The sequence below is a fragment of the Xenopus laevis genome, chromosome 1L (assembly GCF_017654675.1).
Source record: "Xenopus laevis strain J_2021 chromosome 1L, Xenopus_laevis_v10.1, whole genome shotgun sequence".
NCBI lineage: Eukaryota > Metazoa > Chordata > Amphibia > Anura > Pipidae > Xenopus > Xenopus laevis.
Window position 1 is genome coordinate 219672137 of NC_054371.1, and position 72089 is coordinate 219744225.

General features: G+C 40.6%; 1 protein-coding gene across 2 annotated transcripts; it reads left to right on the top strand.

Annotated features, from left to right (window-relative positions):
- Positions 1-3695: 3695 nt before the first annotated feature.
- fech.L (ferrochelatase L homeolog) lies at positions 3696-25031 on the top strand. 2 transcript variants are annotated; one of them, NM_001088249.1, is given in 11 exon segments: positions 3696-3805; positions 6347-6461; positions 8596-8715; positions 10096-10244; positions 14185-14319; positions 14528-14634; positions 16234-16332; positions 19768-19875; positions 21114-21278; positions 24270-24329; positions 24751-25031. In NM_001088249.1, coding segments are annotated over 11 exon segments (1257 nt in total). In that variant the 5' UTR covers positions 3696-3744; the 3' UTR covers positions 24889-25031.
- Positions 25032-72089: the final 47058 nt, after the last annotated feature.

Sequence of the window (72089 nt, forward strand, 5' to 3'; positions counted from 1 at the left end):
CTGGCCATAGATGTTGAGATTTTTAAAAGATCCGATTGTCATCATGAGACCACGATCTTCTCAGAACGATTGTACGAATTGACCATCAACTAAAAAGACCAAATTGCCAGGAAAACAAAGGGGAGCTGCCTGCTTGGCCCTGCAAACATAGATAGATTGTACTGGGACCTGGCCGATCAATTTCCTGACAGATGTCAGCCGAAAAATCGTAAGATGTTCGATCGCTCGAATCCCACTAACCGCACGTTAATTTCGGACTTCGCTAAAATCGGTCGTTCAACAAGAGAAATCTTTGCGTCTATGGGGACCTTAGGATGTTACAGCTGGCAGTTACAGTTAGGGGTCACAGTTAGGGGTCATAGGTTACAGGATACAGTTGGGGTTACAGTTAGAGATTACAGTTAGGGATCACAGTTATGGGTCACAGAAGTTACAGTTAGAGGTCACAATTAGCTATTACAGTTAGGGATCACAGTTAGAGGTAACAGTTAGAGGTCACGACGGTTACAGTTAGAGATTACAGATTACAGTTAGGGATCACAGTTAAGGGGTGCAGTAAGTGGTTTCAGTTAGAGGTTACAGTTAGGGGTCACAATTAGTTGTTACAGTTAGGGATCACAGTAAGAGGTAGCAGTTAGGGGTCACAGCGTTTACAGCTAGTGGTTACAATTAGAGAATACAGTTAGGGATTACAGTTAAGGGTTACAGAAAGAGGTTTCAGTTAGAGGTTACAATTAGTTGTTACAGTTAGGAATCACAGAGGTTACAGTTAGTGGTTACAGTTAGAGATTACTGTAAGGGTAAGGTCATGGGGAGATTTAGTCGCCTGACGACTATTCGCCTCTTCTTCTGGGCGACAATCTCCCCGAACTGCTTCCCCCGTTCGGGCGACTTCGGAAAACGAAACACCTCACGTGCCATCCTGCTGGCAATTTTCCATTATAGCTGGCGGGAAAGCATTTCGGGAAGATTGTCGCCCAGAAGAAGAGGCGATTAGTCTTCAGGTGACTGAATCTCCCCGTGTGACCTTACCCTTAGGGGCCATAATTAGAAAGTTAGGTGTTACAGTTAGCGGTCACAGTTAGAGATTGCCGTTAGGGGCCATAATTGTCGGTTACAGTGGAGTGTTACAGAAGTTACCTGTAGCGACTACAGTTAGTAGTTACAGTTATATGTTAGTCAGTGGTTACAAGTAGCATGCCTTTGCATTGGAAGAAATACAACTTGACGTTATCATACCACCTTCTCCTTTGGTTTGGATAGGGCTGAGTATGAGATGAAAAAGGAAATACCTAATCTGCCAGAAATGGGGAAGGTGTCAGTTAGTGAACCTGGACAAGAGCTAACTACTATTCTCAGGAAAAGCTTTATCCAGAAAGCTCTGGATTACAGGATGGCCATATCCCATAGACTCGCTCTTAGGCAAAAATTATAATTTTCAAAACTGATTTCCTTTTCTCTGTAATAATAAAACAGTAGCTTGTATTTGATCCCAACTAAGATATAATTAATCCTTATTGGAGGCAAAACCAATCAAGCCTGACGGGTTTATTTAATGATTACATGATTTTCTAGCAGAATTAAGGTATGAAGATCCAAATATTTAAAGATCCTTTATCCAGAAAACTCCAGGTCCAGCGCATTCTGGATGACAGGTCCAATACATGTATAAAGGAATGTGTAATTTAATTTAAGGCGAAATTCATCATAGAATGTGCTTTTAGCATGATGATGATGATGATGATGATGATGATGATGAAAGGTGCATTGCAGCTGGCCTTTTTTATGGTACATAGCTATGAACATTTAAGCTTTCCAGTTCAGTGTCACTGGAGCTCATTTATCAACACTGGGCAAATTTGCCCATGGGCAGTTACCTATAGCAACCAATCAGTTAGTAGCTTTTTAAAGCCAGCTGTAAGTAGAACAATGAATGCAGCAATTTGATTTGGTTACTGCCCATGGGCAAATTTGCCCAGTGTTGATAAATGACCCCCCTGTACAAGTATATTTCAACTGGACTTTGCTTTTTAGAGATTGAGATGAAAATGTGGTGTACGGGAGGCTCCGAGTCTAATGCTGAGAAATGAAGGGGAAACAGGAGAAGGAGGTGTAAGATGTAAGGGGGCAAGAGAGGAAAAAAAGGACAGAAAGAAGCATTTGAATTAATTCCAGGAAATGGCATTACAAGAGTTAACTGATTTCCTACTTCCCTGTGGGTCTGCCCCAGATGCCAAAGCTCAGATAATCTCAGTCGTAGAATATTTATGAGCTATTAAACCAATTCATATTTTCACAGTTAAATCTAAAGGGGCTCTATACATTGATCAGGCCCTTGTATACCGGAGTAAAAGGGTGTTTCACCTTTAAGTTAACTTTTAGTATGTTGTGGAATTCTAAGCAACTTTTGAATCGGTCTTCATTATTATTTTTTTTATAGATTTTGAATTATTTGCCTTTTTTCTTCTTTCTGGCTTTCACTGGCCCCATGTAAAAAACAAATGCTCTGTAAGGCTGCAAATGTATTTTTATTGTTACTTTTTATTACTCTTCTTTATATCCCAGTCTCTTATTCAAATCAGTGTATGGTTGCTAGGGTAATTTGGACCGTAGCAACCCGATGGCTGAAATTGCAAACTGGAGAGCTGCTGAATCAAAAGCTAAATAACTCAAAAACCACAATTAATAAAAAATGAAAACCAATTGCAAATTGTCTCAGAATATCATTCTCTACATCATTCTAAAAGTTAATACAAAAATGAATAACCCCTTTGATCAGTGTCCCTTAGCACAAGTGGAGGCCATGACTGGGCCCATGAATGAACATCAGCAGTAGCGTAGGTTTGACAGACAGCGAGCCCTAGGCTGAATAATAAGGGAGAGCTCCAGGTCAGGACTGAGAATTAAAATAGGCCCTGGCATTTCAGGTACAAAGAGGTCCAATCAGCCCACAGCAGCCCACTAAATACTGACTTTCTATAGCACCTTATAGCAGCCCCTCTAGGCATTTGCCAGAACCCACAGATTGCCAGTCTGGGCCTGGAGGGCTCCTATAACTGTGCCAGGACTGGGATATCATCTGTTGATCATCTGTTGAAGCATTCATTACACATAATCAATAGGTTCCAAGTTATTTGCAAATCTAAATGCTACTGAAAGCAGTAATGGCTGTTTATAGCCTCTGCACTGCTGGTTCTGACGTTTGAAAGAATGTAGCAAAAAGAAACCTGCAAGGTTAACTTCTATGTCATTTCAAGAATTAAAACAGCAGCAGGGACAAAGAAAAACTGCTGTCCATAGTAATTACATTTGCAAACCATTGCGAATGTGTAATGTATAAGCGACACAGTGTATGTATTTTTGCTATAATAGGTCAAATCTTTTCTGTGTTACTTCCCCTTTAAAGAAAGCCCCGCCCCGGTGAAGGGGTAGTACTACAAACACGAGCTCCCATGAAATACGCGGCTCGGCAGGCAGAGCTTCTGTCGGTGAAGGCTCCACCCCCGAAACTATAACAGCCTATGGGAAAACAGAAGGTGTGTCCGGAGGTGGAACTTTTCTCTCCAGTCACATAAATTAAAAGGCGGAGCCATACGGCCTGAAGGAAAGTTGTCAGGGAGGCGGAGCATCGCTCATTCCCCTCCCTGTATTATGACACTTAAGCGGAGGGGGAGGAGCGAGTGCTTGTGTAAGCGGCGGTGAAAGAAGGGGAGTCAGTCAGTCTGTCCGGAGGACACTAAGGGAATGCTCAGACCTCCCACCAACATGGCTGCCTTCAGAGCTGCACACCGGCTGCTAGGTCACAGTAAGTTCGCTGTCACTCGGGCTCGGCTGCATCGGTGGGAGCCACGTGCCCTGTCTCATTCCCTCCCTATCCTGCTCTGTGCAATGTGCCTGGCGCTGACACCCGCTGCTGCTGGACTACAACTCCCAGCATTCCCTTCGGCTGTTTTGTAGGGAGTTCGTTCTCAGATCTCTGGCTGCCTTTAGAGGACAAGCTGCAGAATAGTGGCACACCGCCCAAACTCTTAACTACAATTCCCAGCATGCACGGCAGCTCTGCCAATCTTTAACTTAACTGTTAGTATCTTATAGAATGGCCGATTCTAAGCAACTATTCAATTGGTCTTCATTATTTATTTTTTATAGCTTTTTAATTATTTGTCTTTTTCTTCTGATTCTTTGCAGCTTTCAAATAGGGGGTCACTGACCCCATCTAAAAAAACAAATGCTCTGTAAGGTTACAAATGTATTGTTATTACTTTTTATTGCTAACCTTTATATTTAGGCCTCTCCTATTCACATTCCAGTCTCTTATTCAAACCAGGGTATGGTTGCTAGGGGAATTTGGATCCTAGCAACCAGATTGCTGTAATGACAAAGTAAACCCTTAAAATGAAAACCTAGCTAAAAATGCCATATTTTATATAGTGAACTTATTGCACGAGGCTAAAGTTTGAGCTTGTCAATAGCAGCAATGATCCAGGACTTCAAACTTGTCACAGGGGGTCACCATCTTGGAAAGTGTCTGTGACACTCACATGCTCAGTGGGCTCTGATTGGCTGTTGAGAAGCTAAGCTTAGGGCTCGTCACTAATTATCCAGCAGAAAATGAGCTTCCCTGGCTGTAATATAAGCTGATGCTACAGGTTTGCTGATTATTAAATTCTGATGCTAATTGCACTGGTTTCTGTGCTGCCATGTAGTAATTATCTGTATTAATTACTAATCAGCCTTATATTGTGACATTTCTATTCTATGTGTACTGTATATTGTGAGTGGCTCCCTAAGCTCAGTAAGTGACAGCAGCACAGAGCATGTGCAGTGAATCAGCAGAAAAGAAGATGAGGAGCTACTGGGGCATCTTTGGAGACACAGATCTTTACTGCTAAAGGGCTGTGGTTGCCTTGGGCTGGTACAGAAGAACAAAACATAATGTACAACATTTCTAGCTACTTCTTTAGTTAGGCTTTACTTCTCCTTTAAGGGCAGCTATACCTGCAGGTATGAGGCTTAGTAACTAGGCCTAGGAGCAGATCCCCTCCAGTTACACAAGCGTCTGGACCCCTTGCATAACACAGGACACAGCAGCTACAGCCAGTGCCTTTTGGTTGGGTAAGAGCTGTTATGCAGAGCAGATGTGTTACTGTATATAAGGTATTCATAGGACTCGCCTACAAGCAGTTCCATGCTCCCACTACACAATATCCAATGCCAAAGGTAATGGTTTTTTTGGGTAAGTAGCACCAAGAAAACAAGAATCAAGTACATGTAAGTCTAAGGATAAGCCTGAATTAGGTACAAAGGCTTCTGTTCCTTGGAGAGGAAGGTGCAGGTAGTAACAAGGGGTACAGCATATAATAATGCATGCTCATTGGAGCAGGTGCCACAAGCTTAAAGGGGAACTATCGCGAAAATGAAAATTCTATATAAGCTTCAGCATACTGAAATAAGAGACTTAATAAATACAATCAATTAAATATTCTGAATTGTTTCTGAAATAATAAAGTTAATCTTGACTATTCCTCTTTCAGCATCTGTTTCTCTTCATTCTCTCTTCATTCAGGAGTTGGGTGTCAGATGAGCGATCCAATATATCTTATAGGGGGGCTCCTTTTGCTTAGAAGATATATTAGAGCTCACTCTATTAAACTCACCAGACATCATGTCTCTCTACATGCAGGATTTGTGCAAAAGGCAGTTATTTTGTTAGATTTTGTTTGTACAGGTATAGGACCCCTTATCCGGAAACCCGATATCCAGAAAGCTCCGAATTACGGAATGGCTGTCTCCCATAGACTCCATTTTATCCAAATAATCCAAATTTTTAAAAATTATTTCCTTTTTCTCTGTAATAATAAAACAGTACCTTGTACTTGATCCCAACTAAGATATAATTAATCCTTATTGGAAGCAAAACCAGCCTATTGGGTTTATTTATTTATCCGGAAAACCCCAGGTCCCGAGCATGCTGGATAACAGGTCCCATACCTGTACTGTAATCAGTTATTTGAGTGAGCTCTAATACATCTGCTAGGAAAGGAGCCCCCCTATAAGATATATTGGATATTACTGTCAATGAATATCTGACACCCAACTGCTGCCTGAAGAGAGAATGAAGAGAAACAGATGCTGAGAGAGGAATAGTGAAGATAAACTTGATTATTTCAGAATCAGTACAGAATATTTAATTGATTGTATATAGGAAGTTTCTTATTTGAATATAAGGAAGCTTATATTAAATTTTCATTTTTGCGACAGTTCCCCTTTAATGGCAGCAAGTAATTAACCCTTACAGAGAGGGGCTTGAGGAAGGCTCATTAATACTCTGTTTCCTTCTGTGCAGTTTTGAGGAATGAGAGTTCGGCCGGTTTGGTGACTCAACGGTGGAGCTCGAGTGCTGCCGTCGCCTCTGTGCCCAAGAGCAGCGACCCAAAACCACATGCTCAGCCAGATAAGAGGTAATTATCTGCCCCAGGCCGGTCTCTGCAGAGGGGCGAGGAAAGGAGTGGCACATTGGGCTAAGGCTCTGATCCCAGATACAGAACTGAGATACACATTAGTGCTATAGAATATTGTCTGCTCCTTCACCAAGTCATGTTAAATTTCTGTGAGCAGCAAATATGACTTTGATATTGATGTACATACAGGGGGACTATTTGGGTTCAGTGCAGAGTGCATTTGCCTTTGGCCCTTGTATGGGCAGATAGTTTGGAGCCAAACAACCTTATTGTTACATTACTCTTATTGTTACATCACTTTTTAAAGGGGTTGTTCACCTTTAAAGGAGAAGGAAAGCTACGGAGGCATTTTATTGCGAATAGATTAGCTGCAATAGTGCAAGCTAGAATGCTATATTTATTCTGTAGAATGTTTTACCATACCTGAGTAAAAAGCTCTAGAAAGTCTCTGTTTGTTTAGGATAGGAACTGCAGTATTAACATGGTGTGACATCACTTCCTGCCTGAGTCTCTACCTGCTCTGGGCTCAGATTACAGCAGAGAAGGGAGGGGGGAGAGGAGCAAACTGAGCATGCTCTTGCCTAGGGCAATGAGGTTTAAGCTGAAGGCAGGAAGTCTGATACAGAAGCCCATGAGTACACAATAGATTGAAAGAAATGTGCTGTTTCTTTTGACAGGGGACTCAGAGCAGCATTACTTTGGGGGTTTACTGGTATGTTTAGATGGACCTTTCTGATAAGGCTTACTTAGTTTTAACCTTTCCTTCTCCTTTAAGTGTAAGGCCACACAAGGAGATTCGGGGAGATTTTGTCGCCTGGCGACTAATCGCCTCGACTTTTGAGCGACTATCTCCCCGAACTGCCTCAGAGTGTTTTCCCATAGGCTATAATGAAAAGTCGCCTGCGCTATAGCACACACGGCGATGCGTTTTCTATAGTCGCCCGAAGTTGTCTCACTGATAATTGCCTCTCACTGAGGCAGCTTCGGGGGACTATGGAAAACGCATCGCCGCGTGTGCATTAGTGCAGGCGACTTTTCATTATAGCCTATGGAAAAACACGCTGAGGCAGTTCGGGGAGATAGTCGCTCAGAAGACGAGGCGATTAGTCGCCAGGCGACAAAATCTCCCCGAATCTCCTCATGTGAACTAACCCTTAATTTTTAGTATGATATCGAGAATGATATTCTGAGACAATTTGTAATTGGTTTTCATATTTTATTATTTGTGTTTTTTTGAGTTCGTGTTTTATTCAGTAGCTCTCCAGTTTGCAATTTCGGCACTCTGGTCACTAGGATCTAAATTCCCCTAGCAACCATGAATTGATTTGAATAAGAGACTGGAATGTGAATAGGAGAGGCCTGAATAGAAAGATGAGTAATAAAAAGTAGCAATAACGATACATTTGTATAATCACTTTGTTTCCACTGCATGTGGTGTCTATCCCGTAACTTTTAACCCTAAAGGCTATACATTTGTATCCTTACAGAACATTTGTTTTTTAGATGGGGTCAGTGACCCCCATTTGAAATCTGGAAAGAGTCAGCAGAAGAAGGCAAATAATTGAAAAACTATAAAAAGGAAAAAATGAAGACCAATTGAAAAGTTGCTTAGAATTAACCGTTCTATAACATACTAAAAGTTACCTAAAGGGTGAACTACCCCTTTAAGTTAACTTTAATGTTATAGAATGGTCATTTCTAAGCAACTTTTCAATTGGTTTTAATTTTTCCTTTTTTTATGGTTTTTCAATTATTTGCCTTCTTCTGATTCTTTCCAGCTATCAAATGGGGATCACTGACCACATCTAAAAAACAAATGCTCTGTAAGGCTACAAATGTATTGTTGTTTCTACTTTTTTATTACTCATCTTTCTATTCAGGACTCTCCTATTCATATTCCAGTCTCTTATTCAAATCAATGCATGGTTGCAAACTGGAGAGCTGCTGAATAAAAATCGAAAGAACTCAGAAACCACAAATAATAAAAAATTAAAATCAATTGCACATTATCTCGGAATATCACTCTCTACATCATACTAAAAGTTAATAAAGACGAATTACCTCTTACTGCTCTAGTTATGTACAGTAAGTGCTGGCTTATGAGATTAATCTAAAGAATCTTTTTGTCCCAAAGGAAACCCAAAACTGGGATCCTCATGCTGAACATGGGAGGCCCAGAGACCCTAGATGATGTCCATGGCTTTCTTCTCAGATTATTTCTGGACAAAGACCTCATGACCCTTCCAGCACAAAGGTATGTCATGTTCCCTTGCTGCCTCTGGTAGGGAGACCGTCACATTATGGGGGTGACTATTTAGGTAAAGATCATGTATTCTGTGAACCCTGGTGCCCATTTAGGTCTGGCTACTCCTAATCACAGTGCCCCCTGCAGTATTTAGTGCTCACTGCAGGGAAGCTACTGAGCTGTGTCCTATCAGGTCCCCTGCCCACAACACTAAAAGGGAGTGCAGCTGAGCAGAAGCGTGTCCCCCTCTGGCCTCCGTAGTAGCTGAGTGGGACGCCGTACGCAAATATTATTTTGAAATCTTGAAGGAAACCCCCATGGCGCAAAAACCCTCCCCTGTGTTGCTTCCCCTCCCTCCTCCCCCCTGGCCTACCTGTCCCGCTGGGCAAATGCCCCTAACTTGTTACTTACCCCTCTGCGCAGGTCCAGTCTACGGAGTTCACCAACGCCATCTTCTCCCAAGCGATCTTCTTCCTGCTTTGACCGGCGTTTTTGGCGCATGCGCAGTAGGAGCATTTCGCCGGTACGGATCTACTGCGCATGCGCCAAAAGTCACAACGTTTTCCGATTTCACTTCGTGACTTTTGGCGCATGCACAGTAGATCCGTACCGGTGAAATGCTCCGACTGCGCATGCGCCAAAAACGCCGGTCAAAGCAGGAAGAAGATCGCTTGGGAGAAGATGGCGTCTGTGAACTCCATGGACTGGACCTGCGCAGAGGGGTAAGTAACAAGTTAGGGGCATTTGCCCAGCGGGACAGGTAGGCCAGGGGGGAGGAGGGAGGGGAACCAACACAGGGGAGGGGGGGAGGGTTCTTGTGCCCAGGGGGTTTCCTTCTCCTTTAATCCCGGGGTCCTCAAACTTTTTAAACAGGGGGCGAGTGCACGGTCCCTCAGACTGTTGGGGGGGCTGGTCTATAGTTTGAAAAAAAAAAAACATGAACGAATTTCCATGCACACTGCACATATCTTTTTTGTAGTGCAAAAAAAACATGAAAGAACAATGCAATTTTTAAAACGAAGAACAATTTTAACCAACCATTTCAATGGGTAGTGTGGGCCTGCTTTTGGCTGATGAGTCAATATCCGGTTCCGTGTTTGTCACTGCCACTAGTAACAGGTGATGCCAGTGTGCATCAGTTAGTCTGGATCTGGTTGGAGATTTCAGATGTTTCATTTGGGAAAAAGTCTATTCACAGACATAGGTGCTGTCAGGGCCCCCCAAGTTAAAAAAATAAATAAAAAATAGTGCCCAACGGATTACACGTCACATCACTGCGTCCCCAGCAAACGCTAATGACAATGGACGTGGTCGGGTAAATGACTTTGGAGCAGGCTGTAGTTTGAGGACCCCTGCCTTTATCAATTCAATTCATTTTTTTCCCTCCAGCAAACTTGCACCTTTTATTGCCAAACGCCGCACACCAAAAATACAGGAACAGTACAGTAAAATTGGCGGAGGATCCCCGATCAAAAAATGGACGGAACAGCAAGGAGAAGGCATGGTTAAGCTGCTAGACGAACTCTCTCCAGCCACAGGTACTTTAATAAGTGTATATGCCCACCTATAACAATAACTGTGTGCATCAGTGGTGCACCGAATCCCTGATTTTGTACTGGAATAAGGAGAGTGATGTAACAATAAGGAGAGTGATGTAACAATAAGGAGAGTGATGTAACAATAAGGAGAGTGATGTAACAATAAGGAGAGTGTTGTAACAACAAGGTAGTTTGGCTTCAAACTACCCCCACATACACTCACTGAAATCCATTACATGTATGGGACTTTTTATCCAGAATGCTCGAGACCTATGGTTTTCTGGATGAAGGATCTTTAAGTAATTTGGATCTTCATACCTTAAGTCTACTAGAAAATCATGTAAACATTAAATAAACCCAATAGGCTGGTTTTGTTTCCAATAATGATTAATTATATTTTAGTTGGGATCAAGTACAAGCTCCTGTTTTATTATTACAGAAAGGAAATATAGGTATGGGATCCGTTATCCAGAAAGCTTCAAATTACAGACTCCATTATATCCAAATAACCCCACTTTTTAAAAATGATTTCCTTTTTCTGTGGAAGCTTCCAATAAGGATTAATTATATCTTAGTTGGAATCAAGTACAAGCTACTGTTTTATTATTACAGAGAAAAAGGAAATCATTTTAAAAAAATGTGGATTATTTGGATAAAATTGAGTCTTTTCGCAATTCTGAGCTCTCTGGATAACGGGTTTCAGAATAACGGATCCCACTCTTGCAGTATGAATTTGTACATTTGTTAACCACTATTTTCCAATATATTACATGTATCTGTCATTGAAATGGACAACTAATGCACACAAAGATAGAGAGGATTAATAAGCGGAGGAATCTAGCAGTAGGTGTTATACTAATAACCTTCCTGTGTATATGTCATAATTGCAGTGTTAGCAGAGGACCTCCCTTGCTTTGGGATTATTAAATCCATGGATTATAAGAGACCTTTACAACTGATTGTTGCACTTTAACAGATTAAATCTTCATTCGAGAAAGTGGTCTGATATAGGCAGATGTATTTTCTCTCCACAGAAGATACATCTGGAATTTAACAGAGTAGCTGAAATAAAATAACATATTAGGAGTGAAATGAAAGCAATTTCAAAGTAGCACAAGTTGACTTAAAGTGATACTGACACTAAAAAATTTATTTTCAAAATATTGGTCTACATTAAAAGTTACCTATAGATCATGTTGGTCGTTTTCGCTGACAGTTCTGTTTTTGTAACTGTCACTTGAAGTTCCTAAACCTGACTGCTTTGCCAACCTGTCTGTCCCTTCTCAACCTGTCGGGGGGGAATTCACAAAAGTGTCGGTAAAATAAGTAACCGAGAAGTGTCGACAAATTTGTAAAATGTCGTACAAATGGCAAATTCACACAGGCAGATGTTACCACCTCTGAATTTCTCGTAAGTCCGACCGTTTTCTAAAATATCGTATATCTTTTCGTCGGACAGACAACATTTTACCAAGCGCTTTCAAAAGACAATTTGACCGACATTTTCATTTTGGAGAGCCTAATTTGTCAGAAACATTTCAGCAAAACAAATGCATTTACGAGCAATTCATATAAATGTTGGGAGAAGTGTCGCCGAAAAAACCACGCCCACTTTTAACGACGCTGTTTCAAAAGTGTGGTAATGGAAAATTGGCGAGTAAATGCTCTGTGAATTTGTCGGCTGTTAATACGACACTTTCTGTGACATTTAAAAGACATTTTTTCGTTCCCGACCCTTTTGTGAATTCTCCCCTTAGAGTTTCAAATGCTAACGGACTCCTGCTGCACAAATATGGCAGCCCCCTCATAGAGGAACAGGGTAGTAAGAAAGGTAAGGCAAGGCCAGACGTGGCGTTTTTATGTTGCGTTTTTGAAAAAGAACAGCCAGGCGTAAAGACGCCACTGAAACCACATCCGACCATCAACATGCGTTTTTCAGCACGTAGGATTCTTTTCCCAACATGCACTTCTCATTGTTCTCATTGAGAATTTGGACGCCATATTTAAAATACGCTGCGTATTTACGCAAAATGTGGTTTCAAGCGTGCAGATCCCATAGAGTCTATTGATTTGGTAGTTTCTTGACGTATTGGCGTTTCTGCTAAAAAACACCAATACCGGCGTCCTGTGGTGGATTTCAGCTTGCAAGCGCCCTGTGTGAATGGCCATAGTGTGTTTTCCATTAGTTTCAGTGGTAGTGCAGTTTATGCGTATTTACGCCTGGCTGTTCTTTTTTTTAAAAACGCTGCAAAAACGCCACGTCTGGCCTTGCCCTAAGGGGATAATTCATAAAAGTGTTGGGAACGGAAAAATGTCTTTTAAATGTCTTAGAAAGTGTCGTATTAACAGCCGACAAAAAAAAAAAAAATATATATATATATATATAGATATATATATATATATATATATATATATAGAAGGAAAGTAACTTTTGTTTGGGGTCAAAAGTTAGGCACCCCCAAGTGATCGCATGTATTTACCTGAAGAAAAAAGAAGCTGGTTATGGTATATTTCTGTACAGGTTATGAGCTACTTGTGCTTAGTGTAGAGCAGTGATTGACAACCAGTAGCTCATGAGTAACATGTTGCTCCCCAACCCTTGGATGTTGCTCCCAGTGGCATCAAAGCAGCTGCTTATTTGGTTGTATAAAAATCAGATGTACTGCCAAACAGAGTCTCCTGTAGGCTGCCAGTCCACATAGGGGCTAACAAATAGCCAATCACAGCCCTTATTTGACACCCCAGGAACATTTTTCATGCTTGTGTTGCTCCCAAATTCGTTTGAATGTGGCTCAAAGGAGAAAAAAAAATTAAGTCGGGGAACCTTGGTTTAGTTAGAGGAATATCGATACTGGGCATAGATTCAGGATATCTCTTTATACAGATTATATAGTGAATAAAGTATCCCCTATTGTAAAATATTAAGGATATTATAAGTTACCGAGGAGTTTCATGGCCATATAAAAACACGAGGCCGAAGGCCGAGTGTTTTTATACAGGTCATGGAACTCCGAGGTAACTTCTAATATCCTCATATTTTACAATTGGGGCTGCTTTATTTATTATAATAAACAAATTTCAGTGAGTCATGTGACAGAAATGACATCAGAACTCACCGTTTATAACTGATGACATCAGAACTCACCGTTTATAAGGATATAATTTACAAGATATTCATGGCTTTTGTGTATTATAAGAAAATAACTAAATTCCACTCCCCATAGCAGGGACATCTCTAAAGTCCTGATTGAATGGCCTGACTATTAATATACATTTTCCTCCCAGTACTGCTTGGTCACTTCCCTTCTAGATTCTTTTAATTTTATTAACCCAACAGGAGGCTTATGTCAAATTAATCTTGTGGCAGTTAAGGCAAAGCAGAACTCTAAAATGGGTAATCTCTTCAAAGAATCCTGGGAAAACGAAGGCAAAGGAACATAAATGTATATGAAATAAAATTTATATTCTTATATTTTCATTAGACATATATAACATTAAGATAGAGTGACCCTTTAGGTTAGGGACAGACGTAGCAAATCTCCACAGGCCGAGAATCCGCTCCTCACCTGCTGTTCCATGTGGCTGTACGTCTATACACCTCTATACACTGCCATTTGTCTCTGCTCGGGTGCAGGCAGATGCTGCGGATTTTGGCACAAAATGCAAAATCTTGTGCCTCTGTGCCGAAATCCGCTACGTCTGTCCCTAACCTTAACATGCATGCACTGTGTATTTTTGTATGGATTTCTAAAAACATTTCTGTTGTTTTTTCTGCTGAGCAAAAACAATGCGTTTGAAAGACCAAATAAACATGGCAGCATTTCTTTCTGGCCACTAGAGAGCGCTGTTCCATTTCAGTAACAGGCATATACTTTCTTATCATTGTATACAGCCCAGTCTGCACTGAATTTCTGATTTTGTTTCTTTCTCCCCTTACCAGCACCCCATAAATATTACATTGGGTTCCGCTATGTGCGTCCGCTAACTGAGGCTGCTATTGAAGAGATGGAGAGGGATGGAGTGGAGAGAGCAATCGCCTTTACTCAGTACCCACAGTATAGCTGCTCCACTACAGGTCAGTAATGCTCATAGCCTGCTACTCCTAGGAATTTGAGGTTATTTATGGAGCATTTCAGCCCAGCATGTTCCTTAGCTCTGGGTACCTTGGGCAGTCCTATGGCATGGGCAACAGACTGGGGCAACAGGTGGACAGGAGAAAATGTGGCAGCAGCAGATTTCATGTGATTGTATCAGTGCCGTAAAGCCTGTACTGTTTTTCCTAGGAAGCAGCCTGAATGCAATTTATCGCTATTATAATGCAAAAGGGACGCAGCCGAAGATGAAGTGGAGCGTCATAGACCGATGGCCGACCCATCCTCTCCTTATCCAGGTAAAGCATTGTGAACCTGGTACCGAAGTATTTCCCTTGTTATTAAAGGAGTTGTTCATTTATATTAATTTTTAGTATGTTATAGAGTGGCTTATTCTAAGCAACTTTTTAACTGGCCTTCTTCTTTTAGTTTTTGAATTATTTGCCTTCATCTGACTCTTTCTTTTCAGCTATTAAATGAGGGTCACTGACCCCATCTATCAGAGTGTGGTACACGCAGGGAGCATCGGCAGGCATAGTATGGCGCACACACAGGGAGCATAGGGCAGGCAGAGGAAGGCACACACAAGGGGCATAGGGCAGGCAGAGTATGGCACACACAGGGGGCATAGGGCAGACAGAGTATGGCACACACACAGGGAGCATAGGACAGGCAGAGTATGGCACACACAGGTAACATAGGGCAGGCAGAGGAAGGCACACACAGGGAGCATAGGGCAGGTAGAGTATGACACACACAGGAAGCATAGGGCAGGCAGAGTATGACACACATAGGGAGCATAGGGAAGGCAGAGTATGGCATACATAGGGAGTATAGGGCAGACAGAGTATAGCACACACAGTGAGCATAGGGCAGGCAGAGTATGGCACACACAGGTAAAATAGGGCAGGCAGAGTATCGCACACACAGGGAGCATAGGGAAGGCAGAGTATGGCACACACAGGTAACATAGGGAAGGCAGAGTATGGCACACACAGGGAGCATAGAGAAGACAGTGTATGACACACACAGGGAGCATAGAGAAGACAGTGTATGACACACACAGGGAGCATAGAGAAGACAGCCTATGACACACACAGGGAACAGAGGAAAGGCAGAATAGAGCAGAAGATAGGGAAACCCATCAAGGTTCTAAGATGAACACGTCATACTGTGCTACATTCAGTGACAAAGTGTGTCTGAGATGTGAACAATGTGGAAACCTTCAGTCTTGGTGTGAACAATACAGGGGGGATTACAGTCTGAATTTGAGATGTAAACCGTGCAGGGGACAGTTAATATCAGTACTGATACCATGTAAAGCTTCCACAAGGTAAGAGTCACAGTAGCTAGACTTTCATGTGGGGAGTCCAGGCCAGCAGGTCGCCAGTTGGACAGCACTGACATAGAGTAATGGGTCCCATTCTGGTCCAGACCCAGATTAAAAATAGTCCAAGGCATTTGAAGTACACAGAGGCCTAAAAACAATTGTCTATGGCATCTTACAGCAGCCCCTCTGCCATTTGCCAGAATGTACAGACTGCAAATTTGGGCCTTCTGTACCCATGTAGGACTTACTTTACCATAAGCTGGAAAACACATTCCTACTCTAAGGCAGACATGCTGCTGGACCATGGCAGTTAACAGACTTGCATAGCTTATACAGGTTTACTTTCCTTTTAGATGTACTAAATATATGTATGTATGTGTGCGTGTATATACTATGGTCTTTTTCAGTATCTGATCACTATTTTTGAAATAGTACTTCTTATGCAGTACCAGTTGCCCACGGTTACCAATAAGATAGGCCAGTTGCAGAGTATTAAAAGCTAATTGCTGTTCCTAATGCAATTATATAAACTGGAAACTAATGCTATTTGTGTGTTTGTTATTTGCAGTGTTTTGCTGATCACATCCAGAAGGAGCTGAACATGTTTCCTGCAGACAAGAGAGGAGAAGTAGTCATTCTGTTCTCTGCCCACTCATTGCCCATGTCTGTAAGTGACTCCCTCTCCTTGACTTCTTATTTACTTCTGTATGACTACTAAGCTAATACAGTGTACATGTGTATGTATATATACAGTATGTATGTGTGTGTGTGTGTGTTTATGTTTATTTGTGTGTATGTATGTATGTATATGTATGTGTGTGTGCCTTGAGTTATATGAATACTATGACAGTACTGCTTCTATAGCAGAGTAATATTTTTTTAATTTAATAAATGCTGCCACCTTCTGGAAGAATTGTATAAGTGCATTGTTTTTTGTGTTTTGTTACTTGCTCCACACTGCCCTTCTCAGGAAACTGATTGCACTGTTTTCATGTAGGATACTCCGGTCTGATACACCGGTATCTTTGATAGTTTACAGCAGGCCCGGACTGGCAATCTGTGGGTTCTGGCAAATGCCAGAGGGGCTGCTGTATGGCTTCATAGAAAGTTACCATATAGTGGGCTGGTAGAAGGCTGTTTGGGCCTCTGTGTACTTGGAATGACAGGGCCTAGTTTGACTCCCAGTCCAGGCCTGGTTTACAGCCATTGACATGCAGAGTTAAAGGCTAAGTAGTGGCAAATATATTATAGGAATGACAAAAATAAAATAAATATCATTAGGGACCAATTTGGAATCAAACGGCCTGAATAGTATACAGTACAATAGGATCTGTGCAACAGAATGCTCTGTTATACAGATAGCTAGAATCTTAGCTGCCATAAAGCAGAACAGGACTGCTGTTTACAATGGGGATCAGATAGGATCTGTGCAGCCACTGGGACAGAATGCTCTGTTATACAGATAGCTAGAATCTCAGCCATAAAGCAGGACAGGACTGCTGCTTACAATAGGGATCAGATAGGATCTGTGCAGCCACTGGGACAGAATGCTCTGTTATACAGATAGCTAGAATCTCAGCCATAAAGCAGGACAGGACTGTTGCTTACAATGGGGATCAGTTAGTATCTGTGCAGTCACTGGGACAGAATGCTCTGTTATACAGATAGCTAGAATCTCAGCTGCCATAAAGCAGGACAGGGCTGCTGCTTACAATGGGGATCAGATAGGATTTGTGCCAGTGCATTGGTGAACAGTTGCTAGTGTGTAGGCATGGGTGAAACCATTCAGGTTGAAATAGTGCATGTGTTAACATAACAGATAAACTCGCTACGATACAATGGCTTTAGTTCTTTGTGTAGGAATTTAAATAGGAGTCAAGTGCCCTCTTGGCTCTGTACCTTTTTGTTGGGTTTTATTGAGTGCATGCTCTGGAGCCCTTTTCTTTACTGTCTCTTATTTTAAAAGCAGCCCCCCCTCAGCAGAGCCATTGTGTACAATTGGATTAGGCTTCATGGCAGATCCAATGTTTTTTCTATTTGCTTAATGCAGTTTGCCCCGCCGCTGAATATATTGGCTCTTCATAAACAAATTAGTGAAACCTATACCATTGGATGGAGCTCGGAGACTTGCATACATCTAATTACGCCAATGCGTCCCTCTATAAAAATCTATATCTATACCATGTAAAATAATTATGTAAAATCTATGGGAGCAAAACATTGGGTCCTGCAATTTGAAAAAGTGAATTATGGGAGATGAGGAAACGCATTAAATCAGAATTTTCAATCTCTAATCAAGGCTGATTACTTATGTATGGGGGATTGGGCGTAATTTATTCACAAACCAACTTTCCAGCCTATTTATTGCATTAGAATTCAGGGCTCCCTTAAGTAGTGGTGAGGCTCAGAGCAAAACAGCGCCCCCGGTGTCTGCCACTTGTAGTTATTCCACTTGATAGTTGTGTCCCACTGTTTTAATGGAAGCTAAATTTGTTCCATAGGCTGCAACTGTGACACTGCTGGTTATGACTACTAGGCAATAACTGTTTGAAGGAACTAGTCCCTAATATACAGTAGCAGGATCTTTTATAAATGGGGTGTCCCTCTCTATACCTGTATAACTTAGATTTCCTTATGAACTGATCACAGTACCAATGCTGGGATAGTATTTAGGTTGTTCACTAGAGGACTGTTCCTGCTGAATTGTGCTTAGTACAGTGGAATACCTATGCTGCCATAGTTTTATGGTATCTCTCTGTACAGACAATGAGCAAACTTAGGGGGCTGTTCCTGCTGAATTGTGCTTAGTACAGGGGAATACCTATGCTGCCATAGTTTTATGGTATCTCTCTGTACAGACTATGAGCAAACTTAGGGGGCTGTTCCTGCTGAATTGTGCTTAGTACAGGGGAATACCTATGCTGCCATAGTTTTATAGGATCTCTCTGTAGAGACTATGAGCAAACTTAGGGGCTGTTCCTGCTGAATTGTGCTTAGTACAGGGGAATACCTATGGTGCCATAGTTTTATGGGATCTCTCTGTACAAACTATAAGCAAACTTAGGGGACCGTTCCTGCTGAATTGTGCTTAGTACAGGGGAATACCTATGCTGCCATAGTTTTATGGTATCTCTCTGTACAGACTATGAGCAAACTTAGGGGGCTGTTCCTGCTGAATTGTGCTTAGTACAGGGGAATACCTATGGTGCCATAGTTTTATGGAATCTTTCTGTACAAACTATAAGCAAACTTAGGGGACCGTTCCTGCTGAATTGTGCTTAGTACAGGGGAATACATACCATAAGTGGGTGTTTTTGGCAGGATACGACCCCATTGACATCTGAATCCACCCCCTGGCTTGTAGGCAATGTTCCTTGATGGCTTCTTTTGAGACTGCTAACTAGACAAGACAATAGGGGTCCTTTACAAAGACCCCAGCTGCAAGTGCTAATGCAAAAAGGGGTGCAAAATCACAACCCTTGGGGCGCACTTGTGACCAGCTTGTTAAAAGACTGCCCTGTCCTTACTGCTTGGCATAGGTCAAGTGGCACAGGTTTGTGATCCGTTAATCTGCAAACCCATTATCCAGAAAGTTCCGATTTATGGAAATGCAATCTCCCATAGATCGATTTTATTCAAATAGCCCAAATTGATTCCCCTTTTCTCTGTAATAGTAAAACAGTACCTTGTACTTGAGCCAAACAATTAATCCTTATTGGAAGCAAAAAATGTTTACATGATTTTCTAGTAGACTTAAGATATGAATATCCAAATTACGGATAAATCCATTATCTGGAAAAACTCAGGTTCCAAGCATTCTGGATAACAGGTACCATACCTGTAAATAAAGGGCTTCTTTTCAGCCTGTGCCCACTGGTGCTCCTTTACCTGCGCTTTTGAATGATGAGCAAGTTAAAGGGGCAGGAGTGAAGATGCCTTTTTGCCTCATGAATAAGGCACCACCAAACGCAGGCAGCAGTGTATTCATTGGTGGGACACAGGTTCTTACCTTCATTTGGCTAAATGCAGTGATGGTGGTGCTGTGATATTGTTACTAGGACAAGCCCCAGTTATCTCTATCATTCTCGTTCTCTCTCTGCAGGTTGTGAATCGGGGAGATCCGTATCCGCAGGAAGTCGGGGCGACGGTACAGAAAGTTATGGAGAGGCTTGGTTTTTCTAACCCTTACCGGCTGGTCTGGCAATCCAAGGTACTGAGACAAGCATTCTGGTTATTCCAAGGGCAGGAACATCACATGAGGAATAAGATAGGAAAGTGCTACTCCTCCTGATTAGCACAGGGGTTCCCTAGGGGTAAAGCTTGGAGTATTGATATCAAGGCTTAGCAGGAGGCCAATGAGTTTGAGAATTGGGGAGAATGTCTGTTTGCTCATTTAGATACCCCTGACAACCCGGCTTGAGAAAGTTGGGGTGAAAAAGTATGTGAAACAAGCGAACAGACAGGTGGCAAAGTTCAGTGTAAAAATAAAAACTGGGTAAATAGGCTGTACAAAATAAAAAATGTTTCTAATATAATTAGTTAGCCAAAAATGTAATGTATAAAGGCTGGAGTGACCGGACGTGTAACATAATAGCCAGGACACTACTTCCTGCTTTTCAGCTCTCTAACTCTGAGTTAAGGTGGCCGTTCACTAGAAGATCCGCTCGTTTGGCAAGGTCGCCAAACAAGCGCATCTTAACCCAATATGCCCACTAACAGCTGGGCGATATCGGGTGAATCCGAACGTTCGGGCCTGGGGTTCTGATTACAAAGCTGCGAATAACCACCGATGGGTCACAGGGCTGCATCACCTAGAAGATGTGCTCCTGGATCGCTGAGAAAGTCAAAGTTGAAATCTGGCAGATAAGCTGCTGAATCAGCCTAATTGACCAATATCAGCAGCTTTAGTCTGCCCGTGTATGGCCACCTTTGGTCAGTGACTATAAGGGGGGCCACATGGGACATAACTGGTCAGTGAGTTTGCAATTGATCCTCAGCATTCAGCTCAGATTCAAAAGCAACAGTTATGACCCATGTGCTCCCCTCAAGTCTCTGATTGGTTATTGCCTGGTAACCAATCAGTGGAAAGCAAGAAAGCTAAAAAGCAGGAAGTAGTGTTCTGGCTATTATGTTACACATCCAGTCACTCCAGCCTTTATATTACATTTGTTACACTTTACTATTACGTGTTTGGCTAATTAACTATATGAGAAACATTTTTTATTTTGCACATACAATCTATTTACCCAGTTTTTATTGTTACACTGAACAACTCCCAGATTTGGAGGAGGACAACTTTACAGTAGATAATTATGGTAATTGTGCCCCTGGATACGTCCCAGGGTTATGTAACAAGCCCAGCCATCAGTCACTCAGAATCATAGAAAACCTTGTCCTGACTCTATGCCCCAATATAATATTGTGTCATTTTCTTTCCCTACATTGCAGGTTGGCCCTATGGCCTGGCTGGGGCCCCAGACGGATGAATCCATTAAAGGCCTTTGTCAGAGAGGGAAAAAAAATATCCTGTTGGTGCCCATCGCCTTCACAAGTGACCACATTGAAACCTTATATGAGCTGGATATTGAATATGCTCAGGTTTTGGCCAAGGAGGTAATCACACCCAGGAGGGGCCCATAAAGGTCCACATCAGGTTTAAGGCACATGTAGGGATTTGCACCAAAAAATGGCTCCCTATTTATATCCATGAGGCTCACATAGAATCGCTCACATATTATCCCTTTACTTACTGGTACAGGATCTGTTATCCGGAAACCCATTATCTAGAAAGCTCCAAATTACGGGTAGGCCGTCTCCCATGAATTCTATTTTAACCATATAACTAAAATTTTTAAAAATGATTTCCTTTTTCTCTGTAATAATAAAACAGTAGCTTGTACTTGATCCCAACTAAGATATAATTAATCCTTATTGGAAGCAAAACCAGCCTATTGGCTTTATTTAATGTTTCCATGATTTTCTAGTAGACTTAAAGGGGTGTTTCATCTTCACATTAACTTTAAGTATGTACTAGAATGGCCAATTCTCAGCAACATTTCAATTGGTCAATTTATAGTTTTTTAATTATTTGCCTTCTTCTTCTGACTATTTCCAGCTTTCAAATGGGGGTCACTGACCCCATCTAAAAACAAATGCTCTGTAGGGCTACACATGTACAGTGGTGTGAAAAACTATTTGCCCCCTTCCTGATTTCTTATTCTTTTGCATGTTTGTCACACTTAAATGTTTCTGCTCATCAAAAACCGTTAACTATTAGTCAAAGATAACATAATTGAACACAAAATGCAGTTTTTAAATGAAGGTTTACGTTATTAAGGGAGAAAAAAACTCCAAATCTACATGGGCCTGTGTGAAAAAGTGATTGCCCCCCTTGTTAAAGGAAAACTATACCCCCCAAACAATGTAGGTCTCTATTAAAAGATACTGAGTAAAACTGCTCATGTGTAAAACCCTGCTTCATGTAAATGAACCATTATCATAATAATATACTTTTTTTAGTAGTATGTGCCATTGGGTAATCATAAATAGAAAATTGCCATTTTAAAAAATAAGGGCCGCCCCCTGAGATCGTAAGATTCACTGTGCACACATACAAACCACATGTAAGGTCACATGAGACAATTAACAGACAGAGTTCTGCCTTTTGCTTCCTCAGTTCTTCCTGTTACAGTTAGAGTTGTAGTATTTCTGGTCAGGTGATCTCTGAGGCAGCACAGATAGAGTCACGAAATGGTGGTTCAAGGCAAGAGATGTAAAAGGGCAATATTTATGTAAATATATATTCCAGTTTGGTAAGATTCTTTAATATATCATTCAATTTGATATAAACTATCTGTTGCTTAAGTATTCATTTTGGGGGTATAGTTTTCCTTTAAAAAATAACTTAACTGTGGTTTATCACACCTGAGTTCAATTTCAAAGGTTATAAAGCCATTTCTAAAGCTTTGGGGCTCCAGCGAACCACAGTGAGAGCCATTATCCACAAATGGCAAAAACATGGAACAGTGGTGAACCTTCCCAGGAGTGGCCGGCCGACCAAAATGACCCCAAGAGCGCAGAGACAACTCATCCGAGAGGCCACAAAAGACCCCAGGACAACATCTAAAGAACTGCAGGCCTCACTTGCCTCAATTAAGGTCAGTGTTCACGACTCCACCATAAGAAAGAGACTGGGCAAAAACGGCCTGCATGGCACATTTCCAAGGCGCAAACCACTTTTAAGCAAAAAGAACATAAGGCTCGTTTCAATTTTGCTAAAAAACATCTCAGTGATTGCCAAGACTTTTGGGAAAATACCTTGTGGACCGACGAGACAAAAGTTGAACTTTTTGGAAGGTGCGCGTCCCGTTACATCTGGCGTAAAAGTAACACAGCATTTCAGAAAAAGAACATCATACCAACAGTAAAATATGGTGGTGGTAGTGTGATGGTCTGGGGTTGTTTTGCTGCTTCAGGACCTGGAAGACTTGCTGTGATAGATGGAACCATGAATTCTACTGTCTACCAAAAAATCCTGAAGGAGAATGTCCGGCCATCTGTTCGTCAACTCAAGCTGAAGCGATCTTGGGTGCTGCAGCAGGACAATGACCCAAAACACACCAGCAAATCCATCTGAATGGCTGAAGAAAAACAAAATGAAGACTTTGGAGTGGCCTAGTCAAAGTCCTGACCTGAATCCTATTGAGATGTTGTGGCATGACCTTAAAAAGGCGGTTCATGCTAGAAAACCCTCAAATAAAGCTGAATTACAACAATTCTGCAAAGATGAGTGGGCCAAAATTCCTCCAGAGCGCTGTAAAAGACTCGTTGCAAGTTATCGCAAACGCTTGATTGCAGTTATTGCTGCTAAGGGTGGCCCAACCAGTTATTAGGTTCAGGGGGCAATTACTTTTTCACACAGGTTTGGATTTCTTTTCTGCCTAAATAATAAAAACCCTCATTTAAAAACTGCATTTTGTGTTTACTTGTGTTATCTTTGACTAATAGTTAAATGTGTTTGATGATCAGAAACATTTTGTGTGACAAACATGCAAAAGAATAAGAAATCAGGAAAGGGGCAAATAGTTTTTCACACCACTGTATTATTGATACTTTTTATTATCAGTTCCTCTCCTATTCATATTTGTTTCTTATTCAAATCAATGTATGGTTGCTAGGGTACTTTGGACCCTACCAACCAGATTGCTGAATAAAAAGCTAAATAACTCAAAAACTACAAATAATAAAAAATAAAAACCAATTGCAAATTGTCTCAGAATATCACTCTCTACATCATACTAACAGTTAACTCAAAGTTGAACAACCCCTTGAAGGTATGAAGATCCAAATTACAAGAAAGATCCATTATCTGGAAAACCAAGGTCCCAAGTAAACAGGCCCCATACCTGTATAGCACCAACATATGCCATAGCTGTATACAAAGATTATATATCATTCTCATCAGTCCCTGTACCTGCAGAGCTTACTATCTAAGGTCCCTATCACATTCACATACAATTATAATAATAATAAATCCATGTTTCTGGGTCACTTACTGTATTTTATTTTCCCATTCGTCTTTCTTTCCCTCGTTTGTGTTCTCAGTGCGGAGTTGAAAACATCAGAAGATCCGAATCCCTTAATGGAAATCCATTGTTCTCCAAGGTATGCGTATTGTTAAACTTGCTTTAATGCTATTGACCGCGTCCCGTTGATTATTGGTTCTTACCTTCTAAGCACTGCAACGATGTGGAAATCTATTCTGCACTAAGTGAGGGAAAGTCTAGCTAAGGGGAAATTTTCAAAATTCAGGCAGCAGTTTTAAAGTCACAAGGTTCCCATTGTATAGATATAGATATAGATATATAGATATATAGATATATATAGATATAGATAGATAGATAGATATACATACATACATGAACAATATAGGGGGTTTCGATTGGGACAATAAAGGTCCCTGGTTTGCATTTGGAGGCCGCCTCTTTCCCAATATCCCTTTGATTGGAGTCAAATTTACAAATATTGGTTTTCTTGTGGCTGTTTTATCTCATTTTATTAATTTTTTCCCCCTCCCTTTATCCAGGCTCTAGCGGATTTAGTCCTTTCCCATATGAAGTCCAGTGAAATCTGCTCCAAACAGTTATCCCTGCGATGCCCGATGTGTGTGAACCCTGTATGCGGGGAAGCCAAGTCTTTCTTCACTAAGCAGCAGCAGCAGTAAGCGGAACGCGTGGGGGACAGTACTTCCATACGGCGCCCCTAAGCTGTGTATTTTCATACAGCATTACCTGAGGGTTTTTTTTTGTTTTCACTCACCATGATACTTTTTATCTGAAATATATGCCTTTTGTATTTGTAACTTTTGTTTTCTTGCATTGGATGTATGAGACACAAATGTGCTGCTATAAGAGAACTTATTTAGCTCCTCCTTCATTCTTACGCCCTTTGCTGTCCAGACTAGAGCAAAGATATTGTAACATTTATTCCAATGGTAAATATCTTTTTAAAGGATAACTAAACCTTAAAAATAAGTGTAAAATGGATGAGGGCGCTATTCTAAGCACTAAAGCATACATGTACTGTTAACATGAATGAATTTTGTTACAACAGCGCCACCTGCTGGTCATTTTCCCACCAGTCTGACCACCAAGTAGTCAAGGAAGTTGTCAGGAGAAAGAAAGAGGCTGCTCTGATGTTCTTCTGCTTAGGGAAAAAATTAGAAACCTTTCTCAAATCTTTCCTAAGCAGAAGAACATCAGAGCAGCCTCTTTCTTTCTCCTGACAACTTCCTTGACTACTTGGTGGTCAGACTGGTGGGAAAATGACCAGCAGGTGGCGCTGTTGTAACACAATTCATTCATGTTACCAGGACATGTATCCTTTAATATCTTGGAATTAATAAATAAATAATAAATGTACATTGCAAAAGTGCTTGGAATAGCACCCTCATCCATTTTACATTCACTTATTTTAAGGCTAAGGCCACACTAGGCGATAGCGCGGCGATTTGACTCGCGGCGACTTTTCGCCGCGACTTTTAATCGGCAATCGCTGGGGAAACTTTGGCGCTGGCGTCTATGGGGAATCGCTGCGTAAAAACACACGCGGCGATCTTTTTTCTATTGTCGCTCGAAATCGCCTAGCGAGGCGATTTCGAGCGACAATAGAAAAAAGATCGCCGCGTGTGTTTTTACGCTTGCGATTTGTCGCGATTCCCCATAGACGCCAGCGCCAAAGTTTCCCCAGCGATTGCCGATTAAAAGTCGTGGCGAAAAGTCGGCGCGAGTCAAATCGCCGCGCTATCGCCTAGTGTGGCCTTAGCCTTAAGGTTTACTTTTTTACATCCTTTAAAGGAGAACTGAATCCTAACAAAATGCTGTATTTTATATACTAAACTTCCTGTACCAGCCCAGAATCCCAGCAGTCCTATATTAGTAATGGCGATGTTGGCCTTTAAATTTACCCCGAGCAGCTCCCCATCTTGGATCTTCTTAGGCCTCCCTTTGTGGGTCAGTGGCACTTCACATGCTCAGTGAGCTCTGGGCTCCTGTTGAGAATATAAGGTTAAGGGTAGTTGGAAATGATCAAGCAGAGAATAATGAGGTTTGTCTCTCATAGAAGCTGATGTTTATTAAATTTTGATGTACAGTAGAATTTTGATGTACAGTAGGTCAGAGTGTTGTGGGTCAGGTTGCGGATAAGGCTATTGCGTGTCCGGGTCGTGTAGTGGATCATAGTGGGTAAATATGCCGGGTCGAGTCTGGGTCTTACAAATCTAGGACTCTGGGGGGGGGGGCTGTGGTGGAAGCCTCAGTGGGCCTCTGACCCGCCATTCCGACGCTGACAGGCACAAATCTTTACTGCTAGGCCTTGGGCTGGTACAAAACATAATGCACACCATTTCTAGCCTACTTCTTTGTTAAGCTTTAGTTCTCCTTTAAATGCACCTGCATGGGCATAGGAAGCCACCCCAGTTATATCTAGATAAAGTTTGCTCCATCTGTATTTTTCCTTAAGGCAGTGATCCCCAACCAGTGACTCATGAGTAACATGTTATTTACCAACCCCTTGACTGTTGCTCCCAGTGGCCTCAAAGCAGGTGGTTATTTTTGGATTCCAGGCTTGGAGGCAAGTTTTGTTGTATAAAAACCAGATGTACTGACAAACAGAGTCCCCTGTAGGCTGTCAGTCCTTCGGGTTACCAGTAGTCAATCACAACCCATAATTGGCACCCAAGGAACTTATTTAATGCTTGTGTTGCTCCCCAACTTTTATTTAAATTTGAATGTGGCTCACTGGGAAAAAAGGTTGGGGATCCCTGTCTTAAGGTGCAATTTCATAGACGCAAGGCCAGCTGGCTACTGTTCTAAAGCCTCGGTGCCTGAGCTGTGTTTAAGGCTGGTATAGATCTGGGTGAATGCCCTGTAGGTGGGAAATTTGGGGAATAGGTAGTGTCGCTCCAAACTGTACCCCTCTAGCTATAGTTGTTGTTTAGCTGTTGGTGAGTGATGGACGTTGTAGTTCAACCTGTGCTTGGCTTGATCCTGGTCACAGCCCCAATTGTTACCCAATCAGATGATTAGAAGCAATGTCTCGCCTGTTGATAAATGGCCACACAGACCGTTTCCCTAATGAAGCCCTTTGCACTGCCCGACTCCTCTTAATAGGGTATATTTATCAAAGAGTGAAGTTAGAGATCACCACAGTCCTCTAGAGTGCAATTCGGCCACTCTCTATTCTTTTTTTTAAAAGATTGTCATGGGGTGAAAGTACATCCTTTGATAAATCTAAATATACCCCTATGTTTTCATCAGCTCTTTGTATAACACAAGGGTTGTAGGGTGGTGCTGCTCCTATCCATTGCCAACAGTATCTCTGCACTATACACACAGCCCCTATCAGACGGGTGATTGTACATATCTGCCCCTCTGCTCTTGATATATATATATATAAACCTGTATATATCAGAAATATGCAACAAAAATGCAGTTGTCCCTAGGAAACGTTTGGGGGTAACGGGTGCTTTAGGCAGGTCGAGCCAAGCAGCTTCCATGTAAATAAAATAACTGAGCACTGAAATCTGCAAACGTGTAAATTCTCAGTATATTTAGCCTAGAGATGTGTCCAGTTTTAGCCTCAGTGTTCTTTTTAATCAGCTAAGCATTTTATATGATGGATGCAAAAGCTGTATTTTAGTTTCTACGCCTCCTTCTTCTGACTGCTCTTTGTTATACATTATTAACTGTTACTGGTCCCTGTCTCTGAGCTGCACTTGGGCTTCCAGCCTAGCCCATTATAATTCCACTAAAGCCCACAATAAAGCGATGTTGTATTTGTATTAAAGGGGCGAATCACCTTTTTAGTTAACTTTTATTATATTATAGAATGGCTAATTCTAAGCAACTTTTCAATTGGCCTCAATTTTTTATTTTAAAATAGTTTGTCAAATGTCATTGACCCCATCTAAAAACAAATGCTCTGTAAGGCCACAAATGTATTGTTACGGCTACTTTTTATTACTCATGCTTCTATTCAGGCCTCTCCTATTCATAGTCCAGTCTCTTATTCAAATCAGTACATGGTTGCTAGGGGAATTTGGAGCCTAGCAACCAGATTGCTGAAACGGCAAACTGGAGAGCTGCTGAATAAACGAAAACCACCGATAATAAAAAATGAAAACCAACTGCAAATTGTCTCAGAATATCACTTTCTACATCATACTAAAACGTAATTTAAAGGTGAACAACCGCTTTAAAGGAGAAGGAAAAGCTAAAATTAAGTAAGCTTTATCAGAAAGGTCTATATAAATACACCAATAAACCCTCAAAGTAATGCTGCTGAGTCCTCAAAAATAACACCACATTTCTTTCCTTCTATTGTGTACTCATGGGCTTCTGTATCAGACTTCCTGTTTTCAGCTTAAACCTCCAGGGCTAGGGCTTGAGCATGCTCAGTTTGCTCCTCTCCCCCCCCCCACTCCTCCCTTCTCTGCTGTAATCTGAGCCCAGAGCTATGAGTGACCAGGGAGAGACTCAGGCAGGAAGTGATGTCACACCAAGCTAATATGGCAGCTGTTATACTAAACAAACAGAGAGAACTTCTAGAGCCGTTTACTCGGGTATTGTAATTGTAATCTAATAGTTTGCACTATTGTAGCTAATCTATTAGCAATAAAATAACCTCCGTAGCTTTCCTTCTCCTTTTAAAGCAAAGGTCTCCTTCCCATGGACTGCAGTGCTTTGTGGCTTACACTAGGTCCCTCCTGCCCTCCAGCTCCACTTATTGCTTTATCTGCCTTTGCACCAGGCCAGATACTTTCCCTTTATTAGATTTGTCAAAATCCCTCTGCAAGGGGTGGGCTGGACTTCGCTGCTGTCATGGTGGCTCCCAGGAACAACAATGTAACTGTTATTAAGTTAAACTGCTGCTGTTCAGAAGGAGAGGGATGAAAAGATTTGCAAATCAATCATTTCGGGTGTTTTTTGTCATATCGCGGAATTCCTAATTTTTATTGGTCAAAAGAAGTCTTCCATTCTATTTAGACAAACTCAAAATAGTGACCGGCATTTGATTGCAACCCCAACGTGAAACAGCAAATATAAATACATAAATAAATATATACATGCTATACCTTCATTATGTTGCTTTTTTTTTTACATTTCCAGTTATTTTTCAACTTCTTTGTTTTCTCTGGATTTCTGAAGCTTCTACTTAATCAGCTGCCGTGTGTTCCCAGCGGTGTCTCTCCCATAGCTCTCCTTTTATGTTATAATTCCCAAGACACCAGCAAGGGGGTATGTCCTATTGAATAGCAGTCAGTAATAGTCAGAAATAGCAGAAAATGGAACTCTCCAGGTTTATAGTTATATACAAACAGGTTTATAGTTGGCAGATATAAACCAAAAGGTTTTGTGCATTTGGCAAAGCCACCCCGGTACTGAGAGTAAAACTGCAGGAAAATGTAAGAGCAGCCCCTTTTGTGACCTGCTTTCTAAAATGTTTGTTCCCATATAATTTCATGCAAACAATAAAACTCGCTGGTTAATATGTACAGGCTGATTGTGATTAAATGAAAATCTGTTCTGGCATTTATTGAGGAGAAAATCTGGCCAGTTTCGCTTTGCCGAAGAATTAGCAAAATGGAGAAAAAATGGTGAATCGCATTGAAGTCAATAGGCAACATTTTCTTGACATCATTTTTTAAGTGCAGAATTTTTTTTCTCGCGCAAAATGCATTAAATAGGCGTTTTTTTCTTATGTTATTTCTCACTCAAAACTCCTAAGGGTCAGGCAACACGAGCAGATTCGGGGAGATTAGTCGCCCTAGCGATAAATCTCCTCTTCTTCGGGGCGACGATCTCCCCAAACTGCCTGCCCTCCGCCGGCTAAAATGAAAATTGCCTTCCGTTTTCCGAAGTCTCTTGAAGTTGCCTCACGAGGAGTCGCTGGGGCGACTATTCTCCCCGAATCTGCTCGTGTGGCTTGACCCTTAAAGTCAAAGGGTGTTTTTTCTCAAGTTATTTCTCACTCCGGCGTTTTTTTATTGCGGCGACTTTCTTTTTGACTCTTTTGATCTTTTTACCGCTAAAAAACTTTTCAGATGGCAATCCATGCGGCAATTCATTCATCACTACTGGCATTCACTGTGCTGAACTGCTGATTGTTACTGGAGGAAGGATACACTGTTGGGGTTATTTACTAAACTCTGAATGCAAAAATCACAAAATATTCGTGATTTTTTTTATATAAAATCAGACTTTTTAAAAAATCCCGAATTTTTTCGGAATTTATTGAACCCCGAGGACGGAAAAGTCAGAATCAGAAAATCCGGCATCTCAGACCTGTCGAGGTTGCATATAAGTCAATGGGAGAAGTCCCAATGATTTTTTGATGTGTGCTGGGTTTCAACAAAAAAGCTGGAGATTTTCGAGGTGAAACGATCCTGAAAATTGGATGAAAGATCCGAAAAAATTGTGAAAAGTGAAGTCTATGGGAGACGGCCTTCCTGGAATTCTGAGCTTTCTGAATAATGGGTTTCTAGAGATCAGGTCCCATACCTGTACAAGACTATGGGCTAGATTCAATTCAGTAAGAAAACGTTATCTCGTGGGTTATCAAGTGAAAACTAATGAACGAGATTCAATTCAAGGAGAAAAAAACTGTTCTCTAAATTCAGTTCCAGGTTTTTCCTATAGACTTTGGGGCCGATTCATCAAGGGTCGAATATCGAGGGTTAATTAACCCTCGATATTCGACTGGGAATTAAAATCCTTCGACTATCGAACGATTCGAAGGATTATCCTTCGACCAAAAAAACTTAGGCAAGCCTATGGGGACCTTCCCCATAGGCTAACATTGAGTTCAGTAGGTTTTAGATGGCGAACTAGGGGGTCGAAGTTTTTTCTTAAAGAGACAGTACTTCGACTATCGAATGGTCGAATAGTCAAACGATTTTTAGTTCGAATCCTTCGATTCAAAGTCGTAGTCGAAGTAGCCCATAAAACACTTCGAAATTCGAAGTTTTTTTACTTCGAATCCTTCACTCGAAGTTAGTGAATCGGCCCCTTAGCCTTACAATAGTTTTCACCTAATAAACTGAATTCTGAATTGAATTGCATCTCAAATTGAATCTCATCCACGTGTTTATCACTGAACTGAATCTGGCCCTTTGTTTGGTACAATATTGTTGGTACAAAGTACGCCCACCTTTCTATCATTCCACTGACTATATCGCTGCCGTACACCATGAGATAAGAGGCAGCAATGGATTTAAATAAACATACCCTGTTATGGAGTCTTTGTAGAAGGAGGATCTCATGAAATGCTGGGCTGATGTGAGCTACTGGTCATCGGCTGGACATCTACTGGTACATCACAGTCTTCCTCTGGGCACCCAAGGAACAGGGCTTCTTTCACCAAACATTATAATAATATGACTTCTCCTTGGAGATATTGGTCCTTAACAGCTGGATTGTGTTCTACCAGTAGATCTTGAGCATGGCTAGGGAGCAGAAGATAAATATCTTGAGGAATGGGTGGTGTTCATTAAAATATAACATTTTGACATTGGTTTTATGGAGCAAAATTTTATGGATTTGTGAAGTGGTAGATTTTGATGTCTTTTCTACCGGTACGTTTTGGGCACCCTTGAAAATTATGGGCACCTTTGCCAACACATAAGGGCAGATTTATCAAAGGTCGAGGTGAATTTCAGAATGAAAATAAATTCAAATTTCAAGCTATTTTTTGTGTACTTTGACTAGGAAATAGTCCAAGTTCGATTTGAATTTGAAAAAAATGGAAAAATCTAAATTTGCCATGTACTGTCTCTTTAAAAATTTGACTTTGACCATTCGCCATCTAAAACCTGCCAAATTGCTGTTGTAGCCTATGGGGGACCTCCTAAAACCCATTTGGAATCAATTGGTGGACTTTGAACAATGTACGTTTTTTTTTAGGAAAAACTTTGAATCGAATTCGCTATTCCTTCGATTCAGATGTTTTGAATTCGGCAGAATATGGACCTATTCGATCGAAAACGGACCTATTCGATTGGAAAAAAATTACTTAATTTCGGTTGGTCTATTTGAATTCGAATTTCGATGTTTTTTCAATTCGAAATTCGTCCCTTGATAAATATGCCCCATAGAGGCCCATTTATCAACGGTCAAAAATCAAATTCATGTGACTTTTTTTTTTTAACTCTAATAAACTCGAATATACTCTAAATTCGTTTGGGAGGGTTATTTAATTAAAAAATCCTCCGAAATAAACTTGAATGTCAGGAAATCTATTAACATCTTCAAATAGTTCACTGGACCTCTCCTGTTGACTTATACGTGAACTTGGCAGGTTTTAGGTGGCGAATAGTCGAATTTGAATTGTTCCAAGGGTCAAGGTTCGATAAATCTCAATTTTCGAATTCAAATTAAAATTTGAATCCAGTTTGGATTATTCTCAAATTGAGCAAAAAAAAAAATTCGACCCTTAATAAATTTGCTCCTTATTGCATTGGTAAAGTACTTTTAGTCCAATTGTAAATCATAAAAGACAGAAACATATTTTAACGGACTACCTGGACTAGGACTTGACTAATTGTTGACATGTAAATGTTTCTTATACTGCAACAGAACGTACATAAGTAAAAAGAACTAGAGAAATGCAACACATTTACCCTTAAGATTTGGCCTTATTTTGTTTACTATAATCATTTACAGATATGGAACCTGCTATTCATAATGCTCGGGACCTGGGGTTTTTTGGATAAGGGGATCTTTCCATAATTTGGATCTGCATAGTTTAATTAAAACTGCTAAAAAAAGAATTTAAACATTAAGGGGCAGATTTATCAAGGGTCGATTTTCGAAGTGGAAAATACTTCGAAATTCGACCATCGATTTGAATTACTTTCACCGAATTTTTCACCGAATTTGGACATCCTGCGATCGAACTAAAAACGTTCGGTTGAACGATTAAATTGTTCGAATCGAACGATTTGAAAGATTTTAGCGTAAGAACAACGATTTTACTTTGATGTGTAAAGACTTGGTTGTAGAAGATCCCCATAGGTTAACATAGCACTTCGGCAGGTTTAATTTGGCGAAGTCGAAGTTTTTTTAAAGAGACAGTACTTAGATTATCGAATGGTCAAAAATTCTAACTATTTGTACTTTGAATCGAATTTAGAAGTAAATTCGAAGTCGCAGTATCCTTTTCGATGGTCGAAGTATCCAAAAAATTGTTGAATTTTTTTACTTCAAAAATTCCTTTGATTTCACTTCGACCCTTGATAAATCTGCCTCTTAATAAACCCAATAAGATTATTTTACCTCCAATAAGGATTAATTATATCTTAGTTGGGATCAAGTACAAGTTACTGTTTATTATACAGCAGGGGTGCCCAAAAGGTAGATGGGGATCTACCAGTAGACCTTTAGCTGGTGACCAGTAGATCTCAAGACACTGTCAACAGTTTGTCTAAATCAACCTCCTATTTCATTCTTTTCATATTTCATATTTTATTATAGGTTACATAAGAAATAATTGTTTGACTATAGCAATATACATTTTCATAAATCAATATTTAAGTAATATTTTCCATGGAACAGAATGCTAACAATGCTTTTATGGATGTAGATCATAATGGGACAACATCACTAAAAGTAGACCTCGCATTAGTAAAGTATGGACACTCCTGTTATAGAGAAAAAGGAAATCGTTTTTAAAATTTTGAATTATTTGATTAAAATTGAGTCTATAAGAGATGGCCTTCCCGTAATTCAGAGCTTAGAGGTTTCCGGATAACGGATCCCATACCTGTAACTAGTCATTTCCTTGTTTCACTCGGAAATGACGCCTATAGACTTGAATGTCAAAAAAATTCCTGCGTGACGGAATATTTTTGACGCCCATAGACTTTAATGGGCGTTGGCGACATTTCGCCCGCGACAAACTTTTGGCAAAATGGGTCAAATTCACCCAAGCCTACCTGTAACATATAGATTGCTATAACCAGCATGAGCCAGGCTTCTATTTAACAGTAAAATGATGTACATAAATGTTGGAAAAATGACCTTCAATACATAATTAAAGTTCTGACTGTCGTGGTTTCGCATTATGTTTTTTTCGATTCCAAAGTTTGTTTCGTAAGAGGTATTTGACCCCCTAGTTTTATTGTGAATTTTGTGTTACTAAATCAGGGGCCGTGATGAAAAGGATTTGCACTTGAATGAAAAACCGGCTAAAGGATCGAGTGCAGAGAACTGTGATTAATGGGACCTTTTTTTTTAGTTGGGCGAGGACAGTAATTGGCACACGTCAGGGTTCTGTCCTTGGGCCACAAACTTGTGACCTTCAAGTTTGCAATGAATGTACAGTAGTGTCTCGTGACTTGCTCATTACACAGGAATATACAATGGAACGGCCTTTGTGCTGAAGGTTTCTGCTCTGCACAATGAGTCGCATAAATGGTGACGCTAGGAAGCTGAAAGGCAAAGTTCTTGATGTGTTGACCCAAACCAGGGAATGGATTTGTTGAAGAAAATATCCATGAAAGTGACACTAAGGGGCAGATTTATCAAAGGTCGAGGTGAATTTTCGAATTAAAAAAATTCGAATTTCGAGCTATTTTTGTGTACCTCAACTAGGGAATAGTCCAAGTTCGATTCGAACTTGAAAATAATTCAAAAATTTGAATATCGAAATTTATCATGTACTGTCTCTTTAAAAATTCTGCTTCGACTATTCGCCATCTAAAACCTGCCGAATTGCTGTTTTAGCCTATGGGGACCTCCTAGAACCCATTTGGAGTCAATTGGTGGACTTTGAAAAATCAAAATTAATTTGCCTACGGCAGGAAATTTAAAGTTGAATGGACGTATATGTTACATCAAATACATTACATTACACAAGTCAAGGGAACCCTAATAAAGACAATAGAGTTGTTATATTGCCCTACACATGAGCCAACTGTATAGTTAATGTTCCATATGTTAGAAAATGTAGGGGGGAACTTAAAAAAAATGTTAAGGACTTTTGCAGCCTATCGCTGCAAAAGGCCTTTTTGAACAGCGTTTTTTTTTTTGAACTTTGATGCTTTTTCCACTCACAGAATAAGATGTAAGTAACAGAAGATTGAGGAAGATCTATGCACTTCATTGCACTTTGCCTGGTCTGAGCTGGTGAAGGCAAGTCTGGCGAAAGAGGTAACGTTCAGTAAAATCCGCATTTTAGTGAATTTGCTGAGTAACGTCCATTTGCCAGAGCGGAAAGTCGCCTGGCGATAGTGCGAATGACCGATAGCGCCTGTCTCTTTCGCTAGGAAAGTGACGCCTGCGCCCGTAAATTTGCGATGCTCCTGCGGATGGCAACGCTTGTTAAAAGACGCTATCGTTAGCCACTTCGCCCTTTAGTAAATCTGCCTCTAGATGTAGTCCATCTGAAAGTATGCCTTAAATCACGTTATTCTCCCGGATTAGTGGCGCAACGGGGGCTTCAAATAAAACGAGTGGTTATATAGTAATTAGTGATGGGAGAATCTGTCAGTTTCGCTTCTCCAAAAAATTTGCAAAACTCCAAAAAATTTGTGAAATGCATTGAAGTCAATGGGAGTCAAAATAATTTCGCTGCACAACAATTTTTATGCGCACGATCATTTATACACGCGCGACTCTTGTCCAAATGCATTAAAGTCAATTGCCGTTGAAATGACTTTTGCACACAAATTTTTTTCAGAGGGGAACTTTTGCGTAATTTTTTAGGCAAAATGCGGAAATTCACCACACACCAATAAATCACTAATTGTAAAGTTCTATGAAGGTAATTGTAGTTCGCAATGGTCTTCAGCAACAGAGGGGACCATTTGGGGAGATTGTAAATGATAGGGGCATATTATATTGTGCCATTCCTATTAGATATTTTCAGTAACTAAGAATAGCTGGAGGGCTGCAGGTTGTGCACTCAGATTTCTGCTATTTATCCTCCTTAGATGATGGGCGCAGTTGCCAGGGGCCCAATCTATATATGAAGTATACGTCAACTTTGTCAACAATTCTGAAACGGATCGATTTTTAAATATACTTTGTTCAATATTTGTATTCAGCCTTCCCTTGTAAATCAATATAATGATTGAGTCCAGGTCTGTCACAAAACTGTCACAAGGAAGCCAACCTGAAGGAAATTGTTGCGCCTTTTAAGGTTCTCTAACAATAGTGATAATAGTCTGCCTTACAGAGAGCCGGGTAATGGCATTCCAGCTGGGCTGAGACAATGCTGCTATTTCATGGCAACAGAACTGTCTTCTAAAAAACTATTAGGCAAGAACACAGGCTCCCAGCTTGACTTTTTTATAGTGCTGCTAATAATACATAGTGCTGCACACACAATTGCTCAGGAACAGCAAGTCCCTACAGACAAGTTCTTGAACTGTGATGCTCAATTACAAGCCTGGCAAAGCTCCTTTATTTAATGTGCCCCCCTAAAAAAGTCTGTTGGTCCTATTTTATAGCAGAAATATGATCAAGTTATAAGACTATCTAACAATGCACATATTTAAATAGGATTAGACCATTCCTTGCCTCCGTGTGGATGCGCCTTTCTTGCAGTTTGGTCCCAGATCTTGAGGACCCGTTTTCACAGGGAGGCGTTGTAGTGATGTTTGACCGCCCCCTCCCAATCCGCACCCAGCGGTGCCGAAATTAGTAGAAAGTAAAGAGAAGTGAGGAAGAAAGAGAGCAAGATAGAAGGGGAGAAAGGAACAGAATCATGTACGAGGGACAGAAGTGGACAGGGCAAGAGAAAAACAGTATGGAGGACAGAAGATAGGAAAACATGAAATGGGAAATAAGGTATATGGTGTGTGTCTATAGTAAAGAGGCAAATATTTTAGAGAAGTGATTAGTGGCTCACAAGCAACATGTTGGTCGCCAACCCTTTAGATGTTGCTCCCAGTAGCCCCATATTTTTGAATTCCAGGCAAGTTTTGGTTGCATAAAAACCAGGGGTACTGCAAAAGAGAGTCTCCTGTAGGCTGTCACTCCTCATAGGACCTTCCAAATAGCCAATCACAGCCTATATTTGACGTCCCCACTCACCAGCAACATTTTGCATACTTGTGTTGTTCTTTAAGCTGGCCATAGATGTACCGATTTTAGCCTCATATCATACAAACGATCGTACAGCTTAATCTTCAGACCTGAAACTAACCATTCAGATTAAGTACAGTAGTAAAAGAACAAATCAGACAATGTTCTGGCCATGACAGCAATCGTACGAATGTTATGTCCAACAAATAGTAGTGACAGTCACCCATTTATATAGTCAGATAGGCAATACACGCAGAGAAATTATCCACACACGATCCGAAAATCGTACAAAACGATTTTTGTGCAACTTTATCTTTGCGTCTATGGCCAGCTTTAGAGGATAGACCCGTTTGGCCTGACCATACAGAGGCAGAAGAAACCTACCAACCAAAGCAAACAGGCAATGATTTGAATGCCAGCTTCTTGTTGTTACAATCTTTTACAGAAATCAGGAAGGTCTTTAGATTAGCGGTGGCACTAGAGCGTAGTGAAAGTACATTTGTAGTAACTGCAGCTTGGTTGAAAGCCAGACTGATGTAGAGATTCCCATGAATGCTAGCCTTGCACTTTCCTAACTGATGGCGGCTGCTGAGCTCTAATCTTTCAATCTCTTGGCTCCAAATGCAAAAAGAAACCGTCACTTCCTAAAAATGAAAGATCTTTGTTCTACTGAAAAAGCTTGACTAGAAAAGGACACTTACCAACGGATCATTCTGAAGTCACTTCAATAAATTTATTGTGATGTGATCCAGTTTCAGTGCTTTAGTCTATCAGGACTTCTAGGATCTTCACCTGGGGTTCCCTGTATTTATTCTTCTTTAGGAATGACCTTTGTACCAAAGAGTAGAAGATACAACCAAAGCTAGGCCAAACCCACTCTTGAAGTAATTTACAAAAGAATAATCTTAGGTTTTGGTTTATTATTGTGCTTGTCTGTCTTAATTCTATGATTTAGATTCAGTGGCATTGTAAGGACTATGGCTGATGCCAAGTGGGCTTCATTGTATGGCACCAGTATTGGCAAACCATCTGTCCAATTTGCAAAGCAACAAGTAGATCCAACCCATCATAAATTGTATGGTGCCCATAATCAATGCACTCGGAGAGACATACTCCTTCCTGATCACTGATCCCTCCACAAACACAAGGCCACTTTATACCAGATGTCATTCTGAAGAATGAGGGAAACCAAGATTGAGGGTGTAAACCCAATAGCTTTGGAGTGGGTTTTGGAAGTACATAGTGGGCTTCCAGAGCATTCCAGATACTGGGATCCTGGATGGCCAAAGTATTGAGTTGAGGGGAGGTTGCAAAGAGTAAATGAATTTGGAGCAGGCACTCAAATAAAGGCAATCTTCCATCAAACAGTTGAAGTGAAGTAAAAACATTTATTGTGTCCTCTGCCTTACGCGTTTCGTTTTACAAACACTTAATCATAGGCTGAGAGGTTGCAAAGAGGGTTCAAAGTTATTGGTCCAGAGAAAAATGTGAGTAGTAAGTTGAATGGAGGATATTTTATCCAGAAAGTGTTGGTTCAGTGGTTAATGGATCTGCTTATTGGCCTCAATATCATGCTAGAACCTGGTTTGAATCCCAGTGGCAACTCATTGTGGCCTTGGATTTGCTGACCAATCTGGTGCCCTGGAATGATCTGTTTATAGCTGCTGTAAAGGTCCTTGAGTACCACAACCTCAATGGGAGATAATGCAATAAACTTTGGGGTTCTTTTGTTTTCCCTCTTCTTGATCAGAACATGGGCCTGGGCGAGCACTTGATGGGCTTGTGTCTTTTCCAACATTAGCTTCTATGCCACCATAAAAATGATCTCATGGCATTGGAGGAACAGTTTCCTTTGGCCCAATCAACTTAGAGATGATGGGGACACCCTTGGTTACAAATTACTTTTGACGATGATTATCCCGGAATGCATAATACCCCTCCTGGCCGGCAGTCGAGCATTAAAGAATTGTGTTTGAAGCATAATGATTTTCCCTCTGAATTTGTAAGCACTGCTCATTGAATGCAGAGCTGTATTTAATTAGTTCCGTTATGAATTGCATGGATTATCCATTGCGCGAAACAATTATGCACATTGGAGAATTCTGTAGGATATCGACATATCTATGAAGTTGTTTTCCAGGTGATCAATTATGAATTACACAAAGATTAGCTACTCCAGAAAAAGAAGCAGGAGCCAAACAGGAAGCCCATGACTTGCGCCGTTCTCTGGGGCAGGAACCGCCGGGGCTTTGAAAGGCGCCATTCATAATACTGGCCGACAACCTATTTTTATATTCAACCTACAGCTTTTAATTAACTTGACTATCTATTAACTGCAGCTCGGCAAATTACTTTTTATGTTTAAAATCAAGTACATGATTGATTATTTTCTAGAGCCGCACTGAAATGTTCCTTTGGCCAATCCATTAGCAGGCCGCTCTGTCACACATCATTTAATGATTGGACGCGTACCAAGCTGGATGTGGCATGTCGCAGGGTTTTTCGTAATTCAGTCGGCATGCGCGGGTGTCACTTACGCTTTCCATGTGACCGGCCTTTGGGGAGCCACAATAGATATGGATTGCAGCGTTGCATCATAATGTTATTCTAACCACAAACAATTATTTTTTATTTGTCTTTGGAAGGGAAGAGACAGGGGGCAAAGCCTAGGAAAATGAATGTCCTGCTAATTGCACGGAGAGCAATTAACAACTGCTGAAGGCCATTCCCATTAATGACTGTGGAAGGAATAACCTTGAGAAGGAGTCTCATTGTGCGCCCGACCTTGAAACACTCCTATCACGTCCCTGCCTTCTCCCTAGATTGTTAACAGTGTTACAAACTGCAATGGTCTATGGGCCAATTCATTAGGCTCCCTTGCTTTTATGAATAATGCACCGTAGACATGCAATACACAAAAGCAATCCATCAATTCTATTATGGTTAGCAGGATTAGCCATTATAAATTTATAATGTCTGCAAATGATGTTAATTAACCTGTTCGGAACACTTACTGTTTAATTGGAAATTACTTTTTTACTGGAAATGGTGCACATGGGTGGGCGGCGTATATGAAGGGGTGTTGATGGGTTGTCCCTCCACCAAGGCCTGAGGGAGCATGTTGAGTAAGTGGTGCTAGACAGGGCAGTGTTATAATGTGCATTCATTTGATGGGTCAATGATAAGAAACACAAGCCAGTACCCGTGGGATTTAATCACCACTATTGTAGTTACATTGTCTGTGCACGAGTTTCTGCCCCAAGAGGATAAAGAAAAGAAGGGTCTACAGACCAGGGCTGTCCACGAGGAGACCCATGAGTTGGATTTGAACTTGCAAGGGACTAACACTCCCCTCTCCGCCTGAATATGGTCTCTAGACATTGTACGACAACAGCATCTTTTATAATAGAAACATAGAATTTGATAGCAGAGAAGAACTTCGGCTCTATCTTGTCTGCCTATTAAATGCTTTGTTTTAGTTTTCTTTTAAAGGGATTCTGTCATGATTTTTATGATGTCGATTTTATTTCTAAATTACACTGCAAATAATTCACTCTACCATATAACATTTCATTCCTGAACCAGCAAGTGTATTTAGTTGTAATATTGGTGTGTAGGTGCATCTCAGGTCATTTTGCCTGGTCATGTGCTTTCAGAAAGAGCCAGCACTTTATGATGGAACTGCTTTCTGGCAGGCTGTTGTTTCTCCTACTCAATGTAACTGAATGTGTCTCAGTGGGACCTGGATTTTACTATTGAGTGTTGTTCTTATATCTACCAGGCAGCTGTTATCTTGTGTTAGGGAGCTGCTATCTGGTTACCTTCCCCTTATGTTGTTTGGCTTCTGGGGGGAAAGAGAGGGAGTGATATCACTCCAACGTGCAGTACAGCAGTAAAGAGTGACTGAAGTTTATCAGGGCACAAATCACATGACTGGGGGCAGCTCGGAAACTGATAATATGTCTAGCCCCGTGTCAGATTTCAAAATTAAATATAAAAAAAATCTGTTTGCTCTTTTGAGAAATAGATTTCAGTGCAGAATTCTGTTGGAGCAGCACTAATGTGTTTTGTTTTTAAGTCTTTATAATTGCTGTGTATCTGTCCCACACAGGCTTGATTTCCTCCCTCATGGTATCTATTATGTATACTTTTAATTTTTAAAAAAAATGTATTTACATTTTTTATACAGTAACACGAAAGTAGAGAAGATAGAAGGAGAAGAAGGGCCTCTGGGAGTCAGGATTGTTCACAGAGATTGTGCACTTAACCAAGGGTCCCAGACAGCATCAGATTTAGCTGGACAACCTCTAGCCATGTAAATCAATTTGTGTTTGGGTAACACATAACTAAGATACGGAGCTGCTGTCCATGGACTTCCACTGTAACAAGATAGCTTTTTTTGACAGTTGTAAGTAGCATTAACGTTGGTAAGATGTCAACCTGAGGTCCTCCAGAACACCCACGAGACATAGTTGGGGAGAGCGAATATTGGGAAAGGACAGTGTTCCTTATACATACTTCAGTAAGGCAGTCCACAGTTGTTGGATGGCCAGACATTCCATTAAATGTGGAGAAAAGAACCCATAGCCCAATTATTGAATTTAGCCTAGGGATCTTAGTTGCCTTCCTCTGCACGGTTTCTGTTTTATAACTATCTGTCTGCAGACACTAGGGCTCATGTATTATAAGGATTGTTCACCTTTGAGTTAAGGTGGTTTTGGGCTCTTTATTTAGCAGCTCTCCAGTTTCAGCAGTCTGGTTGCTAGGGTCCAAATTACCCTAGCAACCATGCACTGATTTGAATAAGAGACTGGAATATGAATAGGAGAGGCCTGAATAGAAAGATGAGTAATAAAAAGTAGCAATAGCAATACATTTGTAGCCTTACAGAGCATTTGTTTTCTAGATGGGGCCATTGACCTCCCATTTAGAAGCTGAAAAAAGAAGAAAAAGGCAAATAATTAAAAAACTATAAAAAAGAGAAAATGAAGACCAATTGAAAAGAATTGGCCATTCTATAACATACTAAAAGCTAACTCAAACCTGAAGTACCCCTTTCAGCGCAACCTTAGTTTTAGTTGAGTAAATTCCACTACAGTCAGGGCGTAAATCAGCACCAAGCAGTGTTGGTGCCCAATGTTCACTATAAACTGTGCACACGTGCGAGTACACGCAAATTTTGAGGCCTGCGCACACTACTAATTGTGGTATGCACAAAAAATGTTGTGTGCAAAAAAAAAAATATAGACATTATGGGGGTTATTTATCAAAGTCCGAATTGATCTCAATATTTCTGCTACAAACTCAGATCAAATCTGCTCCGTTTTTTTACGCTTATTTATTATTACATTTTCCCGAAAAATTTGCTTTGCGGTAAAAAATCAGATTTTCATGATTTTTTCGGATTTTTTCATCCGCTTTTCACGAATTTCACTACTTTTTCCAGAATTTTCACCCGAAAACTCTGAATACTTCGGGGTATTGCACGAAACCCAGCGCACATCAAAAAATCATTGCGACTTCTCCCATTCACTTATATACAACCTCGACAGGTCTGAGATGCCGGATTTTCAGATTCAGACTTTTCCATCCTCAGGGTTTAATAAATTCCGAAAAATCCATGATTTTTTAAAAGTCCAATTTTATAGAAAAAAAAAAATCCCTATGTGTGTGTATATATTTTGACATACTTGGAAAACATATCGGTGTGTGTAAATCAGCACAAGGAAGTGTGCCTTTAAGGTACATTAAAAATTGGCTGCGGTTGAAAGTGGTTAAAGGGTTAATTTCCCCCTCATCCTTAAAAAGTGAAAAGTAAGAACTGAGCTGCTACTAGGGAGTAAAAGGGATTTGGGCAGCGGCATAACTAGAAAGCACTTACCTCGATTATCCTGAAACAGGTACATAACTGGGTGATTTAAAGAGCTGATCCCAAACTGTGTGGCCCAGTGATGTGGATAGAGGGGGTCCAACCCGATTGGATGGTAACATTTAGTGATAAATAGTGATAAATAAAGTTTTTTTTACACCTAGAACTTTTTCACGACTGTATAAATTGTAATTTCACATAACTGCAAACTCGCTGGAGTTAAGGGTTAGTTCACACGAGGAGATTCGGGTAGATTTTGTCGCCTGGTGACTAATCGCCTCTTCTTCTGGGCGACAACCTCCCCGAACTGCCTCCTCGTGTCTTCCTATCCGCTATAATGAAAAGTCGCCTGCTCTAAAGCACACGCGGAGCTGCGTTTTCCGAAGTCACCCGAAGTTTCCTCGTGAGGCAACTTCTGGCGACTTCTGAAAACGCAGCGCCGTGTGTGCTTAAGCGCAGGCGACTTTTCATTATAGCGGATGGGAAGACAGGAGGAGGCAGTTCGGGGAGATTGTCTCCCAGAAGAAGAGGCGATTAGTCGACAGGCGACTCAATCTCCCCGAATCTCCTCGTGTGAACTAACCCTAATGGGGTTCCAGACAAATGTTGAAGCACAGGGAAGCTTACTACTGATTGTAGTGCAGTTGTACTGGCTCTAAGCTCATGTGCAACTCCCAGTACATGGCTGCTCAATTCACAGGTGCATGGTTGGTGGGTTAACCCTAATATCCAGCTTGGGTTCTGTGTATTTCACCCCAAGTTTGGACTTGGCTGGTGGAGCCTGGGAAAAAATATCTGTTGGGCCCCATCGACCCAGAATCACTGCTCTATCAGTTGCCTGAGATCTATGGGCCCATCCCCCACTGACCCGAAATAGGTGAGTCCCAAGAGAAGAAAGAAGGTAAGTGATTGGGCACCAGCGGACCCACCAAACTCCCAGTCCAATGCCTTTATAAAGGGCAGTATATATTCATATGGATACATTTTACATTTGGCACTAGTAAGTTACCTTTCATGTATAGGTATATCATTAGGGGCACATCTGTTTAGGAACATAATTCAGCCAATAGGTGGTGGGTATATAAATCAGCACAGTGATCAAATGATCAAATAGAAGCACAAAAAGGAGCATATTTGTATAATGCCGACGAGGAACATATCAGCACAAAATGGAATGTAGGATCCTAACTAAAAAGGCAGAGAAAAGTCCATAAAATTCAGCTTTTGCAAAAGCTTTACTGATCCAGGGGAAGGCTGCCAATTCATCCTCAGGGGTGGGATCTTCTTGACCCAAGCACTGACAGTCAGATAACTCCCTGGATCAATCACTAATGATTTTATTTCATAACCCACATGACAAGACCTTTTCTTCTCTATCAGATCTGCACTCCTCATCTGCTCAGCCTTGGATAAAGGTTTCTACTTCTAAGGTTTTGCCTCCAGATTTACATTTGGAAAAAAAAATTAAGCGCAAAGTCGGAAAATTGGGGCACTGTTCAAGGAAAAATTTTGGTGCCCCAACCTGAGGTTTTCTAGTTGTTGTTGAATGACAACACCCACCATACCCTCCAACTGAAATCTTTCCTAGGTTTATTATTCCTTTACCAGAACACGAGGGCCATGGCTTGTGCCAAGGGGTTTGGTTGGGTCACACTAGGGGGTCCTGGAACTATAAAGATATAACTGCAGCAGCAGGAACTCCTTATGTTTGCTCATTGCCTGTACAGAGATGTACCATACTGATTGGCAGCATTGGGTTTCCCCTGTACTAGACGCAGTTCTGCTCCAGTTATATATTGCCTTTTACATAATTCATCTGAAACCATGTCTCCTCTTTGTTTCCTTTTGCTTTAAATATTCTCTATTCCATTATCCCATGCATATATAATATCCTGCTTGCCATTTCTTTCTGACCCCACTATTATGGCTTATTTCTTTGGCTCATGTTTCTCCCAATCTCCACCTTCTGTTAGGCCCATCTATAGCAGATGTCTTGGCCAAACAACATTATTTTGAGTGCCACCTCTACATGGAAGACCCTCAGATTTGTTTTTCTGCCTCTGACCCCTTCTCTGACCTCAACCAATCAGTGGAGTTTCCAGGTGTCTACTATTTCCTTCTACATATTCTGTTACTTTATACCGAACCTCTGCATTTATTGTCCTCATATTGTTAAAGGGCCTGGAGCTGATGCCTCTACTTGGCACTGGTATATGCACTCATAGCAGCCAATCAGTATTTAGATATCATCCGATGTTACTATTGTTAAATTATGAGCCCTATTGTCTTAAAATGGGTTGTTCACCTTTAAATTAACTTTAATATGATGTAGAGAGTGATATTCTGAGACAATTTGCAATTGTTATTCATTTTTATTATTCGTATTTTTTGTGTTATTTAGCTTTTTATTCAGCAGCTCTCCACTATTTCAGCAATCTGGTTGCTAGGGTCCAAATTACCCTAGCAACCATGCAGAGACTGGAATATGAATAAGAGAGGGCCTGGATAGAAAGATGAATAATAAAAAGTAGCAATGACAATACATTTGTAGCCTTACAGAGCATTTGTTTTTTAGATGGGGTCAGCGACACCGATTTGAAAGCTGGAAAGAGTCAGAAAAAGAAAGCAAAAAATTAAAAAAACTATAAAAAATAAAAAAATGAAGTCAGAGCCATTTTGCCCCATGCCTCAGCACCTACTAAGCAAGATGCAAACTGTGTATAATGCTACCAGTATATGCTATTATAGGGGTCACTGCTAGACCCTATGTTAAATGGGTTGTTCAACTTAAAATTAACTTTTAGTACGATGTCTATGACAAATTACCAATGGACTTTTTTTTTTATTTAGGTTTTTTTAATTATTTAGCATTTTCGTCAGCAGCTGGTTGCTAGGGTCTTGTTTACCTTAGCAACCAAACAGTGGCTTAAACGAGAGGCAGGAATATGAATAGGAGAGGCCTGAATTGAAAGAAATAAAAAGTAACAGTTGCAATACAATTGTAGCCTTATAGTGCAATTGTTTTTGGCTGCTGGGGTCAGGGATCCCCTTTTGCGAGGGAGACAGAAGAGGAAGGCAAATAATTAAAAAAACAGTAACCAATAGAAAGGTTGTTAGGAATAGACCATTCTATCACATAAAGGTGAACCTCCCCTTTTAAATCTCATTCATACCTCACTTTTCATGGGTTTTATTTAGTTTTATTTGGGTGTTTGCTCTACTATTTGTGATGTATTTGCGCCCAGCATGTATTTACTTCAAATTAGGGCTCCAAATTGCTCTCTGTAAATCCCACTTAGTGATAGAGGGCAATACAGGGTGTTTGCACACTGCTGTAGAAACTCACTGAAGTTGCCCTTTTCATCGTCCTGAACAACCCTCCTTATGTTAACCTCTTCCTCTGTAACTTCTGTAACCAATGATTGGCTACAAGTACAGGTATGGGACCTGTTATACAGAAAGCTCTGAATTACAAGAAGGCCCTCTCCGAAAGAACCCATTTTAATCAAGTAATTCACATTTTAAAAAATAAATTAGCATTTTCTGTGTAATAATAAAACAGTAGTTTGTACTTGATCCCAACTAAGATATAATTAATCCTTATTGGAGGCAAAACCAGCCTATTGGGTTTATTTAATGTTTTTTAAGTAAGCTGAAAGGGGTGGTTTAACTTTAAGGTAACTTTTACTATGTTATAGAACTGCCAATTCTAAGCAACTTTTCAATTGGTTTTCATTATTTATTTGTTATAGTTTTATATAGTTATATAGTTATTTGCCTTTTTATTCTGAATCTTTGCAGAAGAATGGGCGTCGCTGACCCCTTCTAAAAAAAACAAATGTTCTGTAAGGCTACAAATGTATTATTATTGTTACTTTTTATTACTGATCCTTCTATCTTATTCAAATCAATGCATGGTTACTAGGGGAATTTGGACCTTAGCAACCAGAATACTGAAATTGCAAACTGGAGAGCTGCTGAATAAAAAAGCTAAATAACTCAAAAATTAAAAATAATAAAAAATGAAAACCAATTGCAAATTATCTCAGAACACCCCTTTCTACATCATACTAAAAGTTAATTTAAAGGTGAAAACCCCTTTAAGGTATGAAGATCCAAGTTATGGAAAGATCACTTATCAGTAAAACCCCAGGTTCTGAGCATTCTGGATAACAGGTCCCATACCTGTATTGTTATAAAGGCAGACAGTGATTTTGTGGCAGCAGCTTCTGAATAAAGAGGGGCCAATAAAAAGGGAGACTATTACCTTTCACAAACATTGTTGTCCCATGTGACCTTCATAGGGGTAACAGTAGTACCCTTAGATAAAAAAAACAACTAAATGATAACTATATACATTTCAGCATGGCTCTGAAAATTGCATTTTACATAAGTGTCTATTATTAAAGGGGACCCTACTTGTATGTGTGTATGGGAGTAATGTAATTGTACAGCGAGTGCTGTATGACTTATTACATCTTATAACTAAATGCACATAATAAAAATAAAACCATTCCTGAATTGCACAAGAGAGTCCCTGTCAGTTTGATTGGCAGGCCTCAGCTGCTATCAGTGCAATCTGACCCGTGGCTGCATATTATACCCTGATATAATCCCTTTGTATCAGCCTGAGTGCACTTCTTCTCTATCTCATATCTGACGCTGCATTGTCCTGGATGATAAAGAGGAAGGAAAGGATAGTAATAGTGATATAAAAATAAAGAGTAATACTTGACAAGGTCATGCCGGAGGCTCCCTCGTCTCCTAGACCCGTTGTATTTGTCTGGATTGCTGTCACCGTAGCCTTGATATGATTCCCACCATGGCTGCCTGCGCTACTGATGTATAAATTGTCAGATGAATCTGAGGCTCGACAGCAAACAGGAATTCCACTTTGTGTTTCAATAAGGAGACTGGCAATTCAGCTGGAATACTAATACACTAATGCTGTGCCACTTCCCTGGCAGAATTAGAGCCACCCTAGGTCTCTCCGCCAACACAAAAAAAGTAGTCAACCAGGATACTGGACCTTGGATAAGTACCTTTTTAATTTAAAAAATAAATAAGTGTTTACTGAGTGGTACAGTGATACATTTAGGCTCACAGTGTTAACAGTGCTGTACATATACATGTTAGGCTGCAGGTCATCTACAGAAGGTACCTTTGAGCAATATGTTGTGTCCATCTCCAGCACTGGGGGTGTCATTGTGAGTTATGTCAATTTATACAGACTCTTTGTGACCATAAACAGTCAGTGGTGCTTTACCCCATTCACCTAAGTCCCATAACATTGACCCTAAAAGGTATAAGCACCACTTGCATTATTCCCATTTCTTATGGGACTTTTAGTAGGGAGAGATGGCGTCTATAGTAACAGTGGATAATAGTCTCTGGGAAGGGAGTGTGACTGTGGGATAGCAGGTATAGTAGGGAGAGATGGTGCCTATAGTAACAGTGGGATAATAGTCTCTGGGAAGGGAGTGTGACTGTGGGATAGCAGGTATAGTAGGGAGAGATGGTGTCTATAGTAACAGTGGATAATAGTCTCTGGGAAGGGAGTGTGACTGTGGGATAGCAGGTATAGTAGGGAGAGATGGTGTCTATAGTAACAGTGGATAATAGTCTCTGGGAAGGGAGTGTGACTGTGGGATAGCAGGTATAGTAGGGAGAGATGGTGTCTATAGTAACAGTGGATAATAGTCTATGGCAGGGATCCCCAACCTTTTGAACCTGTGAGTAACATTTAGAAGTAAAAGGAGTTGGGGAGCAACACAAGCATGAAAAATGTTCTTGGGGTGCCAAATAAGTGCTGTGATTGGCCATTTAGTAGCCCCTATGCGAATTGTCAACCTACATTGAGGATCTGTTTGCAGTGCACCTGGTTTTTATGAAACCAAAACTTGCCTCCAAGCCTGGAATTCAAAAATAATCATCTGCTTTGAGGCCACTGGGAGCAACATCCAAGGGGTTGGAGAGCAACATGTTGCTCACGAGCTACTGGTTGGGGTTCACTGGTCTATGGGAAGGGAGTGTGACTGTGGGATAGCAGGTATAGTAGGGAGAGATGGTGCCTATAGTAACAGTGGATAATAGTCTCTGGGAAGGGAGTGTGACTGTGGGATAGCAGGTATAGTAGGGAGAGATGGTGCCTATAGTAACAGTGGGATAATAGTCTCTGGGAAGGGACTGTGACTGTGGGATAGCAGGTATAGTAGGGAGAGATGGTGCCTATAGTAACAGTGGATAATAGTCTCTGGGAAGGGAGTGTGACTGTGGGATAGCAGGTATAGTAGGGAGAGATGGTGCCTATAGTAACAGTGGGATAATAGTCTCTGGGAAGGGAGTGTGACTGTGGGATAGCAGGTATAGTAGGGAGAGATGGTGTCTATAGTAACAGTGGGATAATAGTCTCTGGGAAGGGAGTGTGACTGTGGGATAGCAGGTATAGTAGGGAGAGATGGCGTCTATAGTAACAGTGGATAATAGTCTATGGGAAGGGAGTGTGACTGTGGGATAGCAGGTATAGTAGGGAGAGATTGTGCCTATAGTAACAGTGGGATAATAGTCTCTGGGAAGGGAGTGTGACTGTGGGATAGCAGGTATAGTAGGGAGAGATGGTGCCTATAGTAACAGTGGGATAATAGTCTCTGGGAAGGGAGTGTGACTGTGGGATAGCAGGTATAGTAGGGAGAGATGGTGCCTATAGTAACAGTGGATAATAGTCTCTGGGAAGGGAGTGTGACTGTGGGATAGCAGGTATAGTAGGGAGAGATGGTGTCTATAGTAACAGTGGATAATAGTCTCTGGGAAGGGAGTGTGACTGTGGGATAACAGGTATAGTAGGGAGAGATGGTGTCTATAGTAACAGTGGATAATAGTCTATGGCAGGGATCCCCAACCTTTTGAACCTGTGAGTAACATTTAGAAGTAAAAGGAGTTGGGGAGCAACACAAGCATGAAAAATGTTCTTGGGGTGCCAAATAAGTGCTGTGATTGGCCATTTAGTAGCCCCTATGCGAATTGTCAACCTACATTGAGGATCTGTTTGCAGTGCACCTGGTTTTTATGAAACCAAAACTTGCCTCCAAGCCTGGAATTCAAAAATAATCATCTGCTTTGAGGCCACTGGGAGCAACATCCAAGGGGTTGGAGAGCAACATGTTGCTCACGAGCTACTGGTTGGGGTTCACTGGTCTATGGGAAGGGAGTGTGACTGTGGGATAGCAGGTATAGTAGGGAGAGATGGTGCCTATAGTAACAGTGGATAATAGTCTCTGGGAAGGGAGTGTGACTGTGGGATAGCAGGTATAGTAGGGAGAGATGGTGCCTATAGTAACAGTGGGATAATAGTCTCTGGGAAGGGACTGTGACTGTGGGATAGCAGGTATAGTAGGGAGAGATGGTGCCTATAGTAACAGTGGATAATAGTCTCTGGGAAGGGAGTGTGACTGTGGGATAGCAGGTATAGTAGGGAGAGATGGTGCCTATAGTAACAGTGGGATAATAGTCTCTGGGAAGGGACTGTGACTGTGGGATAGCAGGTATAGTAGGGAGAGATGGTGCCTATAGTAACAGTGGATAATAGTCTCTGGGAAGGGAGTGTGACTGTGGGATAGCAGGTATAGTAGGGAGAGATCGTGCCTATAGTAACAGTGGGATAATAGTCTCTGGGAAGGGACTGTGACTGTGGGATAGCAGGTATAGTAGGGAGAGATGGTGCCTATAGTAACAGTGGATAATAGTCTCTGGGAAGGGAGTGTGACTGTGGGATAGCAGGTATAGTAGGGAGAGATCGTGCCTATAGTAACAGTGGGATAATAGTCTCTGGGAAGGGAGTGTGACTGTGGGATAGCAGGTATAGTAGGGAGAGATGGTGCCTATAGTAACAGTGGGATAATAGTCTCTGGGAAGGGAGTGTGACTGTGGGATAGCAGGTATAGTAGGGAGAGATGGTGTCTATAGTAACAGTGGGATAATAGTCTCTGGGAAGGGAGTGTGACTGTGGGATAGCAGGTATAGTAGGGAGAGATGGTGCCTATAGTAACAGTGGGATAATAGTCTCTGGGAAGGGAGTGTGACTGTGGGATAGCAGGTATAGTAGGGAGAGATGGTGCCTATAGTAACAGTGGATAATAGTCTCTGGGAAGGGAGTGTGACTGTGGTATAGCAGGTATAGTAGGGAGAGATGGTGCCTATAGTAACAGTGGGATAATAGTCTCTGGGAAGGGACTGCTCAGCCTTTAATACAATGGTAGATTTTAGGAGGTGAAGTCCAACAACAACTGAATGACCAAATAAAGCCACCGTTTGTTTTGCCAAAGGCAACAATCAAGAAAGGCTGTATTTTCCATATAAATACAATATACCTTGACAGGAGTATTTTCCATAAAACTGCATGTGTACGTCCTCTGAATGCAGCTGAGCAAATGCTCTCAATATTACAAAAGTGTGACAGCAATTGTTACACATCTACAGAAAGTCCCAGGAATCTGGGAAGGTTCTGGATGCTCCATGGCATGAAGTTCTAAGAGCCGCCTCTAGAGGGTGTCAATTTGTCATTCTAAAATGCCTTTTCCTTCTCATTAGCTAAATCTCCATTCCCAGGGAAAGAAATTTGAACCTTTTCCAAATTGTAGCTGTTCAGCTAAATAGCTGGAGAGACTTATCACTGCAATGTTTTAACCCCTTCTCTTTCACTTGCAGTATGTGCTGTTGGCTAGAATGTCCTTCTGTCATGATTTTTATGATGTATTTCTTATTTCTGTTTACACAGCAAATAATTCACTCTACCATATAACATTTCATTCCTGAACCAGCAAGTGTATTTAGTTGTAATATTGGTGTGTAGGTGCATCTCAGGTCATTTTGCCTGGTCATGTGATTTCAGAAAGAGCCAGCACTTTAGGATGGAACTGCTTTCTGGCAGGCTGTTGTTTCTCCTACTCAATGTAACTGAATGTGTCTCAGTGGGACCTGGATTTTACTATTGAGTGCTGTTCTTAGATCTACCAGGCAGCTGTTATCTTGTGTTAGGGAGCTGTTATCTGGTTACCTTCCCATTGTTCTGTTGTTAGGCTGCTGGGGGGAAAGGAGGGGGTGATCATTAAAGCTTGTGGAGGCTAAGCCTCCCCAAACCTGCCTGTCACCTCCAAAATAAAAAAGATTAAAGAAGGAAAAAAACCAAGACAAAACCTGCAGCCACAATGACCAGTTTGCTAAATGCTAAACCACTGTGGGGATTTTGGAGGAGGGAGGTTGCTGGTGGATTCACTAACTATAAGGGGCAAATTCATCAAGGGTCGAATAGCGAGGGTTAATTAACCATCGATATTCCACTGGGAATGAAAATCCTTCGACTTCGAATATCGAATATTTTTCTTAAAGAGACAGTACTTCGACTATCGAATGGTCGAATAGTCGAACGATTTTTAGTTTGAATCCTTCGATTCGAAGTCGAAGTCGTAGTCGAAGGTCAAAGTAGCCCATTCGATGGTCAAAGTAGCCAAAAAAACACTTCGAAATTCGAAGTTTTTTTACTTCGAATCCTTTACTCGAAATTAATGAATTGGCCCCTTAAAGTTCCTGCTTTATTGTAAATCCTTTCAAGTGTTGTTATGTCCGGTCCTGGCAATAGCAGAAGAGATGCAGACCGATTGGTTGCTGCGTTTTGAGGTCCCACCCCAACGTGTCTTTGAACCAACGGGATTTGCTTTACATACAAAACCTGGCCAATCCGGCATCTCAAAGCTCTCAAGGTCATGTATAAGTCTATTGGGAAGATCCCAGTGTCTGCACTGCTGTCTGTACCGATATCCGATGATTTTGGGGATTTTGGACTGAAAGTCTGAAAAATTCATAGTATTTGCAGAAAAGTCCGAAAAATTTGTACTTTTCGAGTAAAGCTCCGAAGTTATCAGATTTTTGCCTGAACCTATTTTTTTCTGACTTTTTTTTAATGATAAATAAGGTCCATTCAGGCAATTGGAGTTGGTCGGATTTCTAACTTGGAAATACCTTCATAAATAACCCCCTGAATGTCATTGTCAACTTCCCTAACTGCCTGAACTTTCTCAGTTTAAATTATCCATGTGAAGTTTTTAAGTCACGCAGTATGGCCCGCCTTTAGCCTCCCCAAACACAAAAGTCACCCTCCGCCTATGGGCTTGATATCACTTCAACTTGCCTTAAGGAGTGACTGAAGTTTATCAGAGCACAAGTCACATGACTGGGGGCAGCTGGGAAACTTACAATATGTCTAGCCCCATGTCAGATTTCATAAATTAAATATAATCTATATATCTGTTTGCTCTTTTGAGAAATGGATTTCAGTGCAGAATTCTGCTGGAGCAGCACTATTAACTGATGTGTTTTGAAAAAAAACAATTTCCCCCGTGACAGTATCCCTTTAATGGTCGCCGCCCTGCTAGAGTTGCCACCTGCAAGGTATTTTACCAGCCTGCCCGTAAAGTTGATGCTTGATGCCAATGTTATTAATAGGAAAGAATATAGGAAGGCTGGTATTTTTTTCCAGAAAAGGTGGCAACCCTACACCCTGCCAATATCTGCTTTCAGCAGCTGCACAAACCTCTCCAGCAGGGAAGGGGTGCAATATAATGCCCAACCCCCACCAGCAGCACATTGTCCTGGAAGCCAAATGGTTAATCATAGAATATCGATTCTCTGTGTTTCCATATAGTGATACTCAGGAACCTCTGTCAGATCATTGCGATTACACAAGTATTTGATGGCTCATATACCGCAATCAAATTCGCTCGCTAATGAATTTGTAACAAGTGCCGTACAGATGACATATCCCGCGTGCGCCTATTATTGCCGTATACTTTATTGGCTGACCTTTTTAATAAGCTCGTGCCTGTGCCCCTGCCCCTTGTTTCCGAGGAATGGTTAAATTGGGCATCTATCACTCACAATGATTGCTGAATGGATTCTCTATTTGTGCCTTCTGATCCTTTGACCCCCCGGGGAGGTTCAGAGGTCAGAGCAGACACATTTCGCCTGCTGCCTGATATAACCTTTTCACCTTCACAGCCATAAGAATACGAGGAATTAAGCACAGAAAAGGCTAATGTTTGCCGTGCAGATAAAAACGTCAGCTCGGATATTCCCTAACAAAGGCCTCCGCTGCGCCGCACAAAAAAATCTAATAAAAATTCAATGCACATTTCTAAATTCTGGAAGCATAGAACGTGTCCCAACAAAACAAAACAAAAAGAAAATCATAAATTGCAAAGCGTCCATATAAAGTCAAATATTCTTCATTATAATGCAAAGCAAACAGGTCCCGTGGCGTCCAAATCGAATAAAAAAAAATCAAATCAGAAAAAAATAAAATCCAGCGCGGCGTATTCAATTCCGCAACAATGGTCGGGGGCCAATAATAATATTAGAGGAACAATATTAAGAGAAATAATGATTTTACCTTAAAAATGCAAAGGACGTCCTTAATTCTATTGAATATTACCGAAGGGATCAGCCGGGCCAATCCAATAAAATAAAAAATAAAAATGGAATGTTCAGTATTAAAAAAAAAAAAGGGAAAGCGTAGATGAAACCGAACAATGATAAACAGTAGTAGAAGTTGCATCAAAATGAGGATATATATAGATATAGGGAAATGTTCTTTAGTAAATATCAGCAAATGGGTCGCATAATATCAATAAAAATTGGCAAAAGTGGAATTTTACATTTTGCAAGAGAAAATGCAACAGAACCACAATATAAAGCGAAACCATATCTTATTGCAGTAATGAAAAATTTCTGATTTATTTATATTATAGTACAATTTCTATTCTATTCATCTAAATATATATTTATATTATATATTCTATTCAATTAAAATATATCCTTATATTACATATTCTGTTGTTCATCTAAAACATATTTTTATATTATACTATATTATATCATATATACTATTCATTTAAAATATATTCTTGTATTACATATTCTATGTTGTTCATCTAAACTATATTTTTATATTATACTATATTATATTATATATACTATTCATTTAAAATATATTCTTATATTACATATTCTATGTTGTTCATCTAAAATATATTTTTATATTATACTATATTATATTATATATACTATTCATTTAAAATATATTCTTATATTACATATTCTGTTGTTCATCTAAAACATATTTTTATATTATACTATATTATATTATATATACTATTCAATTAAAATATATTCTATGTTATTCATCTAAAAAATTTTTTTATATTATACTATATTGTATAATATATCCTATTCAATAAAAATATATTCTTATCTTACATATTCTGTTATTCATCTAAAATATATTTTCATATAATTTTAGAATTTCAATTATATTTCTTAAGTATATTATTTTATACTATATTCATCTATAATATATCTTTCTGTTTAATTATATTGCAATTTTTATTGTACTATAAAAAAAAAATTATATTTAGCAATTAATATTTTTTATAGCTTAAATGTATATAAGAAGCACAGTTTTATGTACTTTCAGTTTGATTTTATTTCAGATAAATATATAGTTTGAATTGAGTAGGTTTTTGTTGGTTGGTGACCTTACACAGGAAAACATTTGGTTCTTTCCTATTGAGAAGACGCAAAGAGGGTGGTGTCCCCTTATTCACCAATAAATCACTTTTGTTGATAGAATGCTTTATGATGTTTTGGGATCAGACAGATAGTGACCTCTGTGGGCAAGGGTGGTCCTTCTTCTCCTCCTCCTCCTTGAATGAAAATTATTTAGTTCTGAGTTAGCACCCTAGCCAACGTTTAGATTTTCTGTGCAATAATAAGAACAGTTGCATACATTATGTTTATTTTTATATGTTTTCCACTTAATTCCAATATACAGAGTAAATCCTTAGCACTTGTCTATGCAACCAGTCTAAAGTTTCTGCTCAACACTGGGTATGGAGCTATTGTATATAGGAGGGTCAACTCCATAATAAAGAATTTTGAGAAGAAAACATTGTTATATGGGTGTGATCAAAAGATTGGCTGACTTTGCAGATCCAACTTTGATCCTGGCCACAGCTCATAACAAGGTTATATATAAAGGAGATATTGGTGCCTCATTTATTCCAACACAAAAACAGTTTGTGGTGGTCTTCAGGGGAACCTGCCTGGCCTCTACCGCTTCCAACCTTAAAAGTAAACAATGATAATATGGAGGCAGTACCTGAACGTTTCAATTGTAGTTCTCCTAAATTTATTAAGGAGCACAAAGACAGTCACACATGCATCAAAAAGTTTTTTGGAAAGGCATGGAAAACGTTGTTATATGGGTGTGATCAAAAGATTGGTTGACCAACCTTTGATCTGGCCCACCCATAGCTCATAACAAGGTTATAGATAATGGAAATGTTGGTGTCGCAGTAATTCCAACAAAAGCAATTCAGGGGAACCTCCCTGGCTTCTTCCTTATAAATAGTAAACAATAAAAATATGGAGGCAGTACCTGAACATTGCATTTGTAATTCACTTAAATTTATAAAAGGTACACGTAGACACTCACATGTGCATCAACAATGAATGTGTGAGTGTCTACATGTGTCTTTAATAAATTTGGGAGCAGCACAATTATGGGCCAGTTCCAGATGAAGCATCTTGGACAGCAAAAACTTTTTAGGACAGCAAATACAGTCCAAGCCTGACCCTAACTTGAAGGTCAAGCTGGGTTTTTAAAAGCAAACAGGGTTTCGCCTCCAAATCATTCCCTCACCCGCATTCCACCTGACCCCTTACCAATGTTTCAAACTTCACCTAAGGGGCCAAATCCTACTGTTTGGTGAACAGAATCCCTTTCTTGTAAGAATAACATGAGCCCCATGGGAGGAGATAATGAAGGTTGTGTCTAGGGATGCTCTAAATCCACTATTTTGGGATTTTGCTGAACCTGAATACATAGTAAAAGATTCATCCAGATTCCAAACTGAATCCCAATTTACATATACAAATCAGCGTCAGGAAGTGAAAAAGAGAGCAGTGCGTGCTGCTGGAAATTTCCATGTTTTATGACCAAAGTCACTTGATTTTAAGGATTTGATTTGGCCAGGAATAAGGATTCAGCTGAATCCAAATCCTGCTGAAAGTGGCTGAATCCTGGATTCAGTGCATTCCTAGAAGTGTTCTGAATACAATGGAGTTTTTTGTAAGCAGAATCTGCAGCACCATTATAGAAACTAGTATATATGTGCCCCTTATATTTGCATTAGATAATTACCCCCAAAAAAGATGATTTAAGGGCTGACGCTTGATTCCTACAGAATACAATGAGCTCATATACAACAACAAGCAGTTGGTGAGAGATGGCGTAATGGTTAATGCCTTTATAAAGGGCACTCTAAGAGCGTGGGGTGGGCTCGGGATAATGTCAGAGATCTATCAGCGCTTGCAAATGCACCGGCTAAACACTGACTTTAGCATTTTGCCTGACACTAATGTTGACGCTGTAACAGCAATACAGGCCGGCCTACAATACATTACTGAGGATCATCAAAAACGAAGCTAAAACTCCACAAAAGGTTCTTAAAGGTCTTCTCATGATGCGAGGGAAGAGACATTTACTCTCCCTGGTGGTCTGGGAAATGTTTTACCGCAGCGAGAGTGGAACACTTCAGCTGATGCGCAAGGCTCTCATCTGAAAATAAATCTTAGCAGAGCCATTATAAATAGCAGCCTCTACCCAAACTGGCATGCAAAGAGGCATATTGCATAGAGCGCCAGCTTAACCTCTCGCTAATCAGAGAGCTCCCGGGCTCTCAAGGCTTCTCTTAAAGTGCAGGGATAACATCATCACTTCATATTCACAGAGCAATGGAGACTGTTCCCTCCTTATCCAAACCAGCAAGCCACACTGCTCCATAGAACTTGCAAACACACAAGAACAGAGCCGGTCTTTACTCAAAGTGGGTTTTTCAGCAATGTCTTTATTATGTTAAAAGGGATCCCCTCCCACAAAGACTAAAAAATAAGCAGCTTGCCAATATACATTCCTTACAAATTTGCAATCGTTTTAAATTATACTGTAGGTATAGGATCTGGTATCTGGAAACCCGTTATCCAGTAAGCTCCGAATTACCGAAAGGCTCCCATAGACTCCATTTATCCAAATAATCCAAATCTTTGAATATGATTTCCTTTTTCTCTGTAATAATAAAAGAGTAGCTTGTACTTGATCCAAACTAAAATATAAATAATCCTTATTGGAAGCAAAACCAGCCTATTGGGTTTGTTTAAGGTTTATATGATTTTCTAGTGGTATGAAGATCCAAATTAGGGAAAGATCCAATTTTGCGAAAACCCCAGGTCCTAAACATTCTTGATAAGGGTTGGAACTGGGTGGGGGTGCTGTGACCCTGGACACATACCTGTGCTGCCTCTCCCAAAGGCATTGGAAGCTATTGGACCATGTATGGGACCCTCCATGGGGCCTCCCTGACCGAAATCTAGCTAGAATTAGGCCAGATGTTGATCTGGCAGGTTTTCAAAATCTCTTCAGCATGGGGAACACATTGGGTCCGGGTGGTTGAGTGAGGTCCATGAAGCCTGAGGCCCACTGGTATTTTTGCCCAGACAGCCCAGTCCATACTGATCCGATCATTTAGCCCATGGCTTATATGTATGGCCACTTTAACTCCAGCAGCAACACATATACCTAATTTCCCCTGAGTCTCTCCTGAGGATAGTTGCCCGGTGCTGGCTGGAGGGGTCGGCGCCTCTCCCAACGATATCTGTAAAGAAAGTTAGCCAAACAACACAGGCCAGTGTAGCGGGGATCTCCCCTGCACGTTTATTTCGTCAAATGATGTAACGTTTCGGGGGCGTACCCCTTCATCAGACATGATGTCTGATGAAGGGGTACGCCCCCGAAACGTTACATCATTTGACGAAATAAACGTGCAGGGGAGATCCCCGCTACACTGGCCTGTGTTTTTTGGCTAACTTTCTTTACACTTTAACTCCAGGCCATCACATCCAGAAGTGGTGGTGCACAGGGTTGGATTTGGTTGTGCGAAGCCCACTGGGGACCAGGTCTGGACTGAGCATTAAAATAGACCCTGGCATTTCAGCTACACAGAGGCCCAAACAGCCCCCACCAGCCCACTAAATACTGACTTTCTATGGGACCTTATAGCAGCTCCTCTGGCATTTGCCAGAACCCACAGATTGCCAGTCCTGGCCTGCTGGGGACCCACTATCAGAGAAGGGAGGGCAGCGACGGCAGAGGGAAGGTGGGGATGAAGTCTAGGTTGGCCGGGCCCTGCACGAAAATGGAGAGCTCAACCCATCCGGAAGACCCTTCCCTTGCATAGGGGTCTGTAGAGTAATCGCAAGAAATTCAGATGCACACCTGTTTGTTGAAGTTGTGTCGAAAAGTGATTTATTTAAACCCATATATACCTCACAAAGGGCAACGTTTCAGACCCCTCCGGGCCCTTTATCAAGCCCGTTGGCGAGGCTCATGAGGATTTTTTTCCCAGAGTCCCGCCGGGCCAGTAAGACTGGTGGTGGACCAGCACACACATTCCCTCCATACCTGCATGCGCACATGTGGCTGTCATTAAATGCTCAGAATCATAGTTTAAGAACAGCTAAAGGCTGCATAGTGGACAGTCCTAAAATTTAGTTCCACACTGTGCTTACCCCTAGTATTCCCTCGCCTTATTATATACACAATCCCCCGACCCTTTATTGCTTTGCTCTGACCAATACCCCAGAGTTACAGCCCTTCACCCTGGTGCCATTAAGCACATGACACTTTATTTATTTACTAAACTCTGGTCTGGCTTTTTGCGATGTGGGAAAAAAACACGAATTTTTTTTCGAATTTTACCTGAACCGATTAAATCGATCTTTTGTAATAATAAATTAGGTAAAATCGGGTATGGGAGTTTGATTGTGTTTTTTTTTAAAATCTAAATAATGAGAGAAAATTGGATTTTAGTAAATAACCCTCCCCATCTATGCACACTATGTACAGTACAGTATATGCATATTTATTTATTGTTAGAACAAGAGAAAGGGGATACATATGTGGGTCCTGGGTGCTAGAAGATTTGTGCTTATTCCCCCTCAGACACTGCCAGTCCTGGGCAGCCCCCCCTCCCAAGCTCTCACATCCCAATGAAACCTAGAGAGGGTTTTTTAGGACATTTCTGGGCAAATCTGATGCCTGAGCTGCACTTGGAATGGAAACGGGGAGAAAAGAGATTGCTGCAATATCAGAAGCCGAACATCTGTCGTGGGGGTGGGGGGAAGGGACCTTCCTTCTGCTCCTTTCTTTGGGCTTGTCACTTCTGCTCATCTTATGTCACTGTCTCTTTAAATGAAATCAGCAGTACTGGCTCATCTTATGTCACTGTCTCTTTAAATGAAATCAGCAGTACTGGCTCATCTTATGTCACTGTCTCATGAAATGAAATCAGCAGTACTGGCCCTGCTTGGGATATGGGGGGGCCACTCACTCTCCTCAATGCTCCTGGAAGCTCAATTAGCCTGGTATTTGGGGTGATCACCTAAAGGCACATTTACTAAGTTCGAGTGAAGGATTTGAAGTAAAAAAACGTTGAATTTCGGCGTTTTTTTTGGTTACTTCGACCATCGAATAGGCTACTTCGACCTTCGACTACGACTTCGAATCAAACGATTCGAACTAAAAATCGTTCGACCATTCTATAGTTGAAGTACTGTCTCTTTAAAAAAAAACTTAGACTACCTACTTACCTACTATCTTCCCCATAAGCTTTCTAAGCAATTTCTGATCAAAGGAAAATCGTTCGATCGATGGATTAAAATCCTTCGAATCGTTCAATTCTAAGGATTTAATCGTTTGATCGAACGATTTTTCCTTCGATCGGTCGATCAAGTATTTGCGGTAAATCCTTCAACTTCGATATTCGAAGTCGAAGGATTTTACTTCCCCTTAGTAAATGTGCCTCTTAGCGTTGTAACTGTATGAGCTGTATCAATGCTGTCATATATGTGTAACTCAATGGTTATCAATGCTGACTTGCAGCACTCGGGTCCTGGGTTCAATTCTGGCCAGGGCCTTGTCCGTGTGGAGCACAGTGAGAGGTTAGCTTGGGTTAAAGCACCACTGTGAGTTTAATGAGGAAGGGGGAGGGCATCCCGCTCGGTACAGTAATGCTGAGTATACATTTTCCCTTGCATTATCCACTGATCCACAGCATGCTCTTTCAACTCGAAATCCTTTCTCTGTATAGTCATGCTGAAATATAAATGAACAGATAGAGAAAAAAAGAGAAATGCAGCTGGTGTGCGCTACATTGTTTCAATAGTCAGAACCAGCAGTGCAGAGACATTACAAATATATGTTAAAGCCACACAGAATACATGCGATGAATAGATATTGGAAAGAAGCTTAATAGTCCATTTATCTCATTAGGTAAAACTATATTTACCTCCCCTTTTAAATAAAGCTGATTGAACCGGTTATAATAATGATGTTTTAAATTATTATAGGTTTAACTATTGTGTCCCTGCTGAACACTGAAATCAGTTGCTTGATCTAACAAACAGAAGGATAATCTCATTTATTATAAGAATGTCCAGTTTCAGGGCAGATTTTGGCTCCAGGGGAACTCCACCATTGCCTGAGAATCTGTATTAATCAATTAGAGGAATAAAGTGATGGTTTACCTTTAAATTAACTTTTAGTATGTTATAGAACGGCCAGTTCTAAGCAACCTTTCAATTAGTCTTCCTTATTTGTTTTTTTTACAGTTTTTATAATTATTTGCCTTCTCCTTCTCACTTTTTCCAGATTTCAAATGGGGGTCACTGACCCCCATTTGTAAAGCTACAAATTTATAGTTATTGCTACTTTTTAATTTTCATCCTTCTATTCAGGCCCTCCCCTATTCATATTCCAGTCTCTTATTTAAATCATGACATGGTTGCTATTGGAATTTGGACCCTAGGAACCAGATTGCTGACAACTGCAAAGTGGAGAGCTGCTGAATAAAAAGCTAAAAAACTCAAACCCCACAAAAATACATTATCTCAGAATATCCCACTCTACATCTTACTAAAAGTTAACTCAAAGGTGAACGACCCCTTTAAGGATAGTTGAAGATAGTATTGAAGAAAGAGACCTTTTAAACCCACGTTCCATAGTGATGATGTCACAATTCCCTTTCTCGACTCCTGTATAATAAATGAGTAAAATCACACTGATTTAATTGCACAGGAGATATACAGCACTGAGGTTATCCTTTATCTATATGATGCCTGTTATTACCCTTTATTTATTTAATGCCCCCCATTGATGGTTTGTTTTTTAACTGATTTTCTTTTATGTCTCGGATCGCTTTGAACTTATACCCTGACCTCTCTGTTCCTTTAAGTCTCATATTCAGATGCTCTCAGAGAGATTCATATCATTGAGTTTCACTCTTACTAATATTTGTATGTCACAATGTGACTGTATCTATAGGGGGGGATGCAGGTCTTTGAGTGCTATAGGGGACAAAAAAACATGCTCCATTTTTTGGCTGCGCCCTGATCTTTGTAAACGAGGCACCAGAATATTTCTGCAGCCCTTATTTATCAAAGACAGAGAGAATCGATATGGCAGCTCCATCACTGGTGCCTCAACACAGAGGTTGATAGCAATAATATTATGTATACACAATAATCTTTCTACTTTTCTAAAATACACTAAATTTGGGGTTATTTACTCTTCAAAAGAGGAGCCAAGAGCATTAGGCTAATGCAAATTAGAATTAAGATGGCCATGTGCCTTCTTTGTTATTTTCTTCATTTATTTCTAGATATTTACATAGTGCCAACACATTGACACAGAAGAATATTCTACAGAGAATATATATCATTCCTAACTGACCTTGCCCCAGTGGAGCTTACAATCTAAGGTCCCTATCCCATTCACATACATTAGAGACAATTTTATCTGGAGCCAATTAACCTGAATGCATTTGGAGTGTGGGAGGAAATCTGGAGTACCCGGCACAGAGAGAACATACACAGTGTCGGACTGGGACACCAGGAGCCCATCCAAAAACCTTAGATTCTTCCTCTTCTCACTCAACTCTATTCTCCTAGTCTTTATTCTTTACAGAATATAATTGATTATTCCATCTATTTAGCCTCTTTTTCTCATAGAAATAGGAAATGGCCATGAAATATTCCAAATGTTAAGCAGCACAAGGGCCCACTGACACCTGGGCCCATCGGGAGTTTTCCTGGTATCCCTGTGGGCCAGTCCAACACTGAACATACAGACTCCTTGCAGATAGCACCCAGTCTGGAATCCACTCCACTGCTGCCCACTGTGAGATCCACTTGTTAAGTGAGCTTGCCTGACAGATCTCTATAGGCCCTTGGTATGATCCAATCATTGGCTCTTGAGACAAATCAAATCTGCCTGATTAGGCCCAGTTGGTGGGCAGAGATGCTCTGGGTTGGTGAGTTTATGGCAGGAGCAGACTAATAAGGGAACCCTGAATTAGGGTAAGGGGACACTTTTCTATTTTTGGAGATTAGTCGGTCAGTGACAAATAGCTCCTTCTTCGGGCGACTAATCTCCCAGAATTGACTTCCTGACGGCTAGAATCCAAATCTCTGGCGGGATGGCACTCAGAGTGCTTCGTTTTTCGAAGTCGCCCAAAGTTGCCTCACGAGGAAACCGAAAGCCGAAGCGATCCGACTGCCACCCTGCCGGGAATTTATAATAATAAAACTAACACCTATAAGATTAGAAATCAGCAAATTGCCCTTTTCACTTGCAAGAAAATTTAAATTAGTAAAAACAAATCATTTTTAGGGATAGTTCAGTTTTTTGTGTCAGAGGAAAAAAAAATTTCTGAAGCAAATAAGAAAATGAAAAAATGAAAACAAATACAGGTATGGGATCCGTTATCTGGAAATCCGTTATCCAGAAAGCTCTGGATGGCAAGGCCGTCTCCCATAGACTCCATTTTATCCAAATAATCCAAATTTTTCAAAATGATTCCCTTTTTCTGTGTAATAATAAAACAGTAGCTTGTACTTGATCCCAACTAAGATATAATCATCATCATCATTTATTTATATAGCGCTGTCAAGATACGCAGTGCTTTTTTAATCCTTATTGGAAGCAAAACCAGCCTATTGAGTTTATTTAATGTTTACATGATTTTCTAGTAGACTTAAGGTATGAAGATCCAAATTACAGAAAGATCCCTTATCTGGAAAACCCCAGGTCCCGAGCATTCTGGGTAACAGGTTCCATACATGTATGAATAATAATAATAATAATAATAATAATAATAATAATAATAATAATAATAGACCCACGATGACAAAAAAATGCAATAGAAAATGAAAAGTAGAATATTGGGTTTATTTAATGTTTACATGATTTTTTAGTACGCTTAAGGTATGATCTATATTATGGAAAGATCAATTATCCAGAAAACCCCAGACATTTTGGATAACAGGTTCCATACCTGTACCGGGAACCAAAACTGTACTAAATTCTACAGATGGGGCAGAGTTATAGTACTTCCTTGTGTCTCTGTATATATTTTAATATATGATAAAATTCTTCTAGTCCTGGCTCATTTAGACTGACATTAATACTTGCTACAGAACAGTCTATTACTGATTTCATTTCTCCTGCATTGGGAATTTAGGTAATAATTTACATTTCTAAATGAAAGCAGAACAGGCAGTCATTCTTCTAATACTTTTCCCTTATCTCTGTTTCTTTATATTTAATATATTACCTATACTAATCTTATATATATACATATATATATATATATATATATATATATATATATATATATATATATATATATATATATATATTATATATGATAATCTCTATTCTTTTAAAGGAGGCGAGGGCAGAGCAACCCATATACAGGTATGGGATCCGTTATCCAGAACCTGTTATCCAGGAAGCTCCGAATTATGGAAAGGTCGTCTCCCATTGACTCAATTTTTTTTAAAATAATTCACATTTTTTTAAATGATTTCCTTTTTCTCTGTAATAATAAGTATCTAGTACCTCGTACTTGATCCCAACTAAGATATAATTAATCCTTATCGGAAGAAAATTCTGCCTAATGGGTTTGTCTATCTCTATATCTATCTATATATCTATCATCTATCTATCATTTATCATCTACAGGTATTGGATCTGTTATCTGGAAACCCCTTATCCAGAAAACTCTGAATTATGCATAGGCAAGCTCTCACAGACATTTTATCCAAATAATCCAATTTTTTTAAAATGATTTCCTTTTTCTGTGTAATAATAAAACAGTAACTTGTACTTGATCCCAACTAAGATATAATTAATCCTTATTGGAAACAAAACCAGCCATTTGGGATTATTTAATGTTTACATGATTTTCTAGTAGACTTAAGGTATGAAGATCCAAAATACAGAAAGATCCATTATCCGGAAAACCCCAGGTCCCGAGCATTCTGGATAACAGGTCCCATACCTGTATTTATTTTCCTTATAATGTGTGATCATAAAAATTGCATACAGAATTATTTCTAAAATCTTCTTGCAGAACGAGGGTGGTATAAGTCTGTATACACGTTGTTGGGGGCACAGGCTGGCAGGTAAGTGTATGTAAGTGTATAAAGGGGAGAGTAAAATGCAGATATGAGTAGGTGGGATATAATGGTGCAATAATGACTCTAACTGACATATTCTTGGAAGCGTTAGCACCAAATCTCCAAAGAAATTGACAAAGGCGGCTCGGCAATTAATCATAAAGATATAAAATCACAGAAGGAACGGGGACGACTGTTGATTGCGGCATTAAATAATCGTTTGCAGATGATTGAAAGCCATTATGATTTATTGGTGTGTTTACTCCGAGCAGTAAAGACAATAATTACTAGCACGGCTAACACACACACACACAGACACACACTTGCACACACAACCGTTATAGACTGAGACCGACAAAAAATAAGAATTAACAGTAAAATGCATTTTTTTAAATGCAAATGTGGTTTATATCAGTGTGCTGAATAATGCCAGTGATCGAGAGTGAGCAGAGGGTAATAAAGAGAATTCAAATCAATAGATTTTTCTGTGCAGTGGGCGGGTGGGTGTTAGAGATCCAGCTCCTCTGCTAAAGCTAATAGAAATCTGCATTTAACCACTTGAAGGACAAAGTACAATAGGTACAGTACATACTAGATATTTCCTTAAAGTGAATAAGTCTCCAGTTAGTCTGTAGAGTTGATCTTGCACTTACCCACCTAAACAAGCAAGTGATAGACTCAGGATGGTGATGCAGTGAGTGGTTAGTGTTGCAGCACTGGAGTTGTGATGTGGGTTCAATTCTGAGTGGCACAATATCATATCTACATAGAATTTGTATGTTTTCATCTGGGGGCTCTGTTTTTCTTCTAAGGGTCAGGCCACACGAGCAGATTCGGGGAGATTTGTCGCCCCGGTGACAAATCTCCTCTTCTTCGGGGGACAATCTCCCCGAACTGCCTTCCCCCTGCCCTCCGTTGGCTAAAATGAAAATCACCTGGGGGAAGGACATGTGGCGCTTCATTTTCCGAAGTCGCCCGAATTTACCTCACGAGGAAACCAGTAGGATCTGTAGCATGCACGCCTTACAAACAAGGCTGCCTTTAAATTAACTTTTAGGGGCAGATTCACTAACTTCGAGTGAAGGATTCGAATGAAAAAAATTTGAATTTCGAAGTATTTTTTGGGTACTTCGACCATCGAATTGGTTAAATTCGTTCGAATTCGAACGAAATCGAACGAATCGAAGTAAAAATCGTTCGACTATTCGACCATTCGATAGTCGAAGTACTTTCCCTTTAAAAAAAACTTCGACCCCCTACTTTGGCAGATAAAACCTACCGAAGTCAATGTTAGCCTATGGGGAAGGTCCCCATAGGTTTGCTAACCTTTTTTTGATCGAAGGATTTTCCTTCGATCGTTGGATTAAAATCCTTCGAATCGTTCGATTCGAAGGATTTAATCGTTCGATCGAACGAAAAATCCTTCGATCGATCGATCGCAGGATTAGCGCTAAATCCTTCGACTTCGATATTCGAAGTCGAAGGATTTCAATTCGAGGGTCGAATTTCGAAGTATTTTTAACTTCGAAATTCGACCCTTAGTGAATCTGCCCCTTAGTATCATCTAGAGAGTGATATTCTTATATCATTGGTTTTCATTTGTTATTTTTTGTGGTTTCTCGGTTATTTCGCTTTTTATTCAGCAGCTCTCCAGTTTGTAATTTGAGCAATCTGGTTGCTAGGGTCCAAATCACCCTAACAACCATGCATTGATTTGGATAAGAGACTGGAATATGAATAGGAGAGGCCTGAATAGAAAAAATGAATAATAAAAAGTAGCAGTAACAATACATTTGTAGCCTTACAGAGCAGTTTATGTTGGGTTTAGTGAAGAGTCAGAAGAAAAAGGCAAATAATTTTAAAACTATAAAAAAATAAAGACCAATTGAAAAGTTGCTTAGAATGATCCATTCTATAACATACTAAAATCTATCTGAAAGGTGAAATACTGTAGGGTCAGGATGATGAATAGAACTAAGGAAAAATTGTGGCAGGCTAAACATACATTCAAGGGCGATCCTGGCCCCTCCGCCGCCTGAGGCAGCAGCAGTTGCTGCTGCCCCCCCTCCCCCGGAAATTCGCTCTTAAAGTACCAGGAGCAGCATTTTTGCTGCCCCTGGTACCTAGGCGACAGCCTCAACTTGCCTCATTGGCGAAGCACCCCTGCATACATTCAACTCTTTTCTGAAGGATTAGGGCATATGGGGGCTGTGCAAAGAATGAGGAATTCCTTAGCAACCAATCAGCAATGAGTCTTGATCCCTGTAGTGCAATTTAAGGGGGTTATGTAATAAAAGGCTCTAAGTTTGCCCAGGAGCAGTGACCCATAGCAACCAATCAGCAGGCAGCATTTACTGGTCACCTGTTCAAGCATCTTATTGTTGCTATGGGTCACTGCTCCTGGGCAAACTTAGTGGGGGACATTTATCAACACTGGGCAAATTTGCCCATGGGCAGTAACTGATGGCAACCCAATGAAAATTTCTGCATTCATTGTTCTACTAGCAGCTGACTATTAATAGCTAATCACTGATTGGTTGCTATAGGTAACTGCCAATGGGCAAATTTGGTCAGTTTTGATAAATGAGCCCCAGTGCCTTTTATTACATATAGTGGTAAGAAAATAAAAAGCAAATATTTTATTTGGTTAAATGGGTAACATTTCTAATGAATTAGTGCCTGTGTATTTAAACCAGCTGCCTATGTTGTTCCCTCCTTCATTCCTCTGTCCCCACTAGCAAAATTGTATGAACCCCTAAAACAGTGATTGTTGGTCTGGGCCCCTTTACCTAATGACAAGGCCACAGATATAGGAAACATTTTTTTGTAGCAGCCATAGTTCCATTCCACAGTTGAAGAACCACCGCAAACAGTTGTGCGGCTGTTTATATAATTCAGAGACAATTCCTTGGTGACTTTCCTTGGTGGGGAGTTAAAAATTTAATATATATTTATTTATGCAAAAAAATAGAAACAGCTACATTTCAAGCAGAGTTCTGAAATGTGAAACCTGCCTGCACTTTCTTTACAGCAATGAAGTCCAAGGGTAATTTGGGATCCGTTAGTCAGTGTCGGACTGGGACACCAGGTCCAGGGGCCCACCCAAAAACCTTAGACCAGGGGCCCACTCTCAGTACTATTATTCTTCCTCTTCTCACTCAACCTCTATTCTCCTAGTCTCTTTTAGTTATACATACTATAACCTATTATTCCATCTATTTAGCCTCTTTGTTCTCATAGAAATAGGGAATGACCATGAAATAGGCCAAATGTTTAGCAGCACAAGGGCCCACAGACACCTGGACCCACCGGGAGTTTTCCTGGTATCCTGGTGGATCAGTCCGACATTGCTGTTAGCTGCTGGGATGGGAAGCAGTAGATCCCCATTATTGAGATCTGTAGACAAGCGTCTGTCCTTCTATTTCATGTGCCGATATTTATTTCAGTACAATGTGAGTTTGTAGCACAGTAAGAGCATGATCACAAGGTATATAAGGTGGTCAATGTCCATAGGATTGTGTTGCTAAGTGTAACCCCCCCATAAGTCTGGACACCCCTGCTCTATAGCAATAAAAGAATAATAGGCTTTGCCCCGGGTGCATCTGAGCTCATTTATCAAGCAACAGATACTTATCTTAAAAGCACTTAGTAGTTTGCCTCGAGGAAAGTTGTATTAATTGAGTTCCTACATGCGTCTCTAGATTCCTTAATGGTCGAATGTAATCACTGTGTTTTATTATATAGTTGTATATAGTACAGAAGAATACCTATAGGGTGATGCCTTAATAGATATAGAACTAGGCCGCGCTAGGTGCAAATATTGGTGCAGAACTTCATTCAGTGAAATACTCAATGTGCCAATGTGCCTATTGTACCTGGTCTGCGAAAAAAGGGGCTCAAAGCACAGCACCCTCACAAAATAGGGGACTTGTACCTGGAGGTAATTCCAGGGTTCCCTTTGCATGTTGTGCCCCTATTTGCCCAATTAAATTGTGCACAAATGCTGCCATTGATCTATATGCTTCGGCATCCCCTTATTGGCAAATTCCTACAGTTTTGCATAATGGGTTCAAGTGTTGTGCCTGCACTAAAGAATTGGGATTAAGTTGCAATCACAAGAATCTTGCCCATGCACAATTCAACTACAATGCTGCATTGGAGAAACCCTAAAAAGAAACATAATTAATAAAAACTGTAGACTCACACTCAATAGGGGTCATTTTCGACCACAACTGCGGTTGCAAAACCCCTAAATTAGCTGCGCTCAGAAGCTCAATAAATTTAATTCATTGAAAGTATGTGTCAACATGGACTCATGGGAGAAAAGCTGAATTGTTGGTAAAAATCATGGGTATTGAAATTGCACATAGCACACTGCACTTTCAGTCATAAGCAAACCCTTTGGTTGCTGGGGTCAGTGACCCTAACACCCGGATTACCCTTTTTTAAATTGCAGAGCAGCGAAGAGCAGAATTGGACTGAAAACCGTCAAAATTACTTAGAATAAGTTCATATTTTACATCCTAAATCAATATTTTAAGGTGAATGAAATCTTGCACCTACCAAGGGATGCCACACCTAGGATCAGACTGGGCCACCAGGATATTGGGAAAAAACCCAGTGGGCCCCAGCCTTCATGGGCCCCCACTGACCCAGATTTGCTCCCTGTGGATATGGGTATGTAGGGGAGATAGAAGTTGCAAGGGGGGCCCTTGACATTGCAGCCCACCCAGGGGCGCTCCGCCAATGAGGCAAATTGAGGCACTCACCGGCAAAAATGCCGCTCCTGGTAACTATGAGCCGAATTTCCGGTTTCAACCCGGAAATTCGGCTCTTCTAGTGCAGAGAACCCAATTGCGCTCTCTGCACTAGTGACGTGGACCCCCCGACCCCCGTCCGGCTCTGAAGGTGAGTGAGACGAGGGCGGTAAAAACAAAGGCCGCCTCGGGCAGCAAATTGGGCAGGATCGCCCCTGAGCCCACCCCAGTTCGACGCTGGCCATAGTCCCTGTCTATTTGTTTGAAGGTGGATTATAAAATCAGTGGCGATATGGTGAGGTGTGGGAAAGGAGACAATGGCACTTTAGTGCAAGGCAGAATATGCAAGTATGGGTATATGAATAAGGGAGTGATCACTGAAATGCGTCAGGCATTACCGACAGCAGTATGTTGCAATAAACCTGCATTTTTATCCAGAGTGTCGTCCATCTTCAGGATTTTGCTGCATGGATAATAACATATATAAAGAAACTACATATTAATGCACGTAGTAGCCTTGGCCGCCAACACCCATATTGCACAAAGACACAGCAGTGATTTTAGGTGTGGACGTTCCATCTTCCGTGCCCATCTCTAATGAATTTTCCTCCTTGCTCGCTCCATGTGGAAATGCACTCTGCTGTGCTCGACAATATTCTCCCCTGTCATTTTAAGTATGATGCATAATGTGTGAATATCAGCCGCTGCTCAGCCTTTGTTATGTTCCTCCAGTGATCACGGTGCATTTTTGGAGGAAGTCTTAATCGAGCACTTAAGCGGCAATGCCCTGGAGAGAAGGCCTGTGGATCGCTGTGTATCCTGAGCGCTGCTCAGCCGGTAGCACCAAACTCCCATAAGCGCTTTTACTGCAACATCATTAGGCCATTATGGTCAACGATTCCCTTTTACTTCCTTAGATGCCTTTTTGTTTCCAAGCCTGGTATGAAAGTGATATGTAATTCGATGATCTAAGAAGCTCTTGTTTGTTTCATTCGACTGTATTAATTTATATTGCGCTGATTATTGCTTTACCAAGAGAGTATATAATTGGAGTGCTGTAGGGCGGTGTCTTACACGTTGGGATCAATACGTTGGTTTTAATCACGCTGAATTGGGCATGGGACGAAATGCGGTGCCTTAAGGAGTCTTTTATTTCCTTCTCGTAGTGTTGGGGAATCTAATCAATGTGTCGCGTATAATTATGTTCTTGCAGCCTACCTGCTATTAATCATGCCCATGTAGAGAAGTTACTCCACATGATAATCACTGGGGGAAAACCATGTCACCTTATTTCTTCAGAGGAAGAATTACAGCCATGTGCTTAAACATACAAACATGTAAATGACATATAAACACCAGATGTTCTTCACTCACGCTCAAGTAATGGGCCAGACTCAATTCAGTGAGTAAAGGGTTTATTTTGTGAAAACTCATGCACGAGATTCAATTCGAGTTGCAGTTCAGTTGAGAAAAACGTATCTCACTTTGGGCCAGATTCAATATAGTGAGAAAAGGGTGAAGGGTTTATCTAAGATTCAATTCAGAAAAAGTTATCTCATTGTTTATCAGGTGAAAACCCTATTGAAGTCTA

Excerpts from the sequence above, each read along its gene's own strand:
- fech.L (XM_041569134.1), top strand. The coding sequence starts at position 8,618 with ATGCTGAACATGGGAGGCCCAGAGACCCTAGATGATGTCCATGGCTTT. Across the intron at positions 14,635-16,233 it reads CCCATCCTCTCCTTATCCAG|TGTTTTGCTGATCACATCCA; the intron begins GTAAAGCATTGT and ends TGTTATTTGCAG. Across the intron at positions 16,333-19,767 it reads CCCACTCATTGCCCATGTCT|GTTGTGAATCGGGGAGATCC; the intron begins GTAAGTGACTCC and ends CTCTCTCTGCAG.